This window comes from Scyliorhinus torazame, chromosome 29 (genome assembly GCF_047496885.1).
Source record: "Scyliorhinus torazame isolate Kashiwa2021f chromosome 29, sScyTor2.1, whole genome shotgun sequence".
Lineage (NCBI taxonomy): Eukaryota > Metazoa > Chordata > Chondrichthyes > Carcharhiniformes > Scyliorhinidae > Scyliorhinus > Scyliorhinus torazame.
The window spans coordinates 19190234-19261978 of NC_092735.1; the positions used below are offsets into that span (position 1 = coordinate 19190234).

Sequence of the window (71745 nt, forward strand, 5' to 3'; positions counted from 1 at the left end):
AAAAAGGAAATAAAGGCTGCCATCCCGAGTAGAACCCTTCCGCCGACCCCTCATGATATATTTGACCTTTTCTAAGTGCACAAAATCCATAAGGTCACTCAACCAGGATGAGGTACTGGGTGGAACTGGAGTCCTCCACCCAAACAGAACTCTACTTTGGGCCATTAACGAGGCAAGGCATGAGCATCTGCCTTCACCCCCATCTGTACTTAGATCTTGCTGTGCTCTCTGGTTCCAATGAGTTTTAAGTAATCCCACTTTTAAGGCTCAAAATACTGGAGAGCTCTCCTGTTACGAATGGAGTGATACCTTGTGCTGGGCATGTCACAGAATCACGGAATTGTCACGGTGCAGAAGGAGGCTATTCGGCCCATCGTATCTGCACCAACTCTCCAAACGAGCATGGTGACTTAGTGCCATTCCCGCCTTTTCTCCGTACCCCTGCACATTGTTTCTTTAATGAATATAAATTTTGAGTACCCAATTCATTTTTTCCAATTAAGGGGCAATTTCGCGTGGCCAATCCACCTACCCTGCACATCTTTGGGATCTGGGGACGAAACCCACACAATCACGGGGAGAATGTGCAAACTCCACACAGACAGTTACCCAGAGCCGGGATCGAACCTGGGACCTCGGCACGTGAGGCAGCAATGGCTAAGGGCAGCACGGTAGCACAAGTGGCTAGTACTGTGTCTTCACAGCGCCAGGGTCCCAGGTTTGATTCCCCGCTGGGTCACTGTCTGAGCGGAGTCTGCACGTTCTCCCCGTGTGTGCGTGGGTTTCCTCCGGGTGCTCCGGTTTCCTCCCACAGTCCAAAGACGTGCAGGTTAGGTGGATTGGCCATGCTAAATTGCCCTTAGTGTCCATAAAGGTTAGGAGGGGTTATTGAGTTACGGGGATAGGGTGGAAGTGAGGGCTTAAGTGGGTCAGTGCAGACTCAATGGGCCGAATGGCCTCCTTCTGCACTGTATGTTCTATGAGGGGAATGCTAGGCAAATGCTAACCACCGTGCTGCCCTGCACATTGTTTTGATTCAAGTATTCATGCAATGCCCTCTCAAATGCCTCGATTGAACTTGCCTCCCCCACACTGGCAGTGCGTTCCTGACCCCAACCACTGACTGTGTGAAATGATTTTGCTTAAGTTCGGGATGATCAAATCCCAGTAAAAACCCAGTAATGTTTGGGCGGCACTGTGGTGTAGTCGAATCCCGGCTCTGGGTCACTGTCTGTGTGGAGTTTGCACATTCTCCCCGTGTCTGCGTGGGTTTCATGGATGTGCAGCATTGGTGGATTGGCCTCAATAAATTGCCCCTTAATTGGAAATGAAAGAATTGGGTACTCTAAATTTATAAAATCCCCAGTAATTTTGGAGTTCCATTTTGAGTGGACCAAAACCACGCACAATATTCCAGATGTGGTCATACGGACTCGGCCCCTCGAGCCTGCTCCGCCACTCAAAAGATAGTGGCTGATCTCATTGAGACAGGGGCAGTCCACACCGGGTAAAGTAAGAACAAAGTTTTATTTACAAAAACGGTACATACACTCCCCGGTCGATACTTGCCTTACTGGCTGACCTTATTTTCAGCGGTTGAGATTTCCCGCCCCTAGGGCAGCACGGTGGTGCAGTGGTTAGCGTTGCTGCCTCACGGCGCCGAGGTCCCAGGTTCGATCCCGGCTCTGGGTCACTGTCTGTGTGGAGTTTGCACATTCTCCCCGTGTTTTCATGGGTTTCACCCCCACAACCCAAAGATGTGCAGGGCTAGGTGGATTGGCCACGTTAAATTGCCCCTTAATTGGAAAAAAATATATATATATATATATAACTGGGTAATCTAAATTTTTTTAAAAGTATCCCGTTGTCCTGACAATCTCCTAAAAATAGTTCAAATATCCTGATTTTCACCTTTTCTTTTTTTGTCAAATATAGGGTCTGGGGCAGGCTGAGGGTGAGGTGTGAGGGCAAAACTGTGTGAAATTTAGTCTTCATTCACGTAAACACGCATCACATCCTGTTGTACTGCGTGCAGCCAACCTCTATCCTGTGCCCATCCTCCTCAACGCCTCCAAGGGAGTTGTCACTACCTTTTCCCCATTGCTGGTGACATCTTTAAAACTATCCACGTTGCCTACTCTGGCCGGGCATGTTCTGGGAGGTGTCATCACATGGTCGCCAACCATCAACTCCCCCCCCCCCTGCCCCACAGATTCCTGCCATTATCCAACCAACATGTATTGATTGCATCACGGAGCCCACCTTCCCATGACTCTCGGATTTGACATTTGAAAATCCGGTCAGCCGAACACAAACACGTCTGAGTTACAAGTAAACGAGCTGTCAACGGAATCACTGCATGCTCCTCCTCCAGGGCGACAACAGGACTGTGGGAGAGGGACAGGCAGGTAGAGCCACAGTGGGTCCCCATGGGATGGCCGCAGCCTAAAGTTGCCACATGACTCACACCCCCCCCCACTCTCCAGCCAATAGTCGGCCGACACATCCATCCTTGTGACCCGTGGCCTTCCTATGCCAACTGGAAAGCAAAACTCATTACCCAATTGGATGATGATCGACTGTCAACCAAACAGCATTTGTACTGCAATTATCAGTATTTTTATATCTGATAAGGAGAAATGTCAAAAGAAAATGAACAAAAAAAATATCCATCTTAATATCCTGATGGCCGTGGGCAGCACAGTGGTTAGCGCTGCTGCCTACAGCGCTGAGGACTCGGGCTCGAATCCCGGCCCTGGGTCACTGTCCGTGTGGAGTTTGCACGTTCTCCCCGTGTCTGCGTGGGCTTCACTCCCACAATCCAAAGATGTGCAGGTTAGGCAGACTGGCCATGCAATTTAGCCCCTTAATTGGAAAAAATAATTGGGTACTCTAAATTTTTTTTAAAATATCCTGATGGCTTCTCTCCAGGGTCGCACACACTGCAGTGTCCTGGAGATTGATCTTCAACTCCTGGAGACTCCAGGCCAATGCTGGAGGGTCAGCAACCCAAAGTTCTCCCCCCCCCCCCCCCCCCGCTTCCACTGCCCGTCCATCAGGGATACAAAGAACAAAGAACAAAGAAATGTACAGCACAGGAACAGGCCCTTCGGCCCTCCAAGCCCGTGCCGACCATACTGCCCGACTAAACTACAATCTTCTACACTTCCTGGGTCCGTATCCTTCTATTCCCATCCTATTCATATATTTGTCAAGATGCCCCTTAAATGTCCCTATCGTCCCTGCTTCCACTACCTCCTCCGGTAGTGAGTTCCAGGCACCCACTACCCTCTGCGTAAAAAACTTGCCTCGTACATCTACTCTAAACTTTGCCCCTCTCACCTTAAACCTATGCCCCCTAGTAATTGACCCCTCTACCCTGGGGAAAAGCCTCTGACTATCCACTCTGTCTATGCCCCTCATAATTTTGTATACCTCTATCAGGTCGCCCCTCAACCTCCTTCGTTCCAGTGAGAACAAAATACGGCCATGGGCAGCCAACATATCAATCATCATGGAGACCTAGCTTCCCACAGTTTTTCAATAGGTGTTCTCAGGATCGACTTACAAGTATCTTCTTTTGAATCATAGAGTTTACAGTGCAGAAGGAGGCCATTCAGCTGATCCAGTCTGCATCAGCCCTTGGAAAGAGCACCCTACCTAAGCCTATTCCTCCACCCTACACCCACACCTCTACCCTAACCCCACCTCACCTTTTTTGGATACTAAGGGCAATTTTGCAGAGCCAATCCACCTAACCTGCACATCTTTGGACTGTGGGAGGAAACCGGAGCACCCGGAGGAAACCCACGCAGGCACGGGGAGGACGTGCAGACTCCGCACAGACAGTGACCCAAGCCGGAATCGAACCTGGGACCCTGGAGCTGTGAAGCAACAGTGCTAACCACTGTGCTACCATGCCGCCCCATCTGATTTGGGTTTCATAGAATCCCTGCAGAAGGTGTCCATTCGGCCCATCTACGTTGCACCGATCTTCAAATCACTCTACCTAGGCCAACTCGCCCGCCATATCCCCATGACACTACCTAAGCTGCACACCCTTGGACAGCCGCTCTCCCCCAAGCCCCACACCACCTCCATGGGGGAATGGGTGGGCTGCACCAGGCCCCTTCCCAGTGGAAGCAGGCCCTCCTCCTCCTCTCCTCCCGGAAGGGACCTCCCTTTGATTGATGGACAGCCGCGCCTGACCCCGCCCCTTTCCGGCGTCCGTCGACGTCATGATGCAGGACGTGACCCGGCGGTGATTGTTGGGGCGCGGCCACCATCTTGTTCATCCTCCCACGGAGGTCGGAGCGGCAGAGGTAAAGAGGCGGACGGTTGAGCCGCGCGTCCTGGCTTCTGGGCCGGCCCAAATCGCGGCGGGTCGCTTATCGCCGGGTTCATAAGTTTTTAAAAAATTTTTTAGGGGGGGAAAAATGCGAAGGATTCGGCCTCCGCGCCGTCAGCACCGCCTGGCAGGGTAGCGGTGATTGACAGGGGACGGGACCAATGGGGGAAACGCCCCGCGGAGGGGAGCACCAATCAGAAGCCGGCGGGCGGGAACGTCAGGCGCCAGCGGACAAAATTCTGGTCAACTTGTCATTTCTTTTTAAACAGGGGCCTGAATTAAATTAAATCCATTTAAACTATTTTTGCAAAGTCTGGCATTCATTTTTCAATTATGATTCCCTTGTCATGAACTGTTTTAATTGGCCTCCTAATGATAAACATTAAAAGTCATGGGTGGGGGTGCAATAAAGGCCTAAAACCCAGATTTTGATTTAAAGAGCATCACATGAAATGTGAGTCTGAAAATGCTGGCATACTCCAAAGTGAATTGACCAGTCGAGTAAAAAGGCGGGTCAGAATTTTTGGGTGCAGACTGACCACTGTCGCAGCTATTTGCTGTGTGGGCAGGGTCGAAAGTTAAAAAGAGTCACAAGTACTCTGCTCGATGTTAAGCCACTCTATTTGCTGACTGGCTTCCGTGCGCCATTAGAAGCTTTTGCTATTGCCAAAAGATCAGCACTTTCTGATGTCCATTCGTGCCTGATATTATGAGCACCTTGCAGATTTATGAATGGACAGTTGCATTAAAAGTAAAGGCCGCCTCTGTAAATTTGGATTTAAAATGTACATTGCAGTATTTTATCTGTTTGTTACGCGGGCTGGAAGGGGAGAGGACATTGGGACTGAATCATTGGCAGTGGTAAAATTGGATGATGCTGTGAGAGTGTTTCCCTCTTGAAGATGGTACTAAGATGGCCTTTCATTGTCAGAGCTTGTTTGATCACGTAAAGCACTGTAGGGTCCTTCTCTCCTCTTCCAAAACAGCTCAGGGTTGGAAAAGGGACATGTTGTTGAAGCTTTTTGTCTTTCACTCATCAGGGGAGATGCAAGAATACCAAATTTCAAAGGGAGCAACAGTTTATCCTTTACGAAAAAAGGAGAGCTAAAGTCTTCATTCCCTGTTCCTTACAGACTGAATCCATCCCTCTCCCTGTCTTAGGCTGAACCCGACTGCTTGCAACCCGTGGCAACCTAAATGATGCCAAGATGAGTTTCTGACCATATATTTGCTCCATCACCAAGACTGCCTTCGTCTGACTGCATAACATCGCCCTTCTTTGGTCTTGCCCTTGCTTTTTGCTGCTGAAACCCTCATCTATGCCTTTGTCATCTCCAGACTTGACTATTCCAACGTTCTTCTGGCGAGCCTCTCGCCTTGAGCGCTCTGTACACTTGCGCTAATCCAAAACCTTGCTGTCTGTGTCTTAACCTATGCCAAGTCCTGTTCACCCATTGCCCCTGTGTTTGTTGACCAGGGAGGTCAGTTAGCTCAGTTGGCCGATCGGTTGGTTTATGATGCGGAGTGACAGCGCGAGTTCAATTCCTGTACCGGCTGAGGTTATCCATGTAGACCCCGCTTTCTCAACCTTGTCCACTGCCTTCTCAACCTTGTCCCTTGCCTGAGGTGTGGTGACCCTCTGTGACAATGGCGGCTTCCACTTGCTAAGCAACAATGGCTCCAGGTTCGGCAACAATTTAAAAACTCATTCTTGTTTTTAAATCCCTCAATGGCCTTTTCTCTTGGTATCTATTCCTAATCCTCGGTTATTTCTGCCTCTTGATTTTGGTTTCTTGTCCATTCCAGTTATATTCACTACACCATTGATAGTCACACCGTCAGCTGTTTAGGCTCTAAACTGCATTTAAAATTGAGCATACCAAGTGTGAGGGCCCTGTGTATATGTATTATGCCTATATTTTCCTTGTGTAGTTACGATCTGTTTTCCGTTTCCATAGTGTATTGGTGCCGGTGTGTATAACACGGTGCCGTTTTCATGTGGTTTTATGGTTCTCGTAGTAAGAGCACTGTCCATGGACCAGGTTTGGTCTGTTTCCCGGTAAGGGTGAAATGCTTGTTATGTTCCCTGTGTTTTGTCGAATTACTGTTTCCTGTCGATTTGTACTGTCTGTTTTATTCCCGGGGATTGTTAATAAACCAAAATATCTCCATTTAATACTGAAATTTCAGGAAGGGTAAGGATGTCGTACCGCTGCACAAAATGAGAGACAGTGAAGGCAAGAACAGGTAGAAATGGCGAGTCGTGTGAAATGAGAGAGGAGTTTCACAGCTTTCGTGTTTAGGTATATTATCTGGCTTTCACATTTCTCTGGAGGGTGTTAAAGAGGAGCTGAAAATGTTGGCGGTAAAATGTGGAGAAAAAGGCTTTTGCAGACCCTGAAAATAAGTAAGCCCTCCAATAGGACTGAAACAGAATGGGGGGGGGGGGGGTTGCGTGGGGGAGAACTCGATATGAATACCAAGTGCTGTTAGAGAGACGATTAATAGGTTGAATTGCCGGCAAACAGGGTTTTTTGGAAAGTGTGTGTACAAAAACCATCTCAAAGGAGACACATCCCTCTGAAGTGCAAGCAAATGAAAGGTGCAAAAATATGGAGGGAATGAGGGAGAAAGAAAACTACAAATGCGATAATCTTAAAATTAAGAGCATTAAAAGTACTAATACTCAACAGGGTTATTAACACCTGAAATAAAAGGGAGACCAGGCCACCTTCCTCTCCACCAGTCCCCAGGAACAGACTTGTCATTAAGTCTGTCCCAAAGTAAACGCAGAAATGTTTAAGCCACAGAAGGAGCGCATTTGGTGCCTTATGTCCGTGCTGAGCTTTCGAGTCTAATCCCACCTTCCAGCTCTTTATCTGCAGCCATGTAGGCAAGAGGAAGGTTTTGGTTGCGAGAGCAGTAATATGGATGTAGACATTGTAATGTGTGGGAAAGCTCTCTATCTGACAGGGAAAAGTGCCAAAAATCTTCTGCCTAATCACCTTAAACTCAGCAAGTGAGGAGGCTTTCACCTAGCTTTGGAGATTCACATTCACTAAATAAATAAGTAAAATTGATTCTTTTGCCTGGTTACATGGCATACAAGATATGCCTTATTGCGAAATACCTGTGAGAACCTGGAGAACTGTTTTAAAAACATGGGGGTCCCCCATTGAAAACAGATGAGGAGAATTTTCTTCTCTGAGGGTTAAGTGTCTTTGGAATTCTCTTCCTGCATAGATGGTGGAAGCAGAGTCTTTGAATAGTTTTAAGGCAGAGGTGGATAGATTCTTGGTAAAAGGCAGTGATAGGTTATCAATGCTGCGCCTTCCCCCTCACAAGTCCCTGTCTAAATGCTTAGTAAAAGTATAAGTGGGATGCAGATTTGAGGTTACTATCCGATCAGCCATGATCTTATAAAATGCAGAGGAGGCCCGAGGGGACGAATGGCCTACTCCTTGTCCGTATCCAACAAGGAATTCAGGAGAAACGTCTTTACCTAGAGAGTGATGGAACTTGCTACCACAAGGAGTAGTTGAAGTGAATAAAATTGATAAATCTAAGGGGAAGTTAGAGAAACACGAGGGAGAGAGGAATTGAGGGTTATGTTGATAGAGTTAAATGCAGTAGGGATGGGAGGGCGGAACAGTAGCACAGTGATTAGCACTGTTGCTTCACAGCAGCAGGGACCTGGGTTTGATTCCCGGCTTAGGTCACTGTCTGTGTGGAGTCTGTACGTTCTCTCCCTGTCTGCGTCCCCTCTCAAGTCCCGAAAGACGTGCTTGTTAGGTGAATTGGACATTCTGAATTCTCCCTCTGTGTACCCGAACATGTGCCGGAATGTGGCGACTAGGGGATTTTCACAGTAACTTCATTGCAGTGTTAATGTAAGCTTACGCGTGACACTATTAAAGATTATTTTTTAAAAAGGAGGATCAAAAGGAACATAAATTTCAGCATTGACCAGTTGGGCCGAATGGCCTGTTTCTGTGACTGTTCTGTCAACTTTCCTTTATTTTTTTCCAGGTATGGCAGAAATAACTTCATACTGATTGGAGAGCCATCCCTATTTCCCTGGTTGATGTCTCTTGTCATGGCGGCCTGGTCACGTGTGGCTGTGCTGAATCTTTACCGAGCTCTCCTGCGCGAGGGCCGCAATCTCCAGTACACAGACCGAGACTACTACTATACACTCATCAAGAGGGAGTTCAGAAAGAACCAGCACCTCACCGAGGAGGAAGAAAAGATTCAGCAATTGGAGAAAGGCTTCTATTTTCTGAAGAGCAAACTTGGAGGCCTGGTTTAATCCGGAGCCAAGATTAAACATCTGACTCCAAAACTTGTAGGTATGCTTTTTTAAAAAAAATCATTCTTGACACTTCTGTCTCTTATAACCTTGAGGTTAGGCATTGCCTGAGACCACAGTTGGGAAATGAATTTCCCAATCTGAGAATAAGTCCTGTAGACCAGGAATTTTGACACTTGAGTTAGTTGGGAAGGGGTCTATGGGCGGCGATAAGGGTCATCTGGTTGGCCACAGAGCCCTGGGTACTGAGACTTCGTGATAGGGATTCCTTTCCTAATCTTTGTTGAGGAACTCCAGATAGAAAGTCTGTGTGACATTAATAAGGAGAGAGCTGTGCTAAACAATACATGCTGGACTCGAGAACCAGAGGATTTACAGTGATTGGCAAAAGACCCAAAGTGAACATGAGATAAGACTTTTTTACACAGCGAGTGGATGGGACCTGGAATGCACTGTCTGTGAGTGTAGAGGAGACCGATTTAATCGTGGAGCTCGAAGGGAACTGAGCAATTATCTGAAGATACTTTGCACCTTCTTCCCAGCAAAACAGTCTGCGTCTTTGTTTAATCTTTAACAGCCCCCTCACCTTGGGCTGTTGTCAGGCAGATTTCAGACCAGGGTCACACTTGACCCTAAAATTAAAGCAAAATACTGCAGATGCTGGAAATCTGAAATAACAACAGAAAATGCTGGGAAAACTCAGCAGGTCTAGAAGCATCTGAGGAGAGAGAAGCAGAGTTAATACAAATCGGAACATTAAAAAGATTGAAAATTGGAATAAATAATCTCCCGCATGCTGAGTTTTAACTTTGACTTTCCTTAGTTTGTGTCTCTTTCTATGTATTTTTGTTGTGTAAGTTATGATCAACATGTTGCGATCCATAAGCGTATAATTCCTGCCAAATTAATACACCTTAGGGATGCCTCGACATCTCTTGGTCACGAATAATTTGATAGTAGTTCTTTGTGAAACACTTGGTGCACTTTCGTGTGATTATAGTTTCATGTTCCTTCAATGACACTGGGTCAAAATCCTGGGGCTCCCTTCCTAACAGCATTGTGGATGTGTCTACACCACACGGACTCCAGTGGTTCAAGAAGGAGGGCTCACCACCACTTCCTCGGGGGCAATTATGAACTGGCAATAAATGCTGGCCTAGCCAGTGACATCCACAGACCATGAAAGAACAAAAATAAATGCATGTATTTATGACAATATTTTATTTTTAAAAAAATTTAGAGTACCCAATTTTTTTCCCAATTAAGGGACAATTTAGCGTGGCCAATCCACCTAGCTTGCACATCTTCTGGGTTGTGGGGCGAAACCCACGCAAACACGGGGAGAATATGCAAACTCCACATGGACAGTGACCCAGAGCCGGGATCGAACCTGGGACCTCGGCGCCGTGAGGCAGCAGGGCTAACCCACTGCGCCACCGTGCTGTCCTTATAACAATGTTTTTGACTGGCTGCCAATAGTTTATTAGCAGTGTATTTGGGGGAATCGGAGTACCATTTTTTCTCTTTCTGCTTTTCTGGCGAAAGTGGTGATTTTATGTTGGGGTACGGTTCCAGCCTTGTCGTACGTTCCCTGAATTCCGCATGTTCCAGCCGTCTGCAGAGATGAGCTCAATGTCATTCCAGTATAAAACTTCCACATCTCTCCAGTGGGATTACTGGGCAGTTAACAAGCACAGGAGCCCTAAATCTTTCCCAGCTCGTGCTGCTTATGAGACCAGGAGAATCATTCAGCCCCACGAGCCTGTGCCACCATAGTTAGATCATAGGCTCCTCTGTGCTCCATAAACCCTCTTAGTTGGATGTTCAGGATAGTGTGGCACTACTTTGAAGAGGGGGAGGGGTGTCCTGGCTAATATTTATCCCTCAAGCAACACCAAAGCAGTTTATCCGGTCACTCGTCTCATTGCTGCTTGTAAGAGCTTGGTTCCATATCCACTAATGCCCTTGCCTAACAAAAATCTATTCCACTCAAGTTTTGAACATTTCAATTGACACCCAGTCTTGTCAAACTTTTGAGAATAAATGACGCCAGTTCCCTCAGATGGGTAAGGAAAGAGGGTGAAGGGACTTAGTCACAAGGGAGGAATGAAACATTGTTAAGAGCTGAGTCGGTGAGTGCTGTTTTATGTTTCCCTTTGTGTGTTGTGAGGACTAGAGAAAGGCTTTGGGAGAAGTTGAAGAGGTTAGCGTGTTGGGTATGTACCGATCGATGTGGAGGAGTGCGAGATAATTTTGAGAAGGTAAACTAACGATGGGAGCACACAGGGAAACGATGCAGAGTATGTTGCTGAACTGGAGAGACCTGGTCCAACACGGAATTACCAGAAATGGCGAGTAAAAACACTAAGCAAAGGCCAACAGTGTATAATAAAAACAGCAAACACTGGAAAACCTCAGCAGCTTTTGTGGAGGGAGAAACAGTTAACGTTTCAAGTCCGTATGACTCTTCAGTGCTCAACTGTTGGGACACAATTTAGAGTACTGCGTGCAGTTGAGAATGTCACAAAGACATTTAAAACCACACGGGGAGCTTGGTAATCAGCAAGAGGGCTGTGAGAAATTTCAGAAGAATGTACATTGGGCCAGATGGATTGAATGGAATTTAACATGGAGAAATCAAAAGTGATAAATTTGATAAACATACACGAAGAGAAAGACATTGGAAGGGTGTGACTAACAAAGGGACCTGGGACATGGTTACCTGAAAGTGTGCTGACAGGCCGAGGAAGCCATAAAAACAGACACCATAGCATTTGGGTTTTATAGCAACAATAGATGTATTAAAATTTTCTGCATGGCAGTGATGCTCCTTTATAGGATTACATTAAGGCTACAGAGAGTGTTTTTAAAATTCATTCACGGCAGGTGGGAAAGGCCAACATTTATTGACAGTAGTGTCGAGCTGCCTTCTTGAATACACTTGAGTGGCTTGCTGGGTCACTTAAGAGGGAATTTAAGAGTTAACTGCATTGCTGCAGGTCTGGAGTCAGGCTGAGGCCACACTGGGTAAGGACGACCGATTTACTTCGCTAAAAGGAGATGAGTGAACCAGATGGCCTTTTACAGCAAGGGTGGTAGTTTCGCCATCACCATTACTGGCTCTAGCTTTGTAATTTCTGGAAATTTGCCATCAGTACCTGGTCTGGCCGATGTGCAGGTTAGGTGGATGGGCCATGGTAAAAAATTGCTCCTAATGTCCAGGGATGAGCAGGTTAGGTGGGGTTATGGGGATAGGGTGGGGCAGTGGGCCTAGGTAGGGTGCTCTTTCAGATGGCCGGTGCAGATTCAATGGCCTCCTTCTGCACTGTAGGGATTCTATGTGGCTGCAGATCCACAGCAACATGGCTGACATTCACCTGTCCTCTGAAATGGCCTAGCCACTTGGCTGCAGAGGGGTGATTAATAAATACTGGTCTTGCCAGTGACCCCCACATTTATGAATGAATAATTTTTTTTAAATGCCCAATTTTGCCATTCCAGTAGAGGTCTATGTTTCCACATGTTGCTCGTTGGCTGACACATTAAGCTAAGCCTGCTCTGGTGGTCCAGGTAGACACACAGGGTAAACGATAAGTGGGCTGTCTTGCTGGTATCTTGGTCAAAGCTCCCCCCCCCCCCCCCCCCCCCCCCCCCCCCCATAAATAACACCCCAAAAGATTTGGAGGAAAATATTTTTCAAAATCATTTGTTTTAAAATAAAATTGAATATTACTGAAATTATTTTTCATTCCAGGTGTACTCTGTTCAAGATGGCTGGCGTAGGAGATGGGAAAAACAAGAAAGGAGACAATGGGATTGGGAATGCCATTGACTTTGTCCTCTCGAATGCCAGGCTGGTGCTTGGTGTTGGTGGAGCAGCTATGCTGGGCATTGCAACATTGGCCGTTAAGAGGGTAGCGTCCTCGTTATCTTTCAGCATTTATCCGTTCTGCTTCCTCCATCAATTCCATACCACCTCCTCAAACTAGGTTCTCCAGTTCCGTGGAGAGACTGGCCTCCCATTTTGCAACCTCAATAAACTTGAGCCTGTGCAAAACACTACTGCCTGTAAGCTAACTTGCACCAAGCCACGTTAACGTGCCACTTTCTCTGATCAATGTCGGTTCCTGGTCATGCAATTGCTCTCCTCCTTGTCTTTAAATCTCATCCTGACCTTGGCACCCCCTATCTCCGTAACCTGTCTCAGTCCTACAACCCTCCAGTATCTCTGTGCTCATAAGGCTCTGGATAGTGGATCCATAACTTCCATCATTCCGCCATTGGAAGTTGTGCCTTCAGCTGCCTAACTCCTCAGATCTGGAATTGCCTCCCAAAATCTCTCTAACTCTCTCTTCCTTTAGACACAGCCTATTTGACCAAGCTTTTTGATCAATTGTTCTAATGTAGCTTAGTGTCAGATTTAGTTTGATAGCCATCCGATTAAGAACCTTGGGACCAACATTGCTTCTAATTTCTCCTGTTGTGCACAGCCTATTCATTAAGTGCACTGGTCCAAACAGGAGATCCTGAAATTGCTTAACTGAAGAATGTTTTTCCTCACTCAGTGATGTCTTTCTTTATGAGACAGTGGCCCAGTGGCAATGTCACTGGTTAGTCATCCAGAGGCCCAGACTAATACTGTGGAGACATGGGTTCAAATCGCACCACGGCAGCTGATTTCAATTAATAAATCTGGAAAATAAAGCTCCGTAATGGTGAGCATGACACTATCATCAATTGTCGTAAAGACCAATCTGGTTCACCAATGTCCTTTAGGGAAGGAAATCTGCCATCCTTACCCGGCCTGACCTACATGTGACTCCAGACCCACAGCAATGTGGTTGACTCTTAACTGCCTCTGAAATGTTTGCTTCGTGGGCAATTAGGAATTGGCAACTAATGCCAATAATGCCCACATCCCATGAAAGAGTGAAAAATAACTACTGGAGTACAGTAAATACTGTATGTACCAAGTTGCTCGTGACCAATATTATCTCTTTTTTAACCTTTTCCTTGCAGATGTATGACCGAGCGATCAGTGCCCCAAGTAGCCCCAGCAAGATGGATTTGAGATCTGGGAAGCAAAGCTGGGAGGAGCCCAGCTGGATTGGGTCGTCGCCACGTTTACTGACCAGGGATATGAAAATGAATGTTAGCAGATCACTACAAGCGTTGCCAACTGGTAGCACGAGCTTTGAAGCAGGTAAATTGTTGGGTATAATAAGTGGTTTACTGTACAGCATATATGGTATACTACATAATTATAGAAGGAGAAAATTACATTTAATGACGCTGAAACGACAGGTGCAGTTGTGGGGGAGGGAGCTTTGGAACACACATCTTCAGCAGTAGAGCCAGGTTTGTGTTTGGGACCTATAGTCACCATGTTCGGTGCAATTGGCAGTTTCTGGGTATCACGCAGAATGAAGTGAATCGGCTGAAGATCAGAATCTGTGGTGGTGAGGATGTCGGGAGAAGGCTGGATGGATCTTCCACTTGTCACCTCTGGCTGAAGCTCATTATGTTTACACTGATGTGCTGGCCTCTGCTGTCATTGAGGACAAAGGTGTTTATGGAACCTCCTCCACCACTGGATGTGGCAGCAGAGCAGATCCCTAATCTGATCCATTGGTTATGTTACCAGTACTGACTGCAGTGGAGGATTTTGAAACTGGAGGTTGAGTCATTTTTGGCACCGACAAATTCAGCCTCAGTGTGGACACTTACTGGCTGACAAAGTATTCCATTCATCGTAGCATCTGACTTATAACGGTGGGACATCATTCCTTTCACAACGCTGAATCATCTTCATACACAACTTGGAAAAATGATTTTGTTGAGCGCGATCACGAGCAGTGATAGGGTACGAGTTAGTTATAGTGATCCATGATCAATATCACCTGCAAGCCCTTCCAGGTGAGAATGACTATTCGTTGATCTAAATCGTTTTAAGAGGTAGGAGATTAACGGGAGAGTGCATTAGCATACTGGCTCAGTGTGTTATATTTCTCCACTGTAATTTTATCCCAGCCAAGTTAATTTATTACCCAACAATATCCCTACCATTAACTCTGGTGTTTTCACTGATTTCATTTCTATTCCTGGGCACTTGTTCAGGCTGGTTTCAGTCCTTGCCAAACATTGGCATCCAATTCGAGCCAGAATTGCTTCTCAGTCTTCCACAATGCCCGTTTGCAACCCTGCCGTTTCGTCTTCTACACCCCTATTCCTGCTCTCTCCGCATGTCTTATGTATGCTTTTGCATTAGCTGGTCTTCATATAATAATCTTTATTAGTCTCACAAGTAGGCTTACATTAACATTTCGATGAAGTTACTCTGAAAATTCCCTAGTCGCCACACTACGATACCTGTTCGGGTACACTGAGGAAGAATTCAGAATGTCCAATTCGCCTGACAAGCACGTCTTTCGGGACTTGTGGGAGGAAACCGGAGCACCAGGCGGAAACCTACGCAGACACGGGGAGAACGTGCAGACTCCGCACAGACAGTGACGCAAGCCAGGAATGGAAACCCGGGTTCCTGACTCTGAAACGACAGTGCTAACCACTATGCTACCGTGCCTCTCTACTGCAACATCCTCCTTGTTGGTCTCCAATTCTCCTCTCTCCATTAACCTAAATTTGGTCAGAATCCTCTCTGTCCTATTCTGCACTAAGTCCTGTTGGCATGGCAATCCGCCTCACTAATCTACACTGGCTAATGTCCTAATACAGATCCAATTTAAAATTCTCAGTCGTGCCATCAATGTCTCCGGTGCCACACTCCTGCATAACCTTTGCTCCAGCCTTGTTTCCCGCACACCACATCCTTCTGTCCTCTAATTCTGACCTCTACCTTGAATACAGCTGATTTCAAAGCCTCCAGTTGTCTTGTCATTGTTGCTGCTGCTTAAGCCTTCATCTGGGCAATCAATATAATTTTTTTTTAAAAGACTATCTTGTCATTATTACATGGCTGTTTGCGGTGTTGCTGCTGCATTTCCTACATTACAACTGTTGCTCTTTTATCAGAACCACAAGATGCAAATATGTTCCTTGTATTGGACAAATAACCACACAACCAGTATGTTAGTTCAATCATAGTTTATTATTAAACACAGGCTTATCTCTACACGCGGCTACACATTAAACTATACCTAACAATCTACAAGCTGAATCTAGACAAGAGTGAGTATTTTGTGGTGTCTCGGTCGGTCGTGGGGGCAGGGGTGGGGGGGCTGCCATTCCGTAGGGCAGGGACTCACTTTTTAGGTATCTGGGGGTGCAGGTTGCCTGGGAGTGGGGGAGGCTTCGCAGGTACAACATCTCTAGTTTGGTGGGGAGAGTGAAAGCTGATCTGGCAAGGTGGGATGGTCTCCCTCTGTCACTGGCGGGTCGGGTGCAGGCGGTTAAAATGAATGTGTTGCTGCGATTTCTGTTTATTTTTCAATGCCTACCGATTTTCCTGCCAAAGGCTTTCTTCAGAGAGATTGAGGGAAGGATTACCTCGTTCATGTGGGGAGGGAAGGTGTCCAGCGTGAGAAAGGTGCTGCTACAGAGGGGAAGGCAGGCAGGGGGTTTGGGTCTTCCGAACCTGATGTACTACTACTGGGTGGCGAATGTGGAGAAGGTGCGGAGCTGGGTCAGAGGGGTTGATTCCCAGTGGGTCAGAATGGAGGAGAGTTTGTGCAGGGGGTCGGGACTGAAAGTACTAGCAACAGCGCCGCACCCGATAGCTCCGGGGAAATACTCAGGGAGTCTGGTAATAATAGCTTCATTGAGAATTTGGAGGCAGTTTCGCCAATACTTTGGGTTGGGGGCAGGGTTAAGGGAAATGCCGATTCTGGGGAACCACAGATTTGAGCCAGGGAGGTGGGATGGAAATTTTCGTAAATGGGAGGAGGAAGGGGATTAAGACGCTAAAAGATATGTTTCTTAGGGGTCGGTTTGCAGGACTGAAGGAGCTGGAAGCGAAGTATGGGCTGGAGCGGGGGGGGGGGGAAGAGAGGAGGAGTGTTTAGATACATGCAGGTTCGAGATTTTTGCCAGAAAGGAGATACAGAGCTTCCCGGAGGAACTGGCCTCCACATTGCTGGAGGAGGTGCTGACGACAGGGGGACTGGAGAAGGGGGTAGTGTCAGCGGTTTACGGAGCTATTTTGGAAGAGGAGAAGGCACCACTGGAAGGGATCAAAGCAAAGTGGGAGGAAGAGTTGGGAGAGGTTATGGAGGAGGGGTTCTGGTGTGAGGTGCTCCGGAGAGTAATTGCCTCCACCTCGTGCGCGAGGTTGGGGCTGATACAGCTGAAGGTGGTATACAGAGCACACCTCACGAGGGCGAGGATGAGCCGATTCTTTGAAGGAGTAGAAGATGTGTGTGAGTGTTGCGGCGGGGACCCCGCTAATTACGTTCATATGTTTTGGTCCTGTCCAAAGCTAGAGGATTACTGGAAGGAGGTTTTTAGGGTCATTTCCAAGGTGGTGCACGTGAAACTGGACCTGGGCCCCCGGGAGGCCATATTCGGCGTGTCGGACCAGCCAGGGTTGGAAACGGGGGCGGAGGCAGATATCGTAGACTTTGCATCGTTGATCGCCTGTAGGCGGATCCTGTTGGGATGGAGAGCAGCCTCTCCACCCAGTGCCCTGGCCTGGCGGGGAGACCTGTTGGAATTCTTGACTCTTGAGAAGGTTAAGTTTGAACTGAGGGGAAGGACGGAGGGGTTCTACAATTCATGGGCATTATTCATTATGCACTTTCAAGAACTGGATAACATCGAACATTAGCTGGGGGGATGGATGGGAGAGTTGGAGGTGGGGGGTCGTGTGTATTAAGGGTGACTATGGGTTTATTGTTGGTGGGTGTAAATTTGGGAGAAAATGTAAAAAAGAATAAAAATATATATTTTAAAAAACTATACCTAACAACTAAAATGACCGTTACTTAACTTCCAAGTGACCGGCTCTGTGCAGGTTAGATAAGGCCTTTATCTGGATCCTCACGTGGATCAGTTGGAAGTCTTCAGGTTCACCTCGGCTGCGGCTCGTCCTTCAGGTAGCGATCGCGGGTCCTTGAACTTGGCTGGTCGATATGCTGCAGTTGGTCGAAGCAGAGGCCAGTCCCAAAAGAGACCGAATACTGGTTGCGCGGATTTTCTTATCCCCCGATCTTTTGCGCTCTTTTGGGCGGTCCCAACCCGGGATCCAATGGATCAATAGGGTTTCGATCACCCTAATCGATTCTGGCCAATTGGGGGTGGGTACCTCGATGATTGGGCGGGTCCTAGCTGCTATTGTCCAAGGCACGTATGCACTCTCAAATAAGGTAAATAGGTGCCCCCAAGTCTGCTACTGCTGTTATGTTTCGATCTGTGACCCATTGCCCTGGGGAAATCGGTGATTGACCTTCAGCAGGTGTGAGTTTCAGTTAGGTCTGGTTTCCCTTTGCACAATCCACAGGGGTTGTGTCCCAGCCTGACCATAATTCCCATTATCCTTTGCGGGCGGCCCTTTTAGATGGCCACACAACAGTGACTACTTCAAAAATACTTCATTGGCTGTAAAGTGCTTTGGGACGTCCTGAGGCCATGAAGGATGCTATATAAATGCAGGTCTTCCTCCTTTTCCTTTCAATCTCTTCTTTACAGTTGCATCTTCTTCAAACCCATCTTTTTGATCGAGATTTCTCGTCAGCTCTCTCAACGCTCACACGGTTTAGCACCTGATCCTCTTAAACTTGCCTTGTAAAGTGCCTCGGGGTGATGTTTTACATTGCAGACACTGTCAAGTGCCAGTTGTTATAATGAATACTAATTTTATCAGACTGTTATTCAATTAACAGAAGCACAATGGGATTTATAATTCTTTGTAATGCCCAACTAAGACCAAGAAAACAAAGTTAATTATGTGGCATCGTAGTAAGTTGAAGCATCCACTCCATTATTTTAACATCTTCATAGAATCCCTAGTGCACAAAGAGGACATTCGGCCCATTGAGTCTGCTACGGCACTTCGAAAGACCACCTACCTAGGCCCAATCCCCCGCCCTGTAACCCTAACCTAAGGGACAATTTATCATGGCCAATCCACCTAACCGGCACATCTTTGGACTGTGGGAGAGAACCGGAGCACCCACGCAGACACTGGGAGGCGTGCAGACTCGGCACAGTCACCCCAGGCCGGAATCGCTCAGGGGTCCCTGGCGCTGTGAGACAGCAGTGCTAACCACCTTTATTTTTTATTTGTATGTTAAAACTATCTATTTCAGTCCTCCGCCTGCTGCAGAGTTGACTGAGTCGTTTTAACAATGTTCCTTTATGACCAGTTTGATTTCGGACTTGTATATTCGGTGTTAAATTAATTTGTTGCTTCTACTGCACTTTGTGTCTCGATACAGGTACTTCCAAAGGTTCTGCCAAGAAAAGCCAGATGGATTTGAAGAAAGCTCGACTCCGCTTGTCCTTGCAGGATAAACTCTATGTGTATTACCGTAAGCATGTTGCCATCCCAGGTGCGGAAATGAGCCAGGCCAAGCAGGCTGCAATGGACATTTGCACAGAACTGCGGAATTTCATCCACATCAAGCTTCCTGATATGCCCCTCCGGGACATGTATCTCAGCGGCAGTCTGTATGACGATCTACAGGTTTGCGTTTAATCTAATTCCCTTGAGTGGCGTCCCACTGATCTGGAAGCAGACTGCTTGTACGCTTTCTCTGTTGTGGAGTGGCATGTAGCATAAAGAGCATCATGATTAGGAGTAAGGACAGTGAATTTATAACGGGGAAGTGGGAGTGTGTAAGTTTAACTGATCTCCTGACTCCCAAGTGGAAATCTTGGTAATGTCGGGTGTCCTGTTAGATATTGCTTGGGCCATTAGACGAGTCTAGTGCAGGTTGTCCCGATTGTTATGTTCTTTTTCACAAATTTAGAGTATCCAATTCATTTTCTAAACTAAGGGGCAATTTATTGTGGCCAATCCACCTACCCTGCACATCTTTGAATTGTGCGGGCGAAACCCACGCAAACACAGGGAGAATGTGCAAACTCCACACGGACAGTATTCCGGGACTGGTAATCGAACCTGGGATCTCGGTGCCATGTGGCAGCAGTGCTAACCACTATGCCACTGTGCTGCCCACATGCTCCAATTATTATGTTGATGGTAAAAGAAAGAACTTGCATTTATTTAGCACCTTTCACTCCCTCGGGACGTCGCAAAGTAGTTTACAGCAAATAAAGTAGTTTTGAATTGTTGTCTAATATAGGGCAGCCAAATTGCACATATCAAGTTCCCAAAAGCTGCAAAGAGATGGTATGTTTTTTTATGTTGATCGAAGGATAAATATCAGTTGTGACACTGGGGTGAGCTCTACTGCTGTTCAAATTCATGGTCACGAAATCTCCTCAGTCCACTTGTCAGTCCACAATCAGACTCACTTGTAGATCAAACATCTGTCTAACTCAACGTTGAATATCGCAGGAATCGGCCGTTCAGTTCATCAAGCCAGCTCCACCATTCCATATGATCACAGCTAATCATCCATTTCAATCCCTTTTTCCCCCCCACACTATCCTCACATCCCTTTATGTTGTTGGTATTTTGAAATCTGTTAACCTCTGTTTTAAACACGACTGAGCTTCCACAACCCTCTGGGATAGAGAATTCCAAAGATCCCCAATTATCTGAGTAAAGAAAGTTCTTCTCATCTCGGTCCCAAGTGACTTCCCCCTTATTTTGAAATCATGTCCCCTTGTTCTAAACTCCCCAAACCAGGGGAAACATCTCACCCGCACCTACCCCTTTTAAATAGTTTGTGAGATCACCTCTCATTCTTCGAAGCACGAGAGAATACTGGCCTAGTTACCCTCATCCCTCTTTATAGGACAGTGCCAACATCCGGGGCAAGTTTATTGAAGTTTTGTCACACTCCCTCTGTGGCAATAATGTTCTCCAAATGCTAAGGGGACCAAAATTGTACACAGTGATCCAGGTGCGGTCTAACCATGATTCTAGACAGCTGAAGCAGGACTTCATTACTCTTGTACTCAAATCCTCTTAACGATAAAGGCTAACAAAAGCCTTCCTATATTCAATCACCCAGCCTACACTGCATTCTGTGTAACAGAGTTCCAAAGACTAATGACCCTCTGTGAGAGAACGTTCTTCCTTATCTATCTTTCAATACGATCACCTCTAAAGTGAGTACAGACACAACAAGCTCAACCTTTCCTCATAAAGACAACCTTCTTTGTCTCAGGAATTGGTCTAGTGAACCTTCTCTGATCTGCTTCCAATGCAATTATGTCAACCTTGTGTAAGGAGATCAAAACCGTACACAAAACCGTGCAGTCTCACCGATGCCCTGTACAGCTGCAGCAAAACGTCCTACATTTATACTCCATCCCCTTTGCAATAAAGTAAGAAGTCTTACAAAACCAGGTTAAAGTCCAACATATTTGTTTCAAACACTAGCTTTCGGAGCACTGCTCCTTCCTTCACCTGAGGAAGGAGCAGTGCTCCGAAAGCTATTGTTTGAAACAAACATGTTGGACTTTAACCTGGTGTTGTAAGACTTCTTTTTTAAAAAATAATTTTTATTAAGGTTTTCACAGAATATCAATAACAAAATGAAAAAGGAACCCAACAGGGTTAAATACAAAACACAGTCAAAAAACAACCCTCCATATCCCCCTCCCCTGTACAAAAATAATAAATTAACACCCCAACTTAACGCAGAGCCAACATAGCAAATATATACACCGCCTCAGATCCCCCAGTGTAAATAAACATAAATAAATAACCCCCCCCCGAGTTGCTTCTGCCATTGACCAATATCTACCGCTCTGCCAGGAAGTCTAAGAACGGTTGCCACCGCCTGAAGAACCCATGTACCGACCCTCTCGAGGCGAATTTCACCCTCTCCAACTTAATAAACCCCGCCGTATAGTTGATCCAGGATTCCACGCTTGGGGGCCTCGCGTCCTTCCACTGAAGAAGAATCCTCCGCCGGGCTACCAGGGACGCAAAGGCCAGAATACCGGCCTCTTTCGCCTCCTGCACTCCCGGCTCCTCTGCCACCCCAAATATTGCAAGCCCCCAGCCCGGTTTGACCCTGGATCCTATCACCTTCGACACCGTCCTCGTTACGCCCTTCCAAAATTCCTCCAGCGCTGGGCGTGCCCAGAACATATGGGTGTGGTTTGCTGGGCTCCCTGAGCATCTAACACACCTGTTCTCACCCCCAAAAAGCCAGCTCATCCTTGTCCCGGTCATGTGTGCCCTGTGCAGCACCTTAAACTGTATGAGGCTGAGCCTCACCCATGAAGATGAAGAGTTCACCCTCCCTAGGGCATCTGCCCACGTCCCTTCCTCGATCTCCTCTCCAAACTCCTCCCACTTACTTTTCACCTCCACCACCGAGGCCTCCTCCTCCTCCTGCATCACCTGGTAAGTTTCCGAGATCTCCTCCCCCCCCCCCCCCCCCCCCACCGAGAGCATCCTGTAGTGGCAGCAGCCGCGGGAATTCCACCACCTGCCAAACGCCCTTACCTGTAAGTACCTGAAGGTGTTCCCCGGGGGGAGCCCATACTTCTCCTCCAACTCACCCGGCTCGCGAACTTCCCGTCCACAAACAGGTCTCCCAACCTTCGTATCCCTGCCCTGTGCCACCCTGAAAACCCTCCATCTGTCCTCCCTGGGACAAACCGGTGGTTCCCCCGTATTGGGGTCCACACCGAGGCCCCAACTTCCCCCCTGTGCCCCCAGATTTTGAGGGCAGCCGCCACTACCGGGCTCGGGGTATACCTCCTTGGAGGGAGCAGCAGAGGCAAGGGGAGGCACTGGAACAGGAACAAAAACCTTGGGAGCACCGTCATTTTGACTGACTGCACCCTACCCGCCAAGGACAGCGGCAACGCGTCCCACCTCTTGAACTCCTCCTCTATTTGCTCCACCAGCATTGTGAAATTAAGTCTATGCAGGGCCCCCCAGCTCCTGGCCACCTCGATCTCCAAATACCTGAAGCTCCTCTCCACCCTTTTTAGTGGGAGCTCGCCAATCCCCCTCTCCTGGTCCCCTGGGTAGACCACAAACAGCTCGCTCTTCCTCATGTTGAGCTTGTACCCCGAGAAATCCCCGAATTCCCTGAGGATCCTCATTACCTCCGGCATTCCCCCCACCGGATCCGCCACATATAACAGCAAGTCGTCCGCATATAGCGACACCCTATGCTCCTCCCCACCCCGCACCAACCCCCTCCAGTTTCTTGACTCCCTCAGTGCCATAGCCAGGGGTTCAATCGCCAGTGCGAAGAGCAGGGGGGACAGGGGGCACCCCTGCCTTGACCCTCGGTGCATCCGAAAGTACTCAGACCTCCTCCTGTTCGTGGCCACACTCGCCATCGGGACCTCGTACAGCAGCCTGACCCACCTGACAAACCCCTCTTCAGCACCTCCCACAGGTACCCCCACTCTACCCTATCGAAGGCTTTCTCGGCGTCCACCGCCACCACTATCTCCGCCTCCCCCTCCCTCGCCGGCATCATGATAACGTTCAGAAGCCTCCGCACATTCACGTTCAACTGCCTCCCCTTCACGAACCCCATCTGGTCTTCGTGGATGACCTGCGGCACACAATCCTCAAGGCTAAGATCTTCGCCAGCACCTTGGCATCTACGTTTAGCAGCGAAAGCGGCCTGTAAGACCCACACTGCAGGGGATCCTTGTCCCGCTTCAATTGGTCCAGAAAGCGGCCCAACCCTCCCTCCAGTGGGGGCTCCGACCGATACAATTCCTCATAAAAGTCCCTGAAGACCCCATTGATGCCAACCCCACTCCGCACCACACTCCCTCCCTGTCCTTAACTCCCCCGATTTCCCTAGCTGCGTCCCGCCTCCGGATCTGATGCACCAGCATCCGGCTTGCCTTTTCCCCATACTCCTAAATCGCCCCCTGGGCCTTCCTTCACTGCACCTCCGCCTTCCTGGTGGTCACCAGGTCGAATTCACCTGGAGGCTACGCCTCTCCCTCAACAGTCCCTCCTCCGGCACCTCCGCATACCTCCTGTCTGCCCTCACCATCTCCCCCACCAGCCTCTCCCTCTGCTTCCTTCTCTCCTTGTGGGCCCTAATGGAGATCAGCTCTCCCCTAACCACCGCCTTCAGCGCCTCCCATACCATCTCCACTCGGACCTCCCCGTTGGCCTCCAGGTACCTCTCTATGCTTCCTCGGACCCGCTCACTCACCTCCTCATCCACCAGCAGCCCCACCTCCAAATGCCACAACGGGCACTGGTCCCTCTCCTCCCCCAGCTCTAAGTCCACCCAATGTGGGGCGTGATCCGAAATGGCTATCGCCGAGTACTCAGTATCCTCTACTCTCGCTATCAGCGCCCTGCTCAAAATTAAAAAATCGATCCGGGAATAAGCCTTATGGATGTGTGAGAAGAATGAAAATTCCCTAGCCCCCGGCCTGTTGTAAGACTTCTTACTGTGCTCACTCCAGTCCAACGCCAGCAGCTCCACATCTTTGCAATAAAGGACAACATTCCATTTGTCTTCCTGATTACATGCTGTTACCTATATATGAGCTTTTTGTGATTCATGTACGAGGACATCCAGATCCCTCTGTATTCTGCAGTCTCTGTCCAGTTAAGTAACATTCTATTCTTCAGTCTCGTTATCAGAGTCATTAATATACATTGTAAATAGTTGAAACCCCAACATCGATCCCTATGGCACTCCATGGATTCCAGTTTGCCAACCTAAAAATTATCCATTTATCCTAACTCTAGTATCAGGCCAAAGTTTCTAACCCACAAACTGAATATGGAATTCAATCATGTTATGATCACTTGCCAAGGGAATCCTTTACTGTGAGGTAATGAATTAATCGTGTGTCATTATTTGTTACCAGGTCCAAAATAGCCTGCTCCCTGATCAGTTCCAGAATATGTTGTTATAAGAATCTGCCCTGAATACATTCTTATGGTCTCAAACCAAAGAGAAAATGCTGGAAAATCTCAGCAGATCTGGCAGCATCTGTAGGGAGAGAAAAGAGCTAACGTTTTGAGACCAGATTACCCTTTGTCAAAGCTAAAAGACAGAGAAAGTGGGCGTGGGACTGAAAGATGAGTCAGAGCCACAGAAACCCTGGGAAACGGGGTGCTAATAGCCACAGAAACCAAGGGGAAAGAGTGCTAATTGTAGTCCCCAGGGAGAACAAAAGGTGTGAAAGACCAAACTGCAGAGAAATTAACATCAGAGGGTAAACTGTGACAGATGTGGGGGGGAGGAAGGGAGAAGCAAAGGGGAGAAAGGGTAAGGAAAGGTGGATAAGATGGTGGGGGGGTAAATATATATAAAGGAAGGGCAGCACGGTGGCCTTGTGGTTAGCACAGATGCCTTACGGCGCTGAGGTCCCAGGTTCGATCCCGGCTCTGGGTCGCTGTCCGTGTGGAGTTTGCACATTCTCCCCGTGTTTGTGTGGGTTTCACCCCCACAACCCAAAAATGTACAGAGTAGGTGGATTGGCCACACTAAGTTGCCCAAGTAATTGGGGAATCTAAAAAAATTTTAAAAGAAGAAAAAAATAAATATATATATATATATATATATAAAGAAAGAAAGAAATGGTAAAAGACAGTTAAAATGAAATGAAAACAAATGGGTCGAGGTGGGGTAGAGCTGATCATCTGAAGTCGTTGAATTCAATGTTGAGTCCGGAAGGCTGTAGTGTGCCTAACCGGAAGATGAAATGTTGTTCTTCCAGTTTGCGTTGAGCTTCACTGGAACATTGCAGCAGACCAAGGACAGACATGTGGGCATGGGAGCAGGGTCTTGTGTTAAAATGGCAAGCAACGGGAAGGTCAGGGTCCTGAATGCGGTCGAAGAGAAGAGCAGTACTTCTTCAGTACCTAAGTACTTCTCTTATGGTCTCAAATCCACTTGGAAGTTTATTATCTTGATTAATGATGTTTTATGACAGTCACGTGTTGCTATATGCTTGTCTTGATAAAATCACTTCTGACCGTACTATTAATTGAGTTTACTTGTGTCTGATTCTTTAGGTGGTCACTGCAGATCATGTTCAACTGATGGTTCCATTGATCCTAGAAAAGAACCTCTGGGCTGCAATCCCAGGGGAGGAGACCATTATGAATGTCCCTGGGTTCTGGCTGGTCCGTAGGGAAAACATGGAATATTTCCCCCGCGGCAGCAGTTACTGGGACCGCTGCATCGTGGGCGGCTACCTCTCACCTAAAGTCGTGAACGAGACTTTTGACAAGGCCTTGTCAGGGACCATCAACTGGCCAGCTATAGGCAGTGTCTTGGACCTCGTCATTCGACCGGTGGTCCCTTCCGAAACCCTGACGTTAGAGGTTCAGTACGACACGAGTAAAACATTATTTATTGAGTTCTTGCCATTGATTGTGATGGAGGAGACCATGCTGATTGCCAAACCACATCGGGATGGACGCTACGAAAACATGTGGCGGCAAAGCTTCCGAACTGCAGAGACCGTCAAGCTACGAGCCCTGGACGAGAGGGACGGAGGCTGTCGCTGTTGCTGCCTAAAGATACTGAAAGCCATCTGCAGGTCCAGCCCTGTTCTCAACAAGCTAACTGCCAGTCAGCTGACCAATGTGATCCTACACAGTTGCGAAAAGGAATCGGGCTGGTCACCAGATTTGCTGGCCGATAAATTCCTGCTGATTCTCAAAGAGCTGATAAGCTACTTGGAGCAAGGTTTCTTGACGTGCAGCTTAGATACCAAAGTCAACCTGTTTTTGGAACTCGGCGATGAAGAAATTGATGAATTGGGATACATGCTATACTGTTCCTTGTCTGAACCTGAGACTTTGTTAAATACATGAATTTGTTTTGTAGTGGGCATGTGAAGAGGTTCGGAATTCGATATTTATCAGGGTTCACACAATGACCAGATTAGAGTGCTGTTAACTATATAATAACCCTAATGACCAGGTTACTCGTCACTCAGCATTGCCTGAACTTGTAACCATGATCGGAAGTTGCATGAAAGGGGAACTATAATGATCTTGTGGGAAGGACTTCCGGTATTGTTTACTATTTTTAAAAAGACAGTTCGGCTACCGGTGGTATGGTATTTTGTCCTTTTAACGAACCAAACATGAAAGAAATGTTCACGCTTCCCAATCACACTTAAAATGTAAAGATTTAAAATAAATGACATTTTGAAAGACTTGGACAAAGTTTTCAAAATTGCAGCTGTCAATAAAATCTATTTGACTGAGGTACAGTGATACGTGCTACTGGTTCTGTTTTTCAAATATCAATAAATGTCCAGAATGAAGGATACAAGCAAACCTCCACAGGAGCTGCATGTTAACAGTGTAAATTAAGAGCTTTAGAACTAATCTGGTCAAGCAGATATTCGTGGTGGCAATTTTACCTTCCACTTGAGCACGCCCAGTTTACCATCTCTCTCAGAAGTACTGTGTGGCACTTAAGGGCGGTGAGTCTTTCCTTGAGTCAGCAGGTCATTGACGTTTCCCAACCTTAACTGCACGCCATTGGCACCTCCTTGCCAAATTAACCGCTCACACAGAATAAGAGCCAATGGTGAAGATTTGCTTTGAATGCGGGCTCCAAATGGTGTGGAGCATAAATACTATTACTGACCAGTTTGCATAAATGGCCCGTCTTTTTCTGTAAGCTCCATTTAAAATAACAGATTAAATTATTCGTGAAGGAACAAATCGAGTTTTCTTTGTTGAACTCGAAAGAAGATGTAATTTATCATTCTGCTTTTATGGTTCACACCCAGCTAAAGCGTCTCTTATGGCATGTTTATTCTCTCAGCCCATCCCGTAATGATTCGTGCATCCAGCCGGCTGCATCAATTCTCTTCAACTAGAAATTTGTGCATACTTTAATCGGGTGTGTAGCTCCACCTAAACCTATCTCTCTCGTTCAGATGCTGCCAGAATTGTTGGACGCCTCCCGCCCTTTTCTCGTTTTAATATGAAGATCTTCTAGCCAGGAAGGTGTCCCATTAGTTTTTTTTTTAAATTTAGAGTACCCAATTTTTTTTTTCCCCCAATTAAGGGGCAATTTAGCGTGGCCAATCCACCTAATTTACACATCTTTGGGTTGTGGGGATGAGACACGCGCAGACACGGGGAGAATGTGCAAACTTGACACCGACAGTGACCCAGGGCCGGGATTCGAACCCGGTTCCTCAGCGCCTTAGGCTGCAGTGCTGACCTAAGGTTATTCATCCCAACTGACTCCACTTGAGCCTCCTGCATCTCACCCCATCAGTATATCCTTCAATTCCTTGATACCGTAAGACATAGGAGCAGAATTAGGCCCATCGAGTCTGCTCCGCCATTCAATCATGGCTGATATTTTCTCATCCCTATTCTGCCGCCTTCCCATAACTCCTGATCCCCTTATTAATCATAAACCTATCTATCTGTCTTAAAGACACTCAGTGCCGCCCTGGAAGGTATCCATTAGTGACACCATGGACAGAGTAGTGCTTTCCCCAAAGAGCCAAGTTCCTACCCCTCCATCATATAGAGTGGCTTTCTGCAGAACATTACCTCTTCCCATGCAACTGTTACCACACAGAAATGTGGTTAAATGAGTGCTGGCAAATCCCAGTCACCGAATGCAATCATCCTTTTTATAATTTGCTGTTCTCATGATTTATATCAGGGCATTCCAGGTTTCTTGAGTACGAGTTCCTACTCAAAACTCAGAAGTTCACTTTCAAAGACATAGTGAAACTCCTGTATAATGTAACAGTCTTTGGTTATTTTCTTGTCTCTTTTGGTCTCCCTTGTGTGGGACTCATAGCGTGTGCCCCCCAACCCAGGTTTAAGATCAGGCCAATGCTGACGACAGTTGCTAATAAGTCCAATAAAGAATTCAGGAGAAACTTTTTTTTAAACCCAGAGAGCAAGAAGAATGTGGAACTCTCTACCACAAAGGAGTTGTTGAGGCAACTACCATAGATGCATTTAAGGAGCAATGGGATGAGGTATCTGAAGTGGAAAGGGACCAGAGGAGGTTCACAAGAATGATTCCTGGAATGAAGAACTTGTCGTATGAGGAACGTTTGAAGACTCTGGGTCTGTATTCGTTGGAGTTTAGAGGGCATCTTATTGAAACTTACAAGATACTGCAAGGCCTGGATAGAGTGGAAGTGGAGAGGATGTTGCCACTTGTATGAAAAACTAGAACCAGAGGACACAATCTCAGACTAAAGGGACGATCCTTTAAAACCGAGATGAGGAATTTCTTCAGCCAGAGGGTGATGAATCTGTGGAACTCTTTGCCGCAGAAGGCTGTGGAGGCCAATTCACTGAGTGTCTTTAAGTCAGAGATAGATAGGTTCATGATTAATAAGCGGATCAGGGGTTATGGAGAGAAGGCAGGAGAATGGGGATGAGAAAATAACAGCCATGATTGAATGGCGGAGCAGACTGGATGGGCTGAGTGGCCTAATTCTGCTCCTATGTCTTATGGTATCAAGGAATTGAAGGATATACTGATAGGGTGCGATGCAGGAGGCTCAAGTGGAGTCAGTTGGAATGAATAACTTGTTTGGAAATTCAGTGTAATTATACTTTATCACTCAGTAAAGAGCATCTCTTTTCCAACGCTATTTTCAATTTTGAATTATCTAAGAAACCTCAATAGATGTGTGACATACTGAAGTGGTGGTGTGGTTGAACTTGTCTCCCCTCCCTGTTCCTCCCCGATCTCGGGACCTCTACTGCCAAAAGTTCCCGGACAGATGCTGGGTGAAACCAAATGGGGAACCTCCATTAAGTCACATATCGCACATCTGTAGACTAATCAGCATTGAGGGGGGTGGAAAAAGCTTGCCATGCTCAAGTGGAATTAGCTGGGGGGGGGGGTAGGAAAACGGGTATTTCCCTTTTGTTTTTAGGAAGCTTTTATATGTTTGTCAGTTGAACCTTTAATGCTTGATCATAAAGTACAAGCATAAGCTGAACAGTATTGGCACCAGTGGGAGCACTCCAATGGGTGCCACAATGCCTGAAAGGGTACCTGAGGAGAGGAGGGAGAAGGGTCAACTAGGGTTCTCATCCTTGATAGCTGCTCAATGTAATTTGTTCATCAGATGTGGATAGAACTGGAGTGTGGCCAAATATGCCACTGGTGCTTATTACCCAGTTGTACATAGGAAGAATGACCACATACCACAAGATTATGAAACTGTAATATTGTTGGAAACACGTTCTTGGAAAATAATTTTTTAAATCCTGTTTAAAATATGCAAGATGCTGCCAAGTGGTGCAACAAAATCCTCTTGTGAGGATATCTGTCACCTCTATCGATACCTTAAAGAGGATTGCTTCTGTCTCTAGTTATGTTACCAGGGGCTGGTTTAGCACAGGGCTAAAGAGCTGACTTTTAAAGCAGACCAAGGCAGGCCAGCAGCACGGTTCAATTCCTGTACCAGCCTCCCCGAACAGGCGCCGGAGTGTGGCGACTAGGGGCTTTTCACAGTAACTTCATTTGAAGCTTACTTGTGACAAGCGATTTTCATTTCATTTCATTTTTTTCATTTCATGTTTTCTTTATACATTTTTGCGGGATGTTGACTTTGCTGGATAAGGCCAGCATTTGTTGCCCATCTCTCGTTGTCCCTTGAGAAGATGGTGGGGAGCTGCCTTCATGAACCGCCCAGTCCGTGTGGTGTAGGTACACCCACTCTGCTATTAGGGAGGGAGTTCCAGGATTTTGACCCAGCGACAGTGAAGGAACGGCCAATATATTTCCAAGTCAGTGAATGACTTGGGAGCTTCCAAGTGGTGGTGTTCCAGTTATCTGCTGCTCGTCCTTCGAGATGGTAGTGGTCGTGGGTTTGGAAGGCGCTGCCTAAGGAGTCTTGGTGAGTTCCTGAAGTACATCTTGTCGATGCCAAGTCAGTGGTAGAAGGAGTGAATGTTTGTGGAAGGGATGCCAATCCAGCAGGCTGCTTTGGCAAGTGGAGAGTATTCTATCACACTCCTGACTTGAGCCTTGTAGGTGGTGGACAGGCTTTGAGGAATCAGGAGGTGAGTTACACCCCACAGGATTCCCAGCTTCTGCTCTGCCCTTGTAGCCACAGTATTTATGTGACTAGTCCAATTCACTTTCTAGTAAATGGTAACCCCCCAGGATGTTGATAGTGGGAAATCCAGTGATGGTAATGCCATTGAATATCATTGGGCAATGGTTTGAATCTCTCTTATTGGAGATAGTCATTGCCTGGCACTTGTGTGGCACGAATGTTATTGTTCAGGTCTGTCTGCATTTGGATATGGACTGCTTCAGATGACATTAACCTTGTATCAAGATATTCTGCACAATGATAATTATTTGTAATTAGATGCACATTGCTAATGTGAAATCTGCTTTTTTCGTTCTGTTCATAAGTCTTGTTGAGTAGGGCAGCACGGTAGCACAATGGGTTAGCCCTGCTGCCTCACAGCGCCGAGGTCCCAGTTTCGATCCCGGCTCTGGGTCACTGTCCGTGTGGAGTTTGCACATTCTCCCCGTGTTTGCGTGGGTTTTGCCCCCACAACCCAAAAATGTGCTGGGGAGGTGGATTGGCCACGCTAAATTGCCCCTTAATTGGAAAAAAATAATTGGGTACTCTAAATTTTAATTTTTAAAAAAAGTCTTGTTGAGTAACATATACACCATAGAAAGATTTTTGTCCCTTTGTCAAAATTAATCATTTCTTTGCAAGGATAGTTTACACTAATCTCTGTAACCAACGACTTGTGTGTTCAAAAATCAAAATTCATACAGCTGTGCAGATAGCTCTGGCTAAGGAAAACTGAAGGAAGGAAAACGTGAAGGCAACGTTGAGCTAGTATTTATCAATGATACTCAGCCGATGATTTTCCTTCTCTGTTTAAGCAGTCTCTTTAGAATGCCGATTACAAACATGGATTTGGTACTCGTTTTGCGTTTGTACCTGATTATGTTGCAGCTGTAAAGTTTTGGAAAGGGGGCAACACGGTGGCGCAGTGGTTAGCACTGCAGTCTCACAGCGCCGAGGTCCCAGGTTCGATCCCGGCTCTGAGTCACTGTCCGTGTGGAGTTTGCACATTCTCCCTGTGTTTGTGTGGGTTTCGCCCCCACAACCCAAAGATGTGCAGGGTAGGTGGATTGAACACGTTAAATTGCCCCTTATTGGAAATAATGAATTGGGTACACTAAATTTATAATTTAAAAAAAGTTTTGGAAAGTGACCAACTGTACCTGCTGACATTGAATATTACATTTGTAACACACAAATACTTAGCAATATTTTGCACGTGACGCACACAACTTTGTGCAACTGTATTGAAAATTCAATTTTCTATATGTATTTAAAATTCATTCAGCTTCTGAAGGGCAATTCATTTTCTTTCTTTTTTAAAAATAATTTTTATTCAAATTTTCACAAAATATCAGCAACGTAAAGGCAAAAATACCCACCCACTCAAGACCCCCACACGGGTTGCTGCCGCTACTGACCATCTTCTAACGTTCTGCCAGGAATTCTAGGAACGGTTGCCACCGCCTGAAGAGCCCTTGTACACCGATCCCTTTAAGGCGAATTTCACCCTCTCCAACTTAATAAACCCCGCTATATCGCTGATCCAGGATTTCACGCTTGGGGGCCTCGCATCCTTCCACTGAAGAAGAATCCTTCGCCGAGCTACCAGGGACGCAAAGGCCAGAATACCGGCCTCTTTCGCCTCCTGCACTCCCGGCTCCTCTGCCACTCCAAATATTGCGAGTCCCCAGCCCGGCTTGACCCTGGAACCTACCACCCTCGACACCATCCTCGCTACACCCTTCCAAAAGTCCTCCAGCGCTGGGCATGCCCAGAACATGTGGGTGTGGTTTGCTGGGCTCCCTGAGCACCTCGCACACCTGTCCTCGCACCCAAAGAACCGGCTTATCCTTGCCCCGGTCATGTGAGCCCTATGCAGCACCTTAAATTGTATGAGGATGAGTCTCGCGCAAGGGGAGGAAGAGTTCACCCTCCCCAGGGCATCCGCCCACATCCCCTCAATCTCCTCACCCAACTCCTCCTCCCACTTACCCTTTAGCTTCTCCACTGAGGCCTCCTCCTCCTCCTGCATCACCTGATACGTTGCCGAGATCCTTCTCTCTCCAACCCACCCCCCCCGACAGCACCCTGTCCTGGACCCCGCGTGGCGACAGCAGTGGGAACTCCACCACCTGCTGCCAGACAAACGCCCTAACCTGCATATATCTGAAGGTGTTCCCCGGGGGGAGCCCAAATTTCTCCTCCAGCTCACCCAGGCTCGCGAACTTCCCGTCCACAAACAGGTCCCCCGTCCTTCTAATACCTACCCTGTGCCAGCTCAGAAACCCTCCGTCCATCCTCCCTGGGACAAACCGGTGGTTCCCCCGAATCAGGGACCACACCGAGGCCCCTGCCTCCCCCCTGTGACGTCTCCATTGCCCCCAAATTTTGAAGGTAGCCGCCACCACCAGGCTCGTGGTGTACCTCGTTGGAGGAAGCGGCAGCGGCGCCGTCACCAGTGCCTCCAGGCACGAGCCCACACAGGATGCCATCTCCAGCCTCTTCCATGCCGCCTCATCCCCCTCCATCACCCACTTACGCACCATTGCCATGTTGGCGGCCCAATAATACCCACAGAGGTTAGGCAGCGCCAAACCCCCCCCATCCCTGCACCGCTCCAGGAACACCCTTCTCACCCTCGGGGTCTTCTGCGCCCACACAAACCCCTTAACGCTCCTGTTAACCCGCCTGAAGAAGGCCCTAGGGATCAGGATGGGGAGGCATTGGAACAGGAACAAAAACCTCGGGAGCACCGTCATTTTAACTGACTGCACTCTACCCGCCAGGGAGAATGGCAGCACGTCACACCTCTTAAACTCCTCCCCCATCTGCTCCACCAGCCTCGTGAAGTTAAGCTTATGCAGGGCCCCCCAGCTCCTAGCCACCTGGACCCCCAGGTACCGGAAACTCCTCTCCGCCCTTTTTACCGGGAGCTCACCAATCCCCCTCTCCTGGTCCCCCGGGTGCACTACGAACAACTCGCTCTTCCCCATATTAAGCTTGTACCCGGAGAAGTCTCCAAACTCCCTAAGGATCCTCATCACCTCTGGCATTCCCCCCACTGGGTCCGCCACTTATAGCAGCAAATCATCCGCATAGAGCGACACCTGATGCTCCTCCCCACCCCGCACCAGCCCCCTCCAGTTCCTCGACTCCCTCAACGCCATGGCCAGGGGTTCAATCGCCAGTGCAAAGAGTAGGGGGGACAGGGACACCCCTGCCTCGTCCCCCGGAGTAGCCTGATATACTCTGACCTCCTTCTGTTCGTGGCCACACTCGCCACCGGGGCCTCATACAGCAGCCTCACCCACCGGGCGAACCCCTCCCCGAACCCGAACCTTTCCAATACCTCCCACAGGTACCCCCACTCCACCCTATCAAAGACCTTCTCCGCATCCATCGCCGCCACTATCTCCGCCTCCCCTTCCATCGCCAGCATCATTATAACATTCAAGAGCCTCCGTACATTAGTATTCAACTGCCTCCCTTTCACGAACCCCGTCTGATCCTCGTGTATGACCTGCGGCACCCAGTCCTCTCTCCTCATGGCCAAAATCTTTGCCAGCAACTTTGCGTCTACATTTAAGAGTGAGATCGGCCTTTATGACCCACACTGTAGGGGATCCTTGTCCCGCTTCAGGATCAGGGAAATCAGCGCTCTATACATCGTCGGGGGCAGAGCCCCCCCTTCCCTTCCCTTGCCTCGTTAAAGGTCCTTACCAACAGCGGGCCCAGCAGGTCCGCATACTTCTTATAAAATTCAACCGGGAACCCATCCGGCCCCAGTGCCTTCCCCGCCTGCATGCTCCCTATCCCTTTGACCAACTCCTCCAACCCAACCGGCGCCCCCAACCCCGCCACCTGCCCCTCCTCCACCCTCGGAAACCCCAGCTGGTCCAGGAAGTGACTCATCCCTCCCTCTTCCAGTGGGGGCTCAGACCGGTACAGTTCCTCGTAGAAGTCCCTGAAGACCCCATTGATACCCACCGCACTTCGCACCGTGCTCCCTCCTCCATCCCTAACTCCCCCGATCTCCCTAGCTGCCTCTCGCTTCCGAAGCTGGTGTGCCAACATACGGCTTGCCTTTTGTCCGTATTCATATACCGCCCCCTGCGCCTTCCTCCACTGCGCCTCCGCCTTCCTGGTGGTCAACAACTCGAACTCAGCTTGGAGGCTATGCCGCTCCCTAAGCAATCCCTCCCCCGGGGCCTCCGCGTACCTCTTATCCACCCTCACCATCTCCCCCATCAACCTCTTCCTCTCCCCCCTCTCCTTGTGTGCCCTAATGGAGATCAGCTCTCCTCTGACCACCGCCTTCAGCGCCTCCCAAACCACCCCTACCTGCACCTCCCCATTGTCATTAGCCTCCAGGTACCTCTCTATAGACCTCCGGACCCGCCCGCTCACCTCCTCGTCCGCCAGCAACCCCACCTCCAGGCACCACAGCGGACGCTGGTCCCTCTCCTCCCCCAACCCGAGGTCCACCCAGTGCGGAGCATGATCAGAAATGGCTATCGCCGAGTACTCCATATCCTCCACCCTCGGAATCAGCGCCCTGCTCATGACAAAAAAGCCAATCTGGGAGTAGGCCTTGTGAATATGGGAGAAGAATGAAAATTCCCTGGCCCCCGGCCTCGCAAACCTCCATGGATCCACCCCTCCCATTTGGTCCATGAACCCCCTCAGCACCTTGGCCGCCGTCGTCCTCCTGCCCATCCTAGGCCTAGACCGATCCAATGTCGGATCCAGCACCGTGTTGAAATCCCCCCCCCCCCCCCCCCCCCCCCATTATCAGGCCCCCTGTCTCCAGGTCCGGAATCCGGCCCAGCGTACGCCGCATGAACCCTGCATCGTCCCAATTCGGGGCATATATACATTGACCACCACCACCCACTCCCCCTGCAGCTTGTCACTTACCATCACATACCTTCCGCCATTGTCTGCCACAATGCTCGACCCCTCGAACGACACTCTCTTCCCCACCAAGATCGCCACCCCCTGATTTTTTAACATCCAAACCCGAATGAAACATCTGCCCTACCCGCCCCTTTCTCAACCTTACCTAATCCGCCACCCTCAGGTGCATCTCCTGAAGCATGGCCACATCCGCCTTCAGCCCCTTCAGGTGCACGAACACCCGGGCCCACTTGACTGGCCCATTCAGTCGCCTTACCTTCCAGGTTATCAGCCGGATCAGGGGGCTACTCACCCCTCCCTCCCGCCGACTAGCCATAGCCCTTCCTAGGCCAGCCATGTGCCAGCACCCCCCCGCACGGCTCGTTCCCCACAGCGGCAGACCCCCACCCCGGCCTCCTCTACCAACTCCAGCTCCCCCTTGGCCATTCCAGCAGCAACCCGGTTCTCTATCTCTCTCCCCCCCCCCCCCCCCCCCCGGCCCAGCGAGGTCCCTCCCTAGCTGCGTTGCTCCCCCCATTGCACTCCCGTAAGTCAGCTGACCCTGACCACTTCCGCCGCTCCATCGACCCCCCCCCCCCCCCCCCCCCCAGTGTGGAACTCTTACCCCCCCCCCTCCCCCTGTCCACCAGTGGGATCTCGTCCACTCCATTCCCGGCGCGGGAGAAAAAGCCCGCGCTTCCCAGCTCCGGCCCTGCCCCTTCAGCCCTAAACGCGGGGGAAAAAGCCCGCGCTTTCCACTCGCCCGTCCCCGCCCCCCCTGGCGCAGCACCCTTTCCAGGCCCGGTCCCACTACCCCCAACCCAGGCCTCTCCCCCCACCGCGGGGCCCCATCTCCCCTACCGACCATTAACCCCCCAAGCAGTTTACCTACCCCCCCCACGAGCCAGGCCGGCGGACCTCATTAAAACAATGCCCACTCAACCCCCAAAAAACAAAGAAACCCCCCTCGAAACACAGCCCAACAATCCCCAACCATCCATCCACCGCGACCCCTCATCCCCGACCCTTAGTCTGAGTCCAGTTTTTTGGCCTGAACAAAGGCCCACGCCTCCCCCGGGGACTTGAAATAGTGGTGTTGATCCTTATAGGTGACCCACAGACGCGCCGGCTGCAGCATACCGAACTTCACCCCCTTCCTGTGCAGCACTGCCTTCGCCCGGTTGTACCCGGCCCTCTTCTTCGCCACCTCCGCGCTACAATCCTGGTAGATCCGGACCTCCGCGTTCTCCCACCTGCTGCTCCGCTCCTTCTTGGCCCACCTTAACACACACTCCCGATCAGCAAACCGCTGGAACCGCATCAGCACCGCCCGTGGCGGCTCGCTGGGCTTGGGCCTCCTTGCCAGCACTCGGTGGGCCCCCTCCAGCTCCATGGGCCCCTGAAAGGCCCCCGCTCCCATCAGCGAATTCAGCCTGGTGACCACGTAGGCCCCCACGTCCGATCCCTCCAGCCCCTCCGGGAGACCCAGGATCCGCAGGTTTTTCAGCCGCGACCGATTCTCCATCTCCTCGAACCTCGCCTGCCATTTGTTGTGGAGCGCCTCGTACGCCTCTACCTTCACCGCCAGGCCCAGGATCTCGTCCTCATTCTCCGAGACCTTCTGCCGGACCTCCCGGATCGCCGCCCCTTGGGCCGTCTGGGTCTTCAGCGGTTTATCGATTGAAGCCTTCATTGGCTCCAGCAGCTCTGCTTTTAGTTCCTTAAAACAACGCTGGAGAAGCTCCTGCTGCTCTTGCGCCCACTGCCTCCGCGCTGCCTGGTCTCCGCCCGCTGCCATCTTGGTCCTCCTCCCTCGCACCTTTCTTTGCTTCAATGCCACTTTTTTAATCGCCCCACTCCTGGTCCACTCCATACACTATCGGGGGATTGTTGCTGTCCCCTTCCCACACCGGGAAAGGTCGAACCAGCGCCGTTACGGGCCCTGAAAAGAGCCCAAAAGTCCCATTTTAGCGGGAGCTGCCGAACGTGCGACTTAGCTCCGCATAGCCGCAACTGGAAGTCGTCGCAATTCATTTTCTAATGGTCAGTTTTGACATGGGACATATGCAATAAATCACTCAGCCTCCGAAAGACAGGTTAATGTTCTGGTTGAGACTTAAGTCTAAGCCAACAGCATTCAGGGCATTAGGAAAGGCCCCTATCACAAACGTGCACTTTGGTTCCTCTTATTTATCACGTTGCAATGACTAAATAATCCGTGGATGTAACAAACCCCTCTTCATAAACTGCTTTACTTTAAATAAGGACAAAATACTGCAGATGCTGAAAATCTGAAAGACGAAGTGCTGGAAAAACTCAACAAGCCTGGCAGCAGCTGGGGAGGGAGAAACAAGAGTTAATGTTTTGAATGCAAAATTTATAGATTTAGAGTATCCAATTATTTTTTTCCAATTAAGGGTCAATTCAGCGTGGCCTATCCACCTAACCAGCACATCTTTGGGTTGTGGGGGCGAAACCCACGCAGACACTGGGAGAATGTGCAAACTCCACACGGACAGTGACCCAGGGCCGGGATTCGAACCCGGATCCTCAGCGCCGCAGTCCCAGTGCTAAATGTTTTTACAAGCCCAACACTAGTAAATAGTAAATATGACTGGCATACAAAAGTTGGGAAATACTGGAGCTTATGGATGTTTAGTGGTGGATCGAGTTCCCTTCCTTCTTTATGAATACTCTATATCATGTACTGTTTAAAATTTAACATTGCAATACAAAAGGTTCAGATATGCAAAGTGTTTTCTTTAAATTTAGAGTACCCAATTCATTTTTTCCAATTAAGGGGCAGTTTAGCGTAGCCAATCCACCTTGCACATTTTTGGGTTGTGGGGGCGAAACCCACGCAAACACGGTGAGAATGTGCAAACTCCACACGGACAGTGACCCAGATCCGGGATTGAACCTGGGACCTCGCCGCCGTGCCACCCCAAAATTTTCCGACCAACTTTTTTAATTGCGATGGCCGGGAATCGAACTCGGGTCAACTGCTTGGAAGGCAGCTATGCTCACCACTATACCCCCATCGCTCACTGATCAGATGTTGCTAAAACCTTTAAATTAATTATAATTTTATCGTACTCTATGAGAACCACCATTAGTACAACAGGAGGGTGATGAGTGATACCTTGAAAGGAATATGGAACTATTGACTGTCCAGTCATGGAGGAAGCTCCATGCACGTCTCATAAAAGTTTCAGTATTGACTTTGACTGCCTAACAAGTGGATGCGCTGACCACTGCAAATTATAACAAACCTGAATGGATGTATCATTCCAGGAACGAATAATGGGCGCATGACATTGGATAACACCTTTCACAGTAATTACAGATAGAAAGAACTTGCATTTACGTGGCAGCTTTCACGATTTTAAGACATTCCAAAGTGCTTTACAACAGTGAAGTACCTTTGAACATTACTATTGCAGGAAGTATGACTGCCAATTTTGCCAAAGTCCTACAAATGGCAAAATGATTTGACTCGGTAATCAGATTTTAATGTTCTTGATCGAGGGATAAATATTCACGAAGAAACAAGAGAAAATTCTGCTTTTCTTAATCATAGAACATACAGTGCAGTAGGAGGCCATTGGGCCCATTGAGTCTGCACCGACCCACTTAAGCCCTCACTTCCACCCTATCCCCGTAACCCAATAACCCCTCCTCACCCTTTTGGACACTAAGGGCAATTTAGAATGGCCAATCCACCTAACCTGCACGTCTTTGGACTGTGGGAGGAAATCAGAGCACCCGGAGGAAACCCACGCAGACACGGGGAGAGAATGCAGACTCCACACAGACAGTGACCCAGCAGGGAATCGAACCTGGGACCCTGGCGCTGTGAAGCCACAGTGCTAGCCACTTGTGCTACAGTGCTGCCCACCGTGCCATAGGATCTTTTATTTCCATCTGGGAAATCAATTTAATGTCTCAACCAAAAGACAGTACCTCCATCTCCCTCAGTGCTGGAATGGCAGACTAGATTTTTGTGTTCAAATCTCTGGAATGCATCTTTAACCGATGACTTTGTGAGTCACGTAAGTGAACCAATGAATCATCGGCTGGCATCTAATCTTATCTTCCAGACTTGAGAGAGGTCTGGGTTTGCAGGACTCTGAAGAATTAATTATTTTTTTAAAAATTTTATTACCTTTCCTGAGTAACAAAGCCAGGGCTCGGAGTGTGGACAAGGGCGAGCCCCTAATCCAGCTCCTTGCCTGCTCCAAAAACCAATCCAAATTCAAATTGAATCAAATTCAAATTGAATACAATTCATGGTCTCCACAAGAGAGACATGCCAGATCTGAGCGAAAAAGCAGAGCAGATAGTACACTTGATCTTAGCTAAAAGTCCGTGAAGCGGTGCTCTGAAGAATTAATGATTGGGCGACAAGGGTGGAATTAGGAGCGACACGAGTAACCTGTTTATGTTTGATGGGCAGCAGGGTGGAGCAGCGGTTAGCACTGCTGCCTCACGACGTCGAGGACCAGGGTTCGATCCCGGCCCCAGGTCACTGTCCGTGTGGAGTTTGCACATTCTCCACATGTCTGGAGGGCCTCACCCCCCACAACCAAAGATGTGCAGGATAGGTGGATTGGCCATACTAAATTACCTCTTAATTGGAAAAAAAAATTGACGTTAAATTTTTTTCTCTCCCCCCCCCCCCCCCCCCCCCACCGCCACCCCTCTCCCCTGCCCCCATGTTCCAGCCGTGGCTTGGTGGGTAGTACCCTCACCTCTCAGTCAGAAGGTTGTGGGGTTAAGTTCCACTCCAGAGACCTGAGCACAAAAATCAAAGCTGACTCTGTATCGCAGTACTGAGGGAGTGCTGGACTATCAGGGGTGCTGTGAGACCTTTTACACATAACTCTATATATCGTCTCACGCGTAACTGTCTACATGTCCCTGATGGGGAAGATATGGGTGCCTCAATTTAACATTTCATCTGAAAGACAACACCTCTGGCAATGTAGCACCTCCTCAGTACTGCACTGGAGTGTTAGCCTAGTGCTGGAATAGGACTTGAAACCACAATCCTTTAGAGTCCGCATTAAGAGTACTAAGCCACAGCTGAAATTTGGGATCAATAAACTTTCATCAAAACTGTACTAAGTTAACAGGTGTTAAGCAAATACAGAGGCAGGGAAAGGGTGGAGGTGAGGGGAAAAACAGGGAATAAGATGTTCCCTTCATGAGGATGTAACAGATCCCATGGCACTCGTTCACAGAAGATCAGCAGAGCTCCCTCGATATCCTGACTGGTTCACTCACTCAACCTAATAAAAAAGATTATTGGTTATTTACACATTGTTTGCTGTCACAAATTGACTGCTGTTCCCTACTTTACAATAGTGACTTTTTTTAAGTACCTTCTCCATTAGCTGTAAAGTGCTTTGAAGTATATCATGAAAGGTGCAACATTTTAAAAATAAATTTAGAGTACCCAATTTGTTTTTTCCAATTAAGAGGCAGTTTAGCGTGTTCAATCCACCTGCCCTGCACATCTTTTTGGGTTGTGGGGGAGAAACCCACGCAAACATGGGGAGAATGTGCAAACTCCACGGACAGTGGCCCAGAACCGGGATTGAACCTGGGACCTCGGCGCCGTGAGGCAGCAGTGCTAACCACTGCGCCGGAAGGTGCAACATTGATGCAAGTCTTTTCCTATAGGTGCCCTAGTTATGGTCAGCAATAGCATATACAAGTGATTTACACAGACTGGAACAGACGCTGTACACTAAAATATAATGGAATGTAGTTCCATGTAGCAGACAGGAATGAGACACAGGTGGAAAGTGAGGACAGACTGAGAACAAATTTAACATGCAATGAACCGATCATGAATTTGTTTGTCAAGTCTTTGTATTTGTGGTAATACCAGGTATTGCGGTACCTGAGAGGCCGACGCCATTGGTTGAGACCCTGGAGTCTACCATTGGCTGTGTGAAGTAGCTCCGCCCTGAAGGCAGGGTATAAGAGACGGTGCCGTCCCAGCAGCCTTCACTTATGTAACGAAGCTGCTGGGGATCAGTTCTAGTGCATTAAAGCCTCAGTTACTGAATACCTTCGCCTCGAGTATATTGATTGCGCATCAGTATTAATAACAGTTTTACTGGGAACTGGAAAGTTACCCAACTGTTTAAAGTCTCTATTGCAACAAAGTACCTTTCTCGAACTTGATTCTAGTCAGAGGTCATTTTCTATCTTTTGACATTTTCTATCGTTTGCTTAATTTTTACATTTTCTATCATTTGCTTAATTCTCTGAGCAAATCTAATGCTGAATCTTAGAAACCAGAGGACATTTCCTTAACTCGTAAAATTGGTAGATGCCAATGGACACTGAAATTCTGTGTGCTTTTTGTGCCTGGACATATCTTTTTTTTTAAATTTAAGAGTACCCAATTTTTTTTTTTCCAATTAAGGGGCAATTTAGCATGGCCAATCCACCTAACCTGCACATCTTTGGTTGTGGGGGTGAAACCCACGCAGACACAGGGAGAATGTGCAAATTCCCACCAGACAGTGACCCATGCCTGGACATATGTAATGAAAGTTACATTTGTGTGTGCAATTAGAAACAATACACTATTATTTTTTCTGATATGGTTTTGATTGAGAAAAGTTGCTGGCATCCTTCAAAATATTGTCTCGGCTTCACATTTTGGGCGATTGAAATCCATGTTCACAACAGCCCTGTTCGCAAGCTTAAACCATTGTAAAATTGCTTCTTTGAATAAAGGTACAACCTTTGCCCTTGAGTGCTGCACATTTGAGCTTTTTTTAAATGTTGGTTTTGTATATTGCATGATGCCTCTTGTTACAGATCAGCCACTTATTTCTCTGAAATGCCTGATAATGCTTTATTATTCATTCACAGGATGTGGGTTTCACTGGCAAGGATTTATTGTCTGTCCCGTGATAAGGTGCTGGTGAGCCACTTTTTGAATGGCTTGCTGCACCATTTTAGAGAGCAGATATGTAGGTCTGGAGTCATATATAGACCAGACTTGGCAGGGGCGGCACAGTGTGAGGCCAGGGACACGGGTTCGATTCCGGTTGTGGGTGACAGTGCGGAGTCTGTGTCATCTCCCCGTGTCTGCGTGGGTTTCCTCCGGGTACTTTGGTTTCCTCCCACAGTCCAAAGATGTAAAGGTTAGGTGGATTAGTCATGATCAATGCACGGGGTTACAAGGATGGGGCGGGGGAGTGGACCAAGGTGGAGTGATCTTTTGGAGGGTCAGTGAAGACTTGATGGGCCAAATGGCCTCCTTCTGAACTGTAAGAGTACTATGGATTCTATAAGTCCTTCTCTAACTAGATATGAGTGAACCAGATGGGTTTGTACAACAATCTGATGGCTTCACGGTCAACATTGCAGATGCTAACTTTTCATACTTGGTTCATTTAATTGAATCTGAAGATCTGAACTCATGACCCTGGATCATTAGTCCAGATTTCTGTATTACTAGACAAGTAAACGCAACTACTGTGCTACTTAACCCTCATTTTGTTTTCTAAAATATAAATTTTGAGTGCCCAATTCTTTTTTTCCCAATTAATGGACAATTTAATGTGGCCAATCCACCTACCCTGCACATCTTTTTGGGTTGTGGGGGTGAGACTTGCGCAGACACGGGGAGAATGTGCAAACTCCACACGGACCGTGACCCGGGGCCGAGATCAAACCGGGTCTTTGGCGCCATGAGGCAGTAGTGCTAACCAATGCGCCACCGTGCCGCCCTTCTACTGAACCCTCATAACACCTAAAACATTAATAACACACTCAATAAAAGAACCACACAGGAATACCACTAACATTCGTAATAATAATAATTTTTATTATTGTCACAAGTAGGCTTACATTAACACTGCAATGAAGTTACTGTGAAAAGCCCCTAGTTGCCACATTCCGGCGCCTGTTCGGGTACACAGAGGGAGAATTCAGAATGTCCAGTTCACCTAACAAGCACGTCTTTCGGGACTTGTGGGAGGAAACCGGAGCACCCGGAGGAAACCCACGCAGACACGGGGAGAACGTGCAGACTCCGCACAGATAGTAACCCAAGGCGGGAATCGAACCTGGGGCCCTGGTGCTGTGAGGTTGGTCAGGGGCGGGCAGATCGGAGACCAGGGGGCGGGGGCCTTATAGGCGCCTTATAAGCGGCCGGGGAATTAATGTACGGGGTTTGAAGGTCGGGCGTGCGGCCGATCGGGGGGGGTCCCCTTTGTGGGTCTACCTCCGCGGTCCGAGTCCACCATGGAGCACGGGGCGGCTGCTGGAGGCCTCTGACCCGGACGTGAGGAGGCCTGTATCTGCAGCAAAAGCTGCGATCTTCCCGACGGGTCCCTGCTAGGCCCCTGCAGGGCTTTGAATTTGTTTCACTTTTTTGCAGGAATTTCAGGAGTAAATCTCCACCGTTTTGGCACCGGCGTGGGGACATTGTCTCAATGATGGAGAATCCAGCCCCTGGACTTTGCATCAAACATAAAGGAGAAACAATGGGGAACAGAGGTCACTCTACCAAGATGGGTGAACAAAGAGGAGCGACATAATTAAGAAGCCCCACTTGAAACTTGATACAGGCTGGAGTTATTATAAGACTGATGAAATCCTAAATGGCCATTCCTCTTCTGTGAGCCTGGATAGTAACTTTCTACAACACATTTCACTGAAGGTAGTACATATGAATAAAATACGGTCTTTGACCAGTACCTACGTAGGTACACTGTCCAACTTTTTTTTAAAAATCTTTCATGGGATGTGGGCATTGTTGGCAAGGCCAGCATTTATTGCCCAGCCCTAATTACCCTTGAATAGTGGCTTGCTAGACCATTTCAGAGGAGCCGTTAAGAGGCAACCACATTGCTGTGGGTCTGGAGTCACCTGTAGGCCAGACCAGGTAAGATTTCTTTCCCTAAAGGACATTGGTGAACCAGGTGGGCTTTTACAAAAATCGATGAGAGTTGCCACGGTCACCATGTGTTGCGACATGGAATGCTTTGATAGATCGGGGAAGAGACCATTAGACGCAATGGGCCAAGTGGCCTCCTTTCGTGTTGGAAACTGCCATGGTTCTCCTATCGAGAAAGGGTCCTTGGAGTGTCAGTGATTACAGGAGGAGAGATAGCTGACATGCAGCATTTTTCCCAACCTCCACTTGCCTGTTTTAGGAGAGGAGTAATGCCTGGGAGGTCCCACCTTCTCAACCTTGCCCCTCGCCTGAGGTGTGGTGATCCTCCGGTGAAATCACCACCAGTCAGCTCTTCCCCCTTCCCCACCCAAAAAAAGGAAAACAGCCTATGGTCATCTGGGACAATGGCCATTTTACCGTTATCTAATGACTGGGACTATGCATGGAGGGAGGGATTGTTCAGGGACCTGCAACAAAATGCAAGGATCAAAGAAAGACTGGGACCCAAGTCAAGGGAAAGAAGTTTGAGAAAATATAGCCCAATAATGTTCACACTCACTCCCTCCACCATTGATGCAGCGGCCATGCGTACCATCTACAAAATGCACTGCAGCAACTCACCAAGGCCCCTTTGATAGCACCTTCCAACCTGCAACCTCTACCACCTAGAAGGTCAAGGACTATAGGATATTTAACATGGTAGGTCATCCCAAAGTGCATCACAAGAGTGTACATCTTGACACCAAGCCACAGAAGGAGATATCAGGAAAACTTGGCCAATGACACGGTGGCACAGTGGTTAGCACTGCTGCCAGACAGCGCCAGGGCCCCGGGTTAAATTCTGGCCTTGAGTGACTGTGGGTTTATTCCCACAGTCCAAAGATATGCAGGTTAGGTGGATTGGCCATGCAAAATTGCCCCTTAGTGTCCAAAGGTGTACACGTTAGGTGAGGTTACAGGGATAGGGCGGGGGATTGGGCCTACCGGTGCTCTTTCAGAGGGTCGGTCCAGACTCGGTGGGCCGAATGGCCTCCTTCTGCGCTGTAGAAATTCTATGGTTCTAATGGGTTAGGGTAGGTTAGAAGGAGAGTCTTAAGAGAGGACCGAGAAGCAAATAAATTTAGAGGGGGACTTCCAGAGCTTGTGGCCTAGTCAGTTGAAACACAGCCTCGAATGATGAAGCAATGAATATCGAGGATGTGAAAAAGCCCAGAATTGGAGCAATGCCATAATATTGTTTTGGGATTATAAGGCTGAAAGAGAGTGAGCAGAAAGAGGCCACAGAAGGATTTGATAAATGAGGATGAGAATTGTAAAATCAAGGCTGTGCCCGACTGAGAATCCAGCGGAGAGAGAAAGAATGGAAGACAAAGAATGGGGGCTTCAAATAGAAAATCAAATTGGGTGGCACAGTGGTTAGCACTGTTATTTCACAGCGCCAAGGTCCCATGTTCGATTCCCGTCTTGGGTCACTGTCTGTGCGGAGTCTGCACGTTCTCCCCGTGTCTGCGTGGGTTTCCTCCGGGTGCTCCGGTTTCCTCCCACAGTCCAAAGACGTGCAGGTTAGGTGAATTGGACATTCTGAATTCTCCCTCAGTGTACCCGAACAGGCGCCGGAATGTGGCGACGAGGGGCTTTTCACAGTAACTTCATTGCAGTGTTAATGTCAGCCTACTTGTGACAAAGATTATTATTAAAAATCTTAAATTTAAAAGGAAAATATTTGTGAGTAATATCGCATTAGATCAATGCATTATTTTAAAATAATTCTCTCCTAATTCGTCTGATGAAGGAGCTACGCTCCAAAAGCTCGTGACAAATGCGCAATTGATAACCCGTCTCTGAGAAGTGTGGTGGTGAATAAACCAACAGGTGGCAATATAAACACAGCATAGTGTGTGAGCGACCCCCCAGATGAAGTCTATTAATAAAATACTTCCTGTGTTGTGGCTCTGCAGGGCTGACAGGAATAGGAATGGAAATTATGACAAAACTGCAAAGACTCATGGTTAAAATTAGCTTGCTGAGGTGCATCAAAAAGCCTTGGCAAAGAGCGATGGTATGTAGAGTGAACTGAGGTGTTTAAGGAGATTAAAGGATTTGCTCGGGTATATAGGGAGAAACCACATTGTATTGCGGAGAGTTGCGAACACGGGGAATAACCTTGTATTTAGAGCATTCAGGGGTGATGTCAGGAAGCACTCCGTAAACCAAAGGCTAATGGAAGTTGGAACTCGCTCCCCCAAAAACTGTTGTGACTGGGAGTTCATAAGAAAATGTTAAAATGGGGATTTTTGTTGAACAAAGGGCGGCACGGTAGCACAGTGGTTAGCACTGCTGTCTCACAGCTCCAGGGACCAGGGTTCAATTCCGAACTCAGGTGACTGGCTGGGGTTTGCACGTTCTCCCCGTGTCTGCGTGGGTTTCCTCCAGGTGCTCCGGTTTCTTCCCCCACTCTTGGAAAAAGCACCCGACTTAAGCTCCACCCTATCCCTGTAACCCAGTGACCCCACCTGACCTTTTGGACACTAAGGGGCAATTTAGCGTGGTCAATCCACCTAACCTGCACATCTTTTGGGTTGCGGGGACGAAACCCACGCAAACACGGGGAGAATGTACAAACTCCACACGGATAGTGATCCAGAGCCGGGATCGAACCTGGGACCTCGGCGCCGTGAGGCAACAGTGCTAACTACTGTGTCACCATGCTGCCCTTGTAATCTAATTGAATGACAGAAATGACTTAGATGGGCTGAATGGCCTCCTGTGTTGCTAGAAATATGGATTTGAACCCTTTCAGAGCAAGCTACCAACTTTAGCTGTTGTGCTATGAGGAAGCAGGGCATTTCGTTCAGAACTTGGGAGCATAGGGTAAGTCATCCCTGGGCTCAGCTTCTGGCTCCTTACCACCCACTTACCCAAGAAATGCCAGAGCTGGCGGAAGAGAAACAAAAGAAACCATTTTTTTCTAAATGAGCAATAATTGGAAACAATCACAAATGGGACAGGAGAGACAGTTCACACAGAGGATCATCAGGCCAAATGAGCAAACACATAACATGGCTGACATTCCACTCATCAGAGCCCAAGGTTGTGGGTTCAAATCCCAACTCCAGAGATTGAGCACCGAGGAAAGAGGAGCACGGGTTGGCCATTCGGCCCCTCGAGGCTGCTCTGTCGTTCGACTAGATCATGACTGACCTTTCACCTCCAAGCCATTCTCCGGCACTATCCCCACATCCTTTGATATCTTAAATAGTTGGAAATCTTGAGAATACGCAATGACTGATCCCCCTGAGCCCTCTGGGGCAGAGAATTCCAAAGATTGACCACCCTCTGATTGAAGAAATTCCTCCTCATTTTGGTCTTAAATGGCCTGCCTGTGTTCCCTAGTTTTTGCCCCCTCCAAGCCAGGGGAAACATCCTCCCTGCATCTGACTTGCCAAGTTCTGTAAGAACTGTGTGTGTCTCAATGAGATTCTCTTCAGGCTGACCGTTCTGTGCAACACCGAGAGGTTTCTCTCAGATGCAACATCAAACCAGCCCAGTCCCTTACTTTCACAAAGCCCCCTGGGGAGCTTCGTATTTCTGGGAGATTTTTTTGTAACTTTTGTAAGCAGACACAAAGTCATTGTTTAGTTTCTCCGCAATTTCCCTCGGCTGCATTATAAATTCCCCTCTCTCCACTTGCAATGGACCCAAATTCCTCCTTGCTAACCTTTTCCTATTAACATACCTAAAGAAGCTTTTACAATCCGCCTTTATATTCCTTGCTGGCTTGCATCCGTATTCTATTTTCCCTTCCTTTTATCAATTTCTCGGTCCTCCTTTGGTGGATTCTAAATTGCCCCCAATCTTCGGGCTCACCACCTTTTCTGGCAACTTTATAATCCACTCCCTTTGATCTAATGCAATCTTTAATTAACTTCTTTTGTTAGCCGCTGTTGATTGACCTTTCCTGTTTTGTTTATGTGTCTAAGAGGAATGTATATTTGCTGTAGAGTAGACCATAGATAGTCAGCATCTTTTCCCCAAGGTAGGGGAGTCTAAAGCTAGAGGGCATAGGTTTAAGGTGAGAGGGGAGAGACACAAAAGGGTCCAGGGCGGCAACTTTTTCACAGGGAGTGTGGTGAGTGTCTGGAATGAGCTGCCAGAGGCAGTAGTAGAGGCGGGTACAATTTTGTCTTTTAAAAAGCATTTGGACAGTTATATGGGTAAGATGGGAAGAGGATTATGGGCCAAATGGGGACAATTGGCACTAACTTAGTGGTAAAAACTGGACAGCATGGACAAGTTGGGCCGAAGGGCCTGTTTTCATGCTGTAAACTTCTACGACTCCAAATCAAACCTCTTTAAATATTAGCCTTTGTCTGTCTCCTGTCACATTTCAGCGCATTTTCCTAATTTCACCATAGCCAACCTGCTCCACATACTGTTCTGTCCCAGTCCTGTAGAAGGATCATCTAGATTCAAAACGTTAACTCTGTTTCTCGCTAGGGGCAGCACGGTGGCGCAAGTGGTTAGCACGGTTGCCTCACAGTGCCGAGGTCCCAGGTTCTATCCCGGCTGTGGGTCACTGTCCGTGTGGAGTTTACACATTCTCCCCGTGTGTGCGTGGGTTTCGCCCCCACAGCCCAAAAAGATGTGCAGGGTCGGTGGATTGGCCACGTTAAATTGCCCCTTAATTGGAAAAAATGAATTGGATACTCTAAATTTATTTTTTTTAAACTGTTTCTCGCTCCACAGATGCTGCCAGACTTACTGAGTTTATCCAGCATTTTCTATTTCCATTGCCCCTCACGACCTTCATTAGTTCCCTCGTTCAGATTTAAGACCATAGTTTCAGAATTAATTATATCACATTCTTGAAATCTTTTTATTGGCATTTCTCATATGGATAAACAGTTGTATATGTACATTACATTTTTCTTGCCCGCGCTAATTTATTTTATTGTTCATTATATCATATTCAAACTTAGTGTAAAATTCTATCCTATCAAGGTCACTATTTCCTAAAGGCCCCTTTATAGCAAGTGGTTAGTCCTTTCCCGTTTCCCAATATTAACTCTAAAATAGCCCGATCCCTAGTTGGTTCTTCAATGTACTGCTCCAGAATCCTGTACACACTCCAGGAGTTCATCCTCCAAAGCATTGATGTTAATTAGGTTTACCCAAGCTATTGTGTGAATTGGAGACACCCATGATTACTGTATTTCCCATGTTACATGCAGCTCTAAATTCCTGATTTATACCGTGCCCAAAATAGATCTGAGACGGGCCCAGACTGGATCCCTGGACGTGCACTCAGAGCCTGCGTGGACCAGCTGGCAGAGGTATTCACGGACATCTTTAACCCGTCCCTACTCCACTCCGAGGTCCCCACCTGCTTCAAAAAGACCACCATCATACCGGTACCAAAGAAGAACCAGGCAACGTGCCTCAATGACTACCGACCAGTGGCCCTGACTTCAGTCGTAATGAAGTGCTTCGAGAGGTTGATCATGAAGCGCATCACCTCCATACTCCCAGAACGCCTTGATCCACTGCAATTCGCATACCGCTGCAACCGGTCCACATCAGACACCATTTCCCTGGCCCTACACTCATCCCTAGAGCATCTCGAAAACAAGGACTCCTACATTAGACTCCTATTTATTGACTACAGCTCTGCCTTCAACACCATAATCCCAGCCAAGCTCATATCAAAGCTCCAAAACCTAGGACTTGGCTCCCCACTCTGCAACTGGATCCTCGATTTTCTGACCAACAGACCACAATCAGTAAGAATGAACAACAACACCTCCTCCACAATAGTCCTCAATACCGGCCCCCGCAAGGTTGCGTACTTAGCCCCCTACTCTACTCCCTGTACACACACGACTGCGTGGCAAAACTTGGTTCCAACTCCATCTACAAGTTTGTTGACGATACGACCATAGTGTGCCGGATCTCGAATAACGACGAGTCCGAATACAGGAGGGAGATAGAGAACCTAGTGGAGTGGTGTAGCGACAACAATCTCTCCCTCAATGCCAGCAAAACTAAAGAGCTGGTCATTGACTTCAGGAAGAAAAGTACTGTACACACCCCTGTCAGCATCAATGGGGCCGAGGTGGAGATGGTTAGCAGTTTCAAATTCCTAGGGGTGCACATCTCCAAAAATCTGTCCTGGTCCACCCACATCGACGCTACCACCAAGAAAGCACAACAACGCCTATACTTCCTCAGGAAACTAAGGAAATTCGGCGTGTCCACATTGACTCTTACCAACTTTTACAGATGCACCATAGAAAGCATCCTATCGGGCTGCATCACAGCCTGGTATGGCAACTGCTCGGCCCAGGACCGCAAGAAACTTCAGAGAGTCGTGAACACCGCCCAGTCCATCACACAAACCTGCCTCCCATCCATTGACTCCATCTACACCTCCTGCTGCCTGGGGAAAGCGGGCAGTATAATCAAAGATCCCTCCCACCCGGCTTACTCACTCTTCCAACTTCTTCCATCGGGCAGGAGATACAGAAGTCTAAGAACACGCACGAACAGACTCAAAAACAGCTTCTTCCCCACTGTCACCAGACTCCTAAATGACCCTCTTATGGACTGACTTCATTAACACTACACCCTGTATGCTTCATCCGATGCCAGTGCTTATGTAGTTACATTGTATATGTTGTGTTGCCCTATTATGTATTTTCTTTTATTCCCTTTTCTTCGCATGTACTTAATGATTTGTTGAGCTGCTCGCAGAAAAATACTTTTCACTGTACCTCGGTACACGTGACAATAAACAAATCCAATCCAATACCCACTACAGTTTGGTGGCCTATAAATAACTCCCACCTATGTTTGCTGCCCCACTGCTGTCTCTTAGCTCCACCCAAACTGATTCTACATCTTGATCTAAGATCGAAGATCCTCTCTCACTGATGTACTGATCTTTTCCCTGTCTGTGTGGCGTCTGCACGTTCTCCCCGTGTGTGCGTGGGTTTCTTCCGGGTGCTCCGGTTCCCTCCCACAGTCCAAAGATGTGCAGGTTAGGTGGTTTGGCTATGGTAAAGTTACCCCTTAGAAAGGTTAGGTGCGGTTATTGAGTTACAGGGATAGGGTGGGTTGTGGGCCTCGGTGGGGTGTTCTTTCAGAGGGTTGGTGAAGACCTGATGGGCTGAATGGCCTCCTTCTGCACAGTAGTGATTCTATGATGCTATGATTAACAGCGCAAAACCATATCCTTTTCCCTTTTTGGGCCTGTCCTTCCTAACTGACGAAAAGCCTTGAATATTCAGTTCCCAATCTTGGTTATCCTTTAACCACGTCACTGTAATGGCAATTTGATCTTTTACCTCTATTCGAGCCCTCAAAGCATCTAATTCTCTGTGAAGGTTGTGTTCATTCAAATGAGTACCCTTAACCCTCTCCATTTAACATTCCGCATTCTAATGTTATTTGGTGCTTGTCTTCACTTTGTCTACCATCTAATTTCACTTACTATTTCTCTACTTCTTGCAACCAGCTTCGCTTCCCTGCCATCTAAATACATTGAGAGAACTGCTTGTTGCGAAAATCACTTTCGAAATGCAAGCCTTTCTTTTTTGAATTAAGTTTTGCACACAGTCAGCATCTATGTGTACCTTTGTAGTGAGTTATTGTACAAAGTGAGAATTTAATCACCTGTGCCGTTCTGGTTTGAGTAAGGAAGATTCCACTTTGTCTGGGATCCCTCTCTCTCTATTCATTGGCTCCTCATTCTATCCTTCTGAGGTTTCCTCTTTTGGATATTGAATCTCTTATATGCCGGCTGCTCCCTTTAAGGGTCAGCTCTTGCTCCGTCCAGTGTAATGCAGTAACATTATGGGCAGCACGGTGGTTAGCACTGCTGCCTCACAGCCCAAAGATGTGTGGGTTAGGTGGATTGGCTGTGCTAAATTGCCCATTTAGTGTCTAAATGTTGGGTGGGGTTACATGGATAAGGCGGGGGAGTGGGCCTAGGTAAGGTGCTCAATCAGAGTGTCAGTGCAGACTTGATGGGCCGAATGACCTCCTTCAGTACTGTAGGGATTCCATGAACTTGTATCTTTTTTATGCCACATTTGAGGGTAGATATAGTGGTGAATTGATCCAGGTTTTTACTCAACTCGTCTCTCCAAAGAGTGGGGTGACCAATGAGGAGTCGTGTCTTCTAGTCAAATTAAGAGGAGTCAGCTGGGTGGCAGAGTAGCACAGTGGTTAGCACTGTTGCTTCACAGTGCCAGGGACCTGAGTTCAATTCCCGCTTGGGTCACTGTCTGTGCGGAGTCTGCACGTTCTCCCCGTGTCTGCGTGGGTTTCCTCTGGGTGCTCCGGTTTCCTCCCACAAGTCCCGAAAGACGTGCTGGTTAGGTGAATTGGACATTCTGAATTCTCCCTCTGTGTACCCGAACAGGTGCCAGAGTGTGGCGACTAGGGGATTTTCACAGTAACTTCATTGCAGTGTTAATGTAAGCCTACTTGTGACAATAATAAATATTTTGTTATAATAGAAAGAGGAGTCAGCCCACCCTTTATCTGGAACTTTTAAGGGCAAAGTTGAGTGTTCTTCAATACACCCCTTTGGTTGACATATCATCAGCCTACAACACTGAGAAGAGCGTTGTCTCCCCTTGTTATCACATCAAGCTTCTTGCATGGCTCAATTCTGTGGTTTTACGCTCATTATCTTACATTCCTGGTCCCATCTCAAGCCCGTTATCAGTTACCTCTGCCCAGCATCAGGCTAAATGTTTTAAGAAACCTTTCCTAAGGAGAGGCATTCCCCTATCACATAGCTAAAGCGTTGCCGTGGATGTAACGCGGTGCTCGAATCTCTGGCATTTATCATCTTTGAACTGAATGGCTTGCCAGGCCATTTCAGAGGGCAGTTAAGATGACACTGCTCCACGGCGATGGAGGGGTATGGAGCATGCAAATCACCGTAGACATTGGAAGGACCGGAAGATCTTGCTCGGAAATGCACAATGGAAAATCCCACCCCATGTCTCTAGACACGGTATGGGCGGCACGGTAGTACAGTGGTTAGCACTGTTGCTTCACAGCGCCAGGGTCCCAGGTTCGATTCCCGGCTTGGGTCACTGACTGTGCGGAGTCTGCACGTTCTCCCCGTGTCTGCGTGGGTTTCCTCCGGGTGCTCCCGTTTCCTCCCACACGTCCGGAAAGACGTGCTTGTTAGGTGAATTGGACATTCTGAAATCTCCCTCTGTGTACCCGAACAGGCGCCAGAGTGTGGCAACTAGGGGCTTTTCACAGTAACTTCATTTCAGTGTTAATGGAAGCCTACTTGTGACACTAATAAAGATTATTATTATTACTTTTGATGGCCACTTTGAGACAGGCCCAGGAGCAGGCTTACAGGGAGGTTCTCTTCCCTCCCCGCTCAAGTAACAACCTAATCAATTGCCTCTGCCTGCATATAGTTAATAACAATGGGCATACAATTAACACTCACATAATCAACCATCCGAAAAACTTTACACCCAGACTTAACAGCCCATGGCCCCAAGCTAATTTCTCCCTCCCTTGCCCAGACTACTAGAATGGGTTGAAAGAGCAAAGGGCAGCAACACGACAGGCGCTCATTCAGCTGACAGGATTTCTTTCTTTTTAAAAACAATTATCTTTAGTGCTCTTTTGTTCCATTGTCTCGGACCTTCTGCTTCACCAGCACTGACAGGATGAAAACGACAGTTCTCTGATGTATTTTAATAACAATCGCAGCCTTCAACCCAAGCCTAGAAATTGGATTTGACTTTCCCTTGATCCTTTTAATGCAATTTTTCTTTCTCCCTGACTGAAACTAGTGCTAAACCTGCAAAAATATTTTGTTGTGTGTTGACTGGGGAGGAGAGTGGTCCCTCACGCAAAGATCACGACAGCCTTTTTAAAAAAAAAAATCAGAACTCTTTTGCCCTTTGATCTTGCATCTAGGCGGCTACAAGCCTTGTGCCAGATCAGATGATCACATCTTTATTTTACTCTTTTTTTTCTGCTGTAAGAATAAACTCAGAGCAACGCGACAGGATCGTAGAGATTTACTGCAGGGAACAGGGATCTTCACTCCAACTTGTCCAAGCCAGCGAAGAAGTAGCCATTCTGACCAATCCCACTTTCCAAAATCGATCTGTAGCCTTGTAGGTTGAATGTTATGAGGACTTCTACCTCGTTCCCCCCTTTCCAGTGGAGGTGGTGATGGTGTCATAGTGGGTACAGTCACTGGGCTAGTAACCCAGAGCCTCCGACTCTGGGGACATGGGTTCAAATCCCACCATGGTGGATGTTGGAATGTTAAAGCCAATTAATAGATTGGGATTGACCATTTGTTGATTGTTGTAAAAACCCATCAGGTCACTGGTGTCCTTTAGGAAAGGAGATCTGCCGCCCTTGACTGGTCTGGCCTACATGTGACTCCAGAATCCAGAGCCATCTGAAATGGCCAAGCAAGCTACGCAGTTCAAGGGTGGGCAACAAATTGGATTTGTATTTAGATTTATCGTCACGCGTGCCGAGGTGCAGTGAAAAGAATTGTTCTGTGTACAGTCCAGACAGTTCGTTCCATACATAAAAAACATAGAACGTACGATAATTACACAATGTAAATACATAAGACACAGGCATCGGGTGAAGCATTTGGAGTGCAATACTACTTAGTAGAGAAGATGCGTGGAGAGATCAGTTCAGTCCATAAGAGGGTCATTCAGGAGTCCGGTACCAGCGGGGAAGAAGCTGTTTTTGAACCTGTTAGAGCATGTTCTCAGACTTTTGTATCTCCTGCCCGGTGGAAGAGGTTGGAAGAGAGAATAACCCGGGTGGGAAGGGTCTTTGATTATGCTGCTCGCTTTCCCAAGGCAGTGGGAGGTGTAGACAATCATTAATGGGAGACGGGTTTGCGTGATGGACTAGGCTGTGTTCACGACTCTCTGTAGTTTCTTACAGTTTTGGGCCGAGCAGTTGCCATACCAGGCTGTGATGCAGCCAGGTAGGATGCTTTCTATGGTGCATCTGTAAAAATCGGTAAGAGACTATGTGACTATGCTGAATTCCCTTAGTTTCCTGAGAAAGTACAGGCACTGTTATTGACCTTGCCACCGATATGAGTTAAGGGGCTCTGCAGAGTGGTTTGACCCTCAACCCCATAAAAGAAGGCATTTAATTAAGGCAGTGCATTCCAGATTCTTACCACCAGCTAGGTGAAAGAAATTCCCTCTCAACCTCTTCTGCTCCCTGGTTTTGTACCCCTCAATCAAAGGCTAGACTGGATCCTTCTGATCCAATCTATCAAGACCCCAAATTTTTTAATGCAATTCAATCAAACTTCCTCTGTTACAAGGCAAACAATCCCAGCCTGTGCAATCTTTCCTCATAATGAAAATTCTCCAGTTCAGACATCGCCCTCGTTAATCTCTTCTGTATGTCTCTAGTACAGTCAGGGCAGCACGGTGGTGCAGTGGTTAGCCTGCTGCCTCACAACGCCAAGGTCCCAGGTTCGATCCCGGGTCTGGATCATTGTCCGTGTGGAGTTTGCACATTCTCTCCGTGTTTGCGTGGGTTTCGCCCCCGCAACCCAAAGATGTGCAGGCTAGGTGGATTGGCCACGCTAACTTGCCCCTTAATTGGGAATTTTTTTTTATTGCGCACTAAAATTTAAAATAATATATCTCTAGTACAATCACACCTTTCTTTTTGTGCAGTTACTGTCAAACACATTTAGAAAAACAGGTACAAATTGGCTAAAACCAAAACAATTCACGAGGAAATGGAGACGCTGCCAAATGATCATCACTGAATATGGGGAAAGACACGGATATTGCGCAAGACAAATTCACAGGAACTGCAATATTCTGACTCAAGATGATCAGGATTTGAGTAGGAAAAGGGCTAAAGAATTGTGCGCCCACTGATTTTGTTAACGTAGGCAACTCTAACCCAAGTCCAGGAATTGCTAAAAACTAATAGACGTGCGCAAATATAGTTGAGAAGGCGAACGGAACGTTGTCCATTTTTTCAAGTGGGCTTGAGGATGAAGCGGGTGGAAGTTGGCTGCGGTTATATAAAGCTCTGGTCAGACTGCGCCTGGAATTGCAGATTCAGTTCTGGGCACTGTACCCCAGGAAGAGTGTATTGGTCCAGGAGGAGGTACAAGGGTAGCATGACCAGAATGATACCAGGGCTAAATGGGTTAAGTTATTTTTTTTAATGTATTTTATTACAAACATGTATCAAAACAGATTACAACACATAAACAGCCAGGGAAACATACTTCCCAGCAATCAGCTATACAGTCTGTACAAATTTTATTTCCCCTTTTTCACGCTCCTCACCCTGCGACGAACAGCTCCTCAAACACGGTCACAAACATCCCCCTCCTTTTCTCAAACCCCTCTGCAAAGCCCCTTAACTCATTTTTTATCTTCTCCAACCGCAGGAAGTCATACACGTCACCCAACCAAGCCGCTACCCCTGGTGGCTTTGCCGACCGCCACTCCAATAAAATTTGCCACCGTGCAATCAGAGAGGAGAAGGCCACGACATCGGCCTTCCTCCTCTCCATGAGTTCCGGCTTCTCTGAAACCCCAAATATTGACACCAGAGGGTCCGGATCCATCTCCTCCTCCACTAGCCTGGCTAAGACCGCGAACACTCCCACCCAGGATCTTCCCAATTTTAAATGGGTTAAGTTATGTTGTCCGGATGCACTGACAAGGCTTACATAGAAACATGTAGAGTAAACAGAAGCAGGAAGAGGACATTTGGCTTCTTTCTTGAAATTACACAACCTTTTGGCTTCAATTACTTTCTGCGGTAGCGAATTCCACAGATTCACCGCTCTCTGGGTGAAGAAATTTCTCCTCACCTCAATCCTAAAAGGTTTACCCCTCATCCTCAAGCTATGACCTCTAGTTCTGGACTCCCCCACCGTCAGGAACATTCTTTCCGAATCTACCCTGTCTAATCCTGTTAGAATTTTCTCAGTTTCTATGAGTTCCCCTCTCACTAAACTTCTAAACTCCAATGAATGGCTTGTATTCCCCCGAGTACAGAAGATTAAGTAGTGAACTAATTGAAGAGCTTAAGAAGATTAAAGGAGCTCATAAATAGAGAGAAATCATTTTGTCTGAGGAATTATCTTTTGCCAACACTTGTAGCTTCTTCTGATAGTTCTGAGGCTTCCTGATATTGACAGAAGGGCCCAGTGTTTATGCTTATTGCTGACTGTGCCCAGAACAAGGGGACACAACTTTAAAATTAGAGCAAGTCATTGGGGAAAAAGCTGGAAGCATTTTGTTACACAAACAGTATTGGAAATCTAGTACGCTCCCCCAAGACAACAATTAAAATTTTCCAAACTGATATTGATATATTTTTGTTCGGCAAGGTGTGTTATGGAATGATGGTGGGTAAATTAAGATCGGGATCAGCCATTATTTAAATTCAATGGTGGGCTAGGCCTGAGGGGCTGAATGGCCCATCCTTCTTATGATCCTCGCCAGGATCTGCATGGCAGTCTCCCTGGAGCTTCCCCAGTGACTCGCTGGTTTGCGCACCTCATGGCGAATCACCAAAACACACAGCTCAGTACTGAGTTCGCTGGTTAAGGAGGAGGCAGTCGTGATGTTGCTATTGTCATGGCCAAGGCGGGAAAGAAAAAAATATATATATTCATCAGCTGGACTATTTTGTAATGTAATTTTTTTTAATGTTAAAAATGGAAAATTGGGGAGCTGTCATAGGAATCATAGAATCATAGAATTTACAGTGCAGAAGGAGGCCATTCAGCCCATCGAGTCTGCACCAGCCCTTACAAAGAGCACCCTACTGAAGCCCATGTATCTACCATATCCCCGTAACCCAGTAACCCCCACTTAATATATTTTGGACACTAAGGCCAATTTAGCATGGACAATTCACCGAACCCGCCCATCTTTGGGCTGTGGGAGGAAACCGGAGCACCTGGAGGAAACCCACGCAGACACGGGGAGAACGTGCAGACTCCGCACAGACAGTGACCCAGCCGGGAATTGAACCTGGGACCCTGGTGCTGTGAAGCAACTGTGCTAACCAATATGCTACCGTGCAGCCCACGGTAGGAACAGGCATACGTCATTCAGCCCCTCAAGCCTGTCCAGCCATGAGATCATGGCTGACCTGTGGCCTAACTTTATAACCCTGCCTTTAGCCCGTATCCCTTAATATCTTTGTTTAACAAAAATCTCAGCAGGGAATGTTAGACGTTTTAGTTGCTGTGATATGGAGATTCTAAGGTTCTGTTCCTTTTTCACAAACACACATTTATTTCATTCCAACAGCCTTTGCACAAAACTCTAACTACACATCACCTGACAGAGGCCACCTGAAGCCCCTTTACATATCAGTGTCAATTAATGGATACTTAACATAAATGAGACAACTAATTGCAATGTCTCTTAACCTATTACTTAACAGTCTCCCCTTCCTTGGAGAAAAAAAAATTAGGTGAAAACAAAATTTGAAGAAACTCAAAAACACACACATGGCTTCCCCTCCTTTTTTTTTGTATGGACGAGAAAGAACAAAAAAAACAGTCACAGAAACGAGCGCCCTTCATTAACAATATCCAGAAGTTTCTGTGAACTCGCCCATCTTTTCGTAAAACAGTCTGACAGTTGATAGCTCCTGTCGACCCATTTAATTGTTAATGTGATAGTCAATAGGTATATTACCCAAATCCCCTAATCCCAAAATTTCTGTCAATATCATACTTATATAAAAGGCCAAATCCACCGCCTCTACAAGGCTTAACGTCTCAGCAGCCAAAGTGCTTTTTACCACTCTCCTTATTTTCTTTGTTTCCCACACAAGCGGGCAACATTTACCATTGTTCCCCAAAAGGAAAATTATAAAACCTCCTGCGCTTGAAACCCCATCACATAAATTTGCGTAGGACGCATCACTACAAACTATGAGTTTCAAGCGCCTACGGTCACCTAAAACCAGGGACTTCAAAACACACTCCTGCATTTTTAGTTTGGCCAACGCTTTATTTGCTCTTATTATGTCTTCCACTTTGGAATCATTCATTTTTGTACTCAACTCTAAGACATCAAAACTCACGTCCGGTCTAGTCTGTCTACCTAACCAGTTCAGTTGCCCAATTAAACTTTGCAGTTGCTCTTTTCTGTGTATACCCCAAATTCACTCCAACTATGCAATTCTTGCTGTTTAGCTTCTTTGATAACTTTTTCATCTAACCTATTTGAAGCCACCAAAATCTCATGTGCATGTGGGCTTCTACTCCTATTAGTATTCGTAGTCTTACTCATGTTCCGAGATCTTGATAGACTACGTCCCCTCTCCCGTCTGGTATCTCGTTCTGTACTGCTACTGCTTGATCTTTCTCTTCTGCTGTGGGATATCCTTTCAATAGTTCACAACCTTTTCCTGCGGACCTGTTCACTATCGGATGTACTATCTGAACTGGCTCTGCATTTCTGTGCCCTCCATTTTTGAACTTCATTTTCCATTGTCTTGACTCCTCCCCCTGAATGCTGTACATTCAACCAATGTTTATACTTTCCAGTGGCCTTCCCTGCTCTACTAATAACAGTTGCATCCTTCCATTGACTAGACCCTTCAGGCAAGTATATCACTTTTGTACCAACCTTTGGCAGTTGCCCTTTCGGAAAAATGGCCTGTTCTAATTCATCGGAAGTGTTGTATTCCTCCACACAAACCCTGTCTATATCAGTTAATTAGTCCTCATAGTTCTGTAACACATGCGTACCAGATAACTCTGGTTCCTCGTCATGTCTGTCTGCTCTGTCTAAATTTGAAAATTTGTAATCTGTACCCATTATCCTTGATGAATGTACCCTAACAGTTTGATTACCATGTTGCAAAATAATTGTTTTGCCATCTATGTCTATGATCTTCCCTGGGCCTTTCCATTCATTAGAATTGTCTCTCTTATAGTATACCATGCCTCCTTGCTGAAAAACGGCATCTGATGGCCGTACGTTGTGTCTTAAAGCTCTGCGAATTCTTTCAGAGACTTCTGCTTCCAAAAAAGGTTTTCTACTGCTATGTAATGCATTTAAATGTTCAGCAAAACCAGAGCTAATTGAAGTCCCCTCCCAAGCTGGAGGCTGGTCATCCACAATGAATGGAATTTTAGGATTTCTACCAAACACTAATTGATAAGGACTATAGCCCCTAACCATCTGCAATGAATTCTTTGCATGTACTGCCCATGCTAAAGCTGAATTTAGCCTGCAATTTGGTTGATCTGCCAAAATTTTCCGAAGCATGTCATCGATGACAGCATGATTTATTTCACAGACACCATTACTAAATGGGCTTTCTGCAGCCGTATTCATAACTCTGATATTCATGTTTTCACACATAGCCCTAAACTCATCATTAGCAAATTCTCCCCCATTGTCCATAAGGAATTTTGCCGGTGGACCCATTCCTGTCCCTATCCATTTTTCCAAGATTTGATCCAGAATTACTCTCTTTTCTTTACTTCGTACAATCGTTGATTGACTAAATCTGGTTGCTAAATCTACAAAATGCAAAATAAATATATTATTTGCTTTATCCCAGATCTTAAGGTCCATGGCCACAATGTTGTTAAAATCCCTGGCCAAAGGTAGGGTTACTATCGGTAGTGCTGGTGTCCCTCTGTACTTCCTACAAACTTCACAGCAGTCACTAACCTGTTCTATCAGTTTAGTATAGTCGTCATCCCTTACCCCTGCATCCTTTAAAAAAATTTTCAGCCTCCGAGGAGACGGATGTGCAAATTGCCTATTCAGTTTTAATACCACAAGCTTTTTATCAGTTAAAGTCCCATTTTCAACTGCCATTAACACACCCTTAACTACTCTACTTAAAATATTATTTGTCAGTAATGGAATACAATAGTGTCCCGACTGTGTAAATTGTAAGTCCACTGTCTTTCCAAAAACTGTTGTCTTATCCTGTTCCATATCCAGTTTCATGTGTGCTTTCTTCATCGACGGTCTGCTCAGAAGCAAAGGTATCTCACTTAATACAACATCTGTGCTAATGAAATGATTCACTCCGGCAATATTGCAAGGGATCACCACTCTTTTCAGCGACTTCAGAGTATTATCATCCCCAAACCTGAAACTTGTGGAACTTTCAAATTCCTTAACCTTGTTACGATTTTCAGCATTCAAAGGGTCCAGGTAACATTTTAACCAGTCAATTCCACACACAGTAGATGTGCAGCCACTGTCCAATAAAGCACAGTTGAAGGATTCTGCAACCAACACCCTCATTACCGGCGTAAAACTGCTTGTCAATAGGACAATGCCTTCTTTCTGGTCACTATCTGTTTCCTCTTCTGACTCTTCCGTGTCATGTGTCACTTCAAACACTCTATCATAACGAGTTGGGCAGTTGAAAGCATAATGGTATTGAGAGTCACATCGGAAACAACGATTTATCATGCCCCGTGCATTTCTGGGGTTCATCTTCCTATTGTAGGTTCTAACTGGGTTTCTGTCTTCATAATTTCCTTGTCTCGGTCTCCTTCTATAGTCTTGAGCCCTGTTCGTAGCCATACAATATCGCCATCCTGTTAGTAGTGTATCATCCATATTATGCCTTATTGCAAGCTGACCTATTTGGGTCATCGGAATCGAATGTTTCCCTGTTCGAATAAGGTAAAATATTTATTGGACACCCTAAATTTAAAAAAAAAGGTTTGGAAGACCCAAACCCCCTGCCTGCCTCCCTCTCTGTAGTAGCACCTAATCCTGGCCACTTTCCCTCCCCATATGAACGAGGTAATCATCCCTTCAATCTCTCTAAAAAATGCCTATGGAGGAAAACCAGCAGGCATTGGAAAATAAACAGAAATCGCGGCAACACATTCATTTTATTTATTTATTTAAAATAAATTTAGAGTACCCAATTCATTTTTTCCAATTAAGGGGCAATTTAGTGTGGCCAATCCACCTAGCCTGCACATCTTTGGGTTGTGGGGGCGAAACCCACACAAACAAAGGGAGAATGTGCAAACTCTACATGGGCAGTGACCCAGAGCAGGGATCGAACCTGGGACCTCGGCGCCGTGAGGCAGCAGTGCCAACCACTGCGCCACCGTGCTGCCCAACACATTCATTTTAACCGCCTGTACCCGACCCGCCAGTGACAGAGGGAGACCATCCCACCTTGCCAAACTGGCTTTCACCCTCCCCACCAAACTAGAAATGTTGTACCTATGGAGACCCCCCCAATCCCAAGCAACCTGCACCCCCAGGTATCTAAAGTGAGTCCCTGCCCTACGGAATGGCAGCCCATCCCCGTCTGCTCCCACCCTTGGCCAAGACACCACAAAATATTCACTCTTGTCTAGATTTAATTTGAGTCCTGAGAAAGACCCCAAAAACCCGCAGCATCTTCAGTATTCCCCCTATTGACACACTCGGTTCCGATACATATAATAACAAGTCATTGGCATATAAGGACACCCTGTGCACTATCCCTTTCTATACTCCCGAACTTCTTAACGCGATGGCTAATGGCTCAATTCCAAGTGCAAACAACACTGGGGACATAGGACATCCCTGCCTAGTCCCATGGTGGAGAGGAAAATATTCCGAGCTGATATTATTTGTGCGGACACTCACCCTCGGCTCCTTATATAGTAGCTTTACCCAGTCCACAAATCTTGGTCCAATCCCAAACCGCTCCAGAACTGCCATCAAGTACCCCCATTCTACCTGGTCAAAGGCTTTCTCGGCGACCAATGCCACAGCCACCTCTGTTTCCTTCTCTTCCGCCAGTGCCAGAACCACATTCAATACCTGCCGAATGTTCGAAAAGACCTCCCTCCCTCTCACAAACCCCGTCTGATCTTCACCTATCATCTTCAGGAGGCACTCCTCTAACCAACCTGCCAGTATCTTCGCCAATATCTTTGCGTCCAGGTTTAAAAGTGATATGGGCCTATATGAGATATGGAAACCCATCCGGCCCTGTCACCTTCCCCGACTGCATCCTCCCAATCGCATCTTTTATCTCCTCCTCCACTATCGGCCCTTCTAATGTAACCCTGTCCCCCTTCCCTAGCCGAGTACTCCAGCCCATCTAGAAATCCCTGCGTCTCCCAGCCTCCCTCAGGTGGCTCTGACCCGTACAACCTCTCATAGAATTCCTTAAAGACCTTGTTAATCTGATCTGGAGCTACCATCAACTTCCCTGCCCTGTTCCGCACCTGGACAATTTCCTTTGTTGACGGATCAGCTCCAGAGGGAGGCTGCGGCAAGGGAAATTGTCAGATTAACAAGGTCTTTAAGGAATTCTATTAGGAGAGGGGGATGCTAGCTTCTCCTTAAATGCACGTATGGGGATTCGGACACAGCCTCAACATCTTGTATCCTATATTCAAACTAAACCGATAAAAATAAATAGCATTAATTAGTAGAGACTGGCATAGAAGGAGGCTATTCCATCAAGTCCATGCCAACTTGCTATTGATTTAATTAAAATTCTTCGGGGATGAGGAGAGTGAATGCACAGTGGGTTTGAGCTCTTGTATTTAGCTCTGAGGTGGATCCCCATGCCTGCGTGGGTTTCACCCCCACAACCCAAAGATGTGCCGGTTTGGAGGGTTGGCCACGCTAAATTGCCCCTTAATTGGAAATAAATACTCTTACATTTACAAAAAATTCATCTATGAGGAGTTTAAGATAAAAGGATTTATAGTACTTCAGAACAGAAACAGGCAATTCAACCCAAAAGGTCCGGGCTGTATTCTTGCACAACATGATTCTCTTCACATCCTTCTTCATCTAGCCCCATCAATATATCGTCCTTTCTCCCTAATGTTTTTTATCTAGCTTCCCCTTAACTGCATCTATGCTGGTCATCTCTGTTCCTTGTTCGGCAGCATGGTGGCGCAGTGGTTAGTGCTGCTGCCTCAGGGCGCCGAGGTCCCAGGTTTGATCCTGGCTCTGGGTCACTGTCCGTGTGGAGTTTGCACATTGTTTGCGAGTGTTTCACCCCCACAACACAAAAGATGTGCATAGGTTAATTGGCCACGCTAAATTGCCCCTTAATTGCAAAAAATGAATTGGATAATCTAAATTTAAAAAAAAGAAAATCTCTGCTCCTTGTTGCAGTGAGTTCAACATTCTAACATTCTTTAACTTCTTTAGCTGAAGAGATTTCTCCCAAATCCCTTGTTGGATTTATTATTGATTGATTCATATTTATGGCCCTCAGGTCTGGGTTCCACCGTACAAGGAAGCATCTTCTTTATGTCTACCACTTTGTACCGGTCACACCCATCAATCCTCTCTTTTTTAGAAAGGGGAGCCCAAATAGAGAGAAGCGATTTCCTTTGATATGAGAGTCCAAGGGGGGGGTGGGGGGCCATCAACTTACAATAAGAGCTCGGCCATTCAGGGGTGACGGTACGAAGCACTTCCTCACACGAAGAGTATTGGAAATCTGCAACGCTCTGTCACAAAAAGCCTTTGATGCCGGGGGGGGGGGTCAATTGAAAATGTCAAAACTGAGATTGAGAGATTTTGTTAGGCAAGTCTTTTTAAGGGTTACAGAATCAAAATGTGGACAGATGGAGTTAAGATACGGATTAGACATGATCTAATTGAATAGTGACTGTGGGTCTGAAGGGGCGGAGGTTGCGGTTTAAAACCTAGCACTTTGACCAAACTTCTTCCCCACTCTCTTGGCCAACTGTCCTCCTAGCTCCTCATGTGGATTGGTGTTGAATTTTAGTTGATAATCAATCCTCTGATGTGCTTTTACTATTTTAAAGGTGATATATAAATGCAAGTTGTTGTAGTATTTGGATGAAATAAGTTAAAGGGCGGGAGAGTAACCAGAACAGGGCACATAGATATAATTCAGTTCTTTGTTTCAAAGTATTCCATTTCTGTCCCGATATTCATTTTATTGATTTTTTATTATTACATATAATTAAATAGCAAAACTTGTAGCAACTTGGGAAGCGGAGTTGGTTGGAGAATTAAAGCATCGCTTTTTTTTCCTAAATTTAGAGTACTTAATTATTTTTTTCTCCAATTAAGAGGCAATTTAGCGTGGTAAATCCACCTAACCTGCACATCTTTGGGTTGTGGAGGTGAAACCCACGCAGACATGGGAGAATGTAGAAACTCCACATGGACAGTGACCCAGGGTCGGGATTCGAACCCAGGTCCTCAACGCCGCAGTCCCAGTGCTAACCACTGCGCCACATGCCGCCCACATTAAAGCATCCCTGCAGAACATGCTCAGTAGGCACCACGATAGGCGGATGTAATTACAGTGTGACATGTTGACATAGGCATTTTCCATTATAAATGTTAGCATAGTAACATTGTTACTATGTTAACATAGTAACGGGAAAAGATGGTGTAAATGTGTGACAAAATCTGGACAACAGGAAGTAAGATTTTGTAGACAGGAAGTGTGCCCAGATGTAGAATGTCTAATATCATTTATTATTAAAGGATATTTATTCTCTGATTGAAATAATGCAGAATCCCATTATAACAGGCGACGAATGTAAACTTCCGTTGTGCTATGGAATCACGTGTAAAATATGTGTTCTGTATTAACAGCTATTGCTAAGCGATAACTATCTATAGTGTTATGGGCCAGGGTTTAGAGAACCCCAAAGTGTATCATGGAGTTCACCTGACCCACAACTTTTAATAGATTGTGGTATGGGGAGCACACGGCCCACTCTACAGGTGTGGGACAGCAGAAATGGAAAAGTATTTTTTAAAGCAAAACAATGGTTATTCTATGAATTCAAGTTAACCTTTTTAAAACATACAGTGAACATCTTAGCAACCATCAATTCAAATACAACCCCCAAAGAATACAACACGAAGTAATCCTTAATACTTCCCAAACTATAACCAGAAGACAAAATAAATACCTTTTAACAGAAGCACATCAGGTTTGCATTCACTACTGAGAACATTGGTAATTCTGAATTCACCAAATGATCAAGAGATAGTCTTTTCATGGCAGAGAGAACAGCAGTACACCTGCTTTGGCTGGCTTCAGCTCCAACACTAAAAACGAAACTAAAACACACCCTGCAGCAAACAGCCTAAAACGAAAGTAAAAAGCTGACAGACAGCCCAGCTCCACCCACACTCTGACATCACTGATAAACACCCTTTTCTTAAAGGTACATTTTTTAAACACCCATTTCTTAAAGGTACTCCCACATGACAATAGACAGATATCAGATGATAGGCCTGTTGTTACAGCAGAACCTCACCACCGGTTTGGTCTTTTGTCATAATTCTGAACAGTTACCCTTGCCCTTACACTTTTCAGTTATCACTTAAACCTGTACTCTCTCCTCGCATTCAACAATCTCTTCCATACAATGAGATTGTGTTTTCCACTCCTACTTCTGCCACCCACCCCCAACCCCACTTGACAGCACTGCAAAAATGTCAGAATGATTTCACAGCTGCCATCATTCTTGGTTACAACATACACAAAATGGCATCTCGAAAGAGAAATTCTGGAGTTGCTAAATTTAGGCCCCTGCCCCACGGGACTGCTGACGCCTCTGAAAGAGAAGTCGATGAAGGAATCAATTCCTCTTGTGAAATTAAGAGGAGTCTTCTCCTGACTGCACCCTAGGCCCACTCGCACATTTTCCAGAAAGGCTTATTTGCTAATAATTAATCATTGTCAATTTTATTTTCCCCTCACCTTGGTATAAGGCCAACTACCGTTCTAACAAGTAGCCTAGCTGAGATCAGTCAACATTGGCGCCGACTCAATTTTCTGCACCGCATAGTTTTAGGATTCCACGAAGCCGGGAAAAGACAAAGGGTCAAATTCAAGACTTTCTGGGACTATATGTTTCAACATTACATGAGGTCTACTTCATACCCTGAGCCACTGAGTAAACTAAGAACCTACAAGAATAACAATAACCTGTATTTATATAGTGCCTTTAATGTAGCATAAATATCCAAAGGTACATCCAAAGGGTTACGAGATAGAATGATCAGACACCAAGTCATATTAGTGCCAAAAGTGTTTCTTTAAGAAACGTCTTAAAGGAGAGAGGCAGACAAGATTGCCACCAGTCTGGTTCAGCTTGAAATAGGTCGTGAGGAGGGAGGTTGGGCTGGTGATGTGTCCCCAGTGATTAGCTGGAGGGAGTTGAGGCTTTTCCAAACATTTTTGTGTTAATTTCAGACCAATCTGCAAGGCTCGTGTGTTTTCAATATTCCCGTGGAACTGTTATTCACTGACGTAAATACTCGCAGAAACAGGCAGCTATTCAACTCATTCAGCCTCTTGCACCATTCAATTAGATCACGGATGATCCGCACCTTAACTTCACAGCTATCGGAATTGTTTCTTTATTACACCTCTCAAAAATGTACTCGTCTCGTATGTTTTATTTCTACAATTTTTTAATAATCTGCTGCATTTCTCCTAGAATCTATAGTACCATTTATTTGTGAGTTTCTTTTCTCCCTCTCCATTCTTTCCCTCCCTCCTTGTCCCTTCTCGCTCCCTGCCCCTTTCCTTTCCCTCTCCTTTCCTGCCCTCCCTTTAAATAAAGTTGACCCCCTGCTCTCTCTACTGACACAGACTGGCCTGAAGTTGGTTTGCAGTGTTTTCTGTTTATTAGTTTTCCATGTTTCCCCATATCTGCAGGGAAGGTGTTACCACAGCAGAGGCAGAGTTACAAATTATAAGTGACCACTGCTGAAGGTTGACTGATAAAAGCAGCTGTGTATTGGCACCGGAGGCAGCTTCATCATGTTTGACTGGTGTAAACATTCACACACAGACACAGAGACACCCGACACTGACTCACATACATAGACACACACACATAGACAGGCAGACAGACACACACACATATGCACACACAGATCTCAAAACAGACACATATACACCCACAGACATACAGAGACACAGACACACACATACATACACACAATGATATCCCAAAACACTTTACAATGAAGTACGTTTGATGCAAAGTCACTGTTATAACGTAGGATTGCACACAGCAATCGAAACAAAACAAACTCTATTTATGTTTACATTATAGTTTATGTGAAACTGATATTTCCTTCCACTCACAAGGTTGCCAACTCCCAGGATTGCCACATTCCAGCAATCCTTATCTGTAGCGCTGTAGGTCAATGTTTTAAAGACTTTTTTTTCCTGGGACCCACTTTTGCCAACCGGCTGCGACCTTCAGCACCCACGCCACATTTGCTTGCCTTTAATACGAGAGGGGCGCCTGCTTGGTCCTCACGCTCTCACTTGAATCCAGTTCAAAGGAAGAGAGGACAATGCACATATCAGGTGCAGACTTCAGCCAGTTCCTTTGTGCTGTTTTCATCTTTTTGAAAACGGAAAATCCAACCTCACACAAGGGCAATAGCAACAAAATGCTTGTTTTACTCAGCACTGGATACTCCTGGGAAACTGGCAAACTCCACATGGACAGTGACCTGGGGCCGGGATCGAACCCGGGTCCTCAGCTCCGTGAGGCAACAGTGCTAACCACTGCACAACCCGTGCCGCCCAACAAAACAATACTTCAAGAAATCATCTTTATATTGCTTTGTTCCAGAGTTAAGTTTCTTCTTTACAGGCTGTTGACCAGAGGCCCTGGAGCTCTGTACAGAGGTAACACTAGCATTGCCCCATCCTGCCCTGGACTCTCCTGCGCAGCTCTCTCGAGCAGATTTTGTTGTGAGATCCTGTCCAATAGGTAAACTACTTTTATGAGTCTCTGGCAGTCTCTTAATTATAAGAAAACCATTCATCTTTACAGTTCACTTGCCTTGCTTGCCAGCAGCTGCAAAATGGAATCAACACTGCTAAAAGCATGGAGGGTGCTTGACATCAAGTGTTTGTTCAGTGTGTGTGACCTGCTCTCTGCTACAACTTCTGGCCAAAAGACCCTCACAGCCTCATGTATTCCATTTAAAAGGAAGCAGCCTCCGCCATTCTCGATGTAAAAGTCAATCACGGCCATTGGGCTCTTCCCCTGGGATCGTGACCGCCGTGGAACGAAGTGACTGATCAATCCCCAACCCTTCTGACAGCCGCCCATGATCCACCTGCAGGTTACAACCGCACTTTGAAAAACCCTGCTACAGGTCACAGCATTTCAAGTGCATATCCAAGTACTTTTTGAACATTGAGGATTTTGTCTTTTCAGGGAGTGAGTTCCAGATCCCCACCATCCTCTGGTTGAAAACAGTTCCCCTAAAATTCTCCTACCCATTACCCTAAATCTATGCCTTTGATTATGTACCCCTCAATCAAGAAGACGGATCCTTCTGATCCACTCTATCTTGTAAGAATCCTTCCTGTTTATTTTCTTTGATCCCGTTTCTTTTATTTTGTTTTATTATTTTGGTCCATGGACCCATAATCGGGACGTGCCTATAAGCAGAAGACTCAAGGTTGAAACAACCTGCTTGTCAGAACACTGTGTTCCCAGGTTTTGTTTTTTAACCAGGCTCTTCAGCATCAAGTGGATCCTAGGAACCAGTGTGGAGGGAGTTGGATCAATTGGTTATCTGTCAACCAGTGGATTGGCCAGGGACAGTTTTCTGCCTGACAACAGTCACTGATTGGTCCCTGTGTGATGCTTTGAGAGAACTGGGTAGAAACGTTTAGATCTTGGAAGTGAAAGGAACTCTCTCTCTCTCTCTCCTGCTTGCTGAAGTGAAAGAACTGCTCTATTGTTCTGAAAGCAGGGAGTGCCTAGCACATCCTTTACTGTGAACCAGGAATGACACGGAGTCTACAGAGAAGATAGAGAATGGGGATGAGAAACATACAGCCATGATTGAATGATGGACCAGACTTAATGGGCCGAAAAGCCTAATTCGGGTCCTTTGGCGCAGCACGGTGGTCAGCATTGCTGCCCCACAGCGCCAGGGACCTGGGTTCAATTCCGACCTCAGGTGACTGTCTGTGTGGAGTTTGCACTTTCTCCCCGTGTCTGCGTGGGTTTTCTCTGGGTGCTCCGCTTCCCTCCCACAGTCCAAAGGTGTGCAGGTTAGGTGGTTTGGCCATGCTATATTGTCCTTTAGTGTCCAAAAGTTAGGTGGGGTTGCGGGGATGGAGCGGGGGCATGGGCCTAGGTTAGGGTGTTGTTTGGGAGGGTCGGTGCAAACTCAATGGGCCGAATGGCCTCCATCTGTACTGTATGGATTCTATGGATTTTACTCGTAAAGGTGATGTCTGATCCAGAAATGTCATACCACCCCAGGCACAGTTCAGCGTCACCCGAGATGGATTGACCCCAACATCACTAATGTGATATAGGAAATGCACAACCTGTTTGTGCCCATTGAGCTTCGATCAGCCGCAATGAAATAACGTCATGATAACCATTTTAAGGGGCAGTACGGTGGTGCAAGGATCCGGGTTCAATCCCTGCCCGTGTGGAATTTGCACATTCTCCCTGTGTCTGCGTGGGTCTCACCCCCACAACACAAAAGGATGTGCAGGGTAGGTGGATTGGCCACGCTAAATTGCCCCTTAATTGGGAAAAAAGAGAATTGGGCACTCTAAATTTATTTTAAAAATGATAACTATTTAAGTGGCTTTGTTTGAAGGATAAATATTGGCCAGGACCCTGGGGAAGAACGCTTCTACCAGTTGTATTCGCGGGTCATTTATGTCCACCTGACTAGGCAGATAGAGTTTAACATCTCACTAAAACATCTTGGTTATTACGGCACTCTCTCAGTACAGCACTGGGAGTGCTCTGCAAAACCCACAATCTTCTGACTCAGCAGCAAGGGTGTTAACAACACACCCTCACTTTCTTGCTCTGAATGTAAACTGCTATTTAAAGTTCGAAGTTAAACTGCAGCTTTATTGCTGTCAACTATATATCCTTACTTTCGTAAAAGGGTTTGACATCTTGTGTTGTTGCTATTACAATATGATTAGGAATTCACATTCATAAGTGAAATCATTTGGTTTACCATCGATATTATTATGACGCATATTTTGCACTAGGGCATTAAAACACCAGGAGATTAGACCCAGATCTCTCTATAATCCACTTGTTGTCACCAGTATTCAGTGACATTCTATTTGTTTTGACTGCTGCCT

At 46.9% G+C, this 71745-nt stretch overlaps 2 protein-coding genes and 1 non-coding gene across 6 annotated transcripts; 2 read left to right on the forward strand and 1 right to left on the reverse strand.

Annotated features, from left to right (window-relative positions):
- The first annotated feature begins 4235 nt into the window (after positions 1-4235).
- LOC140403909 (mitochondrial ribosome and complex I assembly factor AltMIEF1-like) lies at positions 4236-8657 on the forward strand. 3 transcript variants are annotated; one of them, XM_072492142.1, is made up of 3 exons: positions 4308-4322; positions 6539-6651; positions 8378-8657. In XM_072492142.1, exon 3 carries the CDS (start codon positions 8433-8435, stop codon positions 8655-8657), a length of 225 nt encoding a protein of 74 aa, XP_072348243.1. In that variant the 5' UTR covers positions 4308-4322; positions 6539-6651; positions 8378-8432. The 3 variants fall into 3 exon arrangements, with proteins under 3 accessions (XP_072348242.1, XP_072348243.1, XP_072348244.1); XM_072492141.1 differs by lacking the exon at positions 6539-6651 and having other exon boundaries at positions 4236-4322; XM_072492143.1 differs by lacking the exons at positions 4308-4322; positions 6539-6651 and adding an exon at positions 6011-6032.
- On the forward strand, positions 8540-26934 carry mief1 (mitochondrial elongation factor 1). 2 transcript variants are annotated; one of them, XM_072492140.1, is made up of 4 exons: positions 8540-8697; positions 13677-13860; positions 19049-19296; positions 25720-26934. In XM_072492140.1, exons 2-4 carry the CDS (start codon positions 13677-13679, stop codon positions 26524-26526), a joined length of 1239 nt encoding a protein of 412 aa, XP_072348241.1. In that variant the 5' UTR covers positions 8540-8697; the 3' UTR covers positions 26527-26934. The 2 variants fall into 2 exon arrangements, with proteins under 2 accessions (XP_072348241.1, XP_072348240.1); XM_072492139.1 differs by lacking the exon at positions 8540-8697 and adding an exon at positions 12418-12571.
- An 11698-nt stretch (positions 26935-38632) lies between these two features.
- trnag-ucc (transfer RNA glycine (anticodon UCC)) lies at positions 38633-38704 on the reverse strand. The gene has a single exon. It is a non-coding gene; the product is annotated as a tRNA-Gly (tRNA).
- Positions 38705-71745: the final 33041 nt, after the last annotated feature.

What these genes read in the sequence shown, in the direction of transcription:
- LOC140403909 (XM_072492141.1), top strand. Translation starts at nt 8,433, where the DNA reads ATGTCTCTTGTCATGGCGGCCTGGTCACGTGTGGCTGTGCTGAATCTT.
- mief1 (XM_072492139.1), top strand. Translation starts at nt 12,428, where the DNA reads ATGGCTGGCGTAGGAGATGGGAAAAACAAGAAAGGAGACAATGGGATT. An exon ending in CAACATTGGCCGTTAAGAGG is followed by an intron (nt 12,572 to 13,676) that starts GTAGCGTCCTCG and finishes TTTTCCTTGCAG; the next exon opens with ATGTATGACCGAGCGATCAG. An exon ending in GTCTGTATGACGATCTACAG is followed by an intron (nt 19,297 to 25,719) that starts GTTTGCGTTTAA and finishes CTGATTCTTTAG; the next exon opens with GTGGTCACTGCAGATCATGT.